At 38.6% G+C, this 70,776-nt stretch overlaps 7 protein-coding genes across 12 annotated transcripts in view; all 7 read left to right on the top strand.

The window, feature by feature from the left end:
* LOC135633956 (probable E3 ubiquitin-protein ligase LUL4) overlaps positions 1–157 on the top strand; it is a 4,825-nt gene extending 4,668 nt beyond the window's left edge. Inside the window, exon 4 of the mRNA XM_065143997.1 lies at positions 1–157. This exon is cut by the window's left edge and continues 341 nt beyond it. The gene's annotated coding sequence lies outside the window, so the exon portion shown is untranslated.
* A 4,686-nt stretch (positions 158–4,843) lies between these two features.
* LOC103977722 (heavy metal-associated isoprenylated plant protein 32) lies at positions 4,844–7,192 on the top strand. Its single transcript, XM_009393313.3, has 3 exons — positions 4,844–5,163; positions 5,359–5,434; positions 5,622–7,192. Exons 1-3 carry the CDS (start codon positions 5,125–5,127, stop codon positions 6,986–6,988), a joined length of 1,482 nt encoding a protein of 493 aa, XP_009391588.2. The 5' UTR covers positions 4,844–5,124; the 3' UTR covers positions 6,989–7,192.
* Positions 7,193–16,759: 9,567 nt separating this feature from the next.
* LOC135633047 (uncharacterized) lies at positions 16,760–18,387 on the top strand. Its single transcript, XM_065142103.1, has 2 exons — positions 16,760–17,009; positions 17,872–18,387. Exons 1-2 carry the CDS (start codon positions 16,893–16,895, stop codon positions 18,157–18,159), a joined length of 405 nt encoding a protein of 134 aa, XP_064998175.1. The 5' UTR covers positions 16,760–16,892; the 3' UTR covers positions 18,160–18,387.
* Positions 18,388–25,956: 7,569 nt separating this feature from the next.
* On the top strand, positions 25,957–34,987 carry LOC103977720 (amidase 1). 2 transcript variants are annotated; one of them, XM_009393311.3, is made up of 9 exons: positions 25,957–26,179; positions 26,281–26,433; positions 26,610–26,734; positions 27,962–28,087; positions 29,327–29,509; positions 29,623–29,770; positions 32,643–32,811; positions 34,419–34,553; positions 34,648–34,987. In XM_009393311.3, the coding sequence occupies exons 1-9, from the start codon at positions 26,049–26,051 to the stop codon at positions 34,798–34,800; spliced, it is 1,323 nt and encodes a 440-aa protein (XP_009391586.2). In that variant the 5' UTR covers positions 25,957–26,048; the 3' UTR covers positions 34,801–34,987. The 2 variants fall into 2 exon arrangements, with proteins under 2 accessions (XP_009391586.2, XP_064998084.1); XM_065142012.1 differs by lacking the exons at positions 34,419–34,553; positions 34,648–34,987 and adding an exon at positions 33,063–33,178 and having other exon boundaries at positions 25,991–26,179.
* Positions 34,988–35,789: 802 nt separating this feature from the next.
* On the top strand, positions 35,790–42,183 carry LOC135585847 (cyclin-dependent kinase D-1-like). 2 transcript variants are annotated; one of them, XM_065141828.1, is made up of 7 exons: positions 35,796–36,224; positions 37,942–38,240; positions 38,311–38,419; positions 39,985–40,110; positions 40,896–41,131; positions 41,224–41,547; positions 41,709–42,183. In XM_065141828.1, exons 1-7 carry the CDS (start codon positions 36,078–36,080, stop codon positions 41,767–41,769), a joined length of 1,302 nt encoding a protein of 433 aa, XP_064997900.1. In that variant the 5' UTR covers positions 35,796–36,077; the 3' UTR covers positions 41,770–42,183. The 2 variants fall into 2 exon arrangements, with proteins under 2 accessions (XP_064997901.1, XP_064997900.1); XM_065141829.1 differs by lacking the exon at positions 39,985–40,110 and having other exon boundaries at positions 35,790–36,224.
* A 1,376-nt stretch (positions 42,184–43,559) lies between these two features.
* LOC135632934 (serine carboxypeptidase II-3-like) lies at positions 43,560–47,875 on the top strand. Its single transcript, XM_065141827.1, has 8 exons — positions 43,560–44,099; positions 44,181–44,288; positions 44,354–44,631; positions 44,717–44,977; positions 45,050–45,168; positions 47,151–47,243; positions 47,340–47,445; positions 47,583–47,875. Exons 1-8 carry the CDS (start codon positions 43,733–43,735, stop codon positions 47,724–47,726), a joined length of 1,476 nt encoding a protein of 491 aa, XP_064997899.1. The 5' UTR covers positions 43,560–43,732; the 3' UTR covers positions 47,727–47,875.
* Positions 47,876–59,533: 11,658 nt separating this feature from the next.
* On the top strand, positions 59,534–69,337 carry LOC135634202 (serine carboxypeptidase II-3-like). Of its 4 annotated transcripts, XM_065144512.1 has the most exons (8): positions 59,557–60,054; positions 60,136–60,243; positions 60,309–60,586; positions 60,672–60,932; positions 61,005–61,123; positions 68,574–68,669; positions 68,761–68,866; positions 69,044–69,337. In XM_065144512.1, exons 1-8 carry the CDS (start codon positions 59,688–59,690, stop codon positions 69,185–69,187), a joined length of 1,479 nt encoding a protein of 492 aa, XP_065000584.1. In that variant the 5' UTR covers positions 59,557–59,687; the 3' UTR covers positions 69,188–69,337. The 4 variants fall into 4 exon arrangements, with proteins under 4 accessions (XP_065000587.1, XP_065000585.1, XP_065000588.1 ...); XM_065144515.1 differs by lacking the exons at positions 68,574–68,669; positions 68,761–68,866; positions 69,044–69,337 and adding an exon at positions 61,297–61,811 and having other exon boundaries at positions 59,534–60,054; XM_065144513.1 differs by lacking the exons at positions 68,574–68,669; positions 68,761–68,866; positions 69,044–69,337 and adding an exon at positions 61,288–61,811 and having other exon boundaries at positions 59,534–60,054.
* The last annotated feature ends 1,439 nt before the right edge of the window (positions 69,338–70,776 follow it).

Raw genomic sequence — 70,776 nt, 5'->3', positions numbered from 1 at the left:
GTCTGCATTTGTTGATGCAATGTATGCCTTATGTATGATTTCAAACAAGTCTGCAGGTTGCACTTGGTTGCTTGTGAATTTAATTTTCTGTAATTGCAGTTGCAGCACATCTGCAAATCTAGGTTTTGCACATGCATTGAGAGTGAGTTGTTGTTTGCCTTTTGGCTCTTAAATAGTTACAACATGCTACAGATTTTATTTGGTGGCTGCAGATGTAACCTGCACATCCAAAAACTTTTTTTGGTTGCTTAGAAATGCGTTTGTGATTACTCTGGGGAGCCCCTCCCTGCATTATATCAGCTCCTATCTGCAACAAGTTAAATTGCAGCTTTTGATTTAGGTTATAATTTTAACTAGACGGACTCAATTTGCAGAATAGCAAACAGGTGTGTTTCAGTTGTCGTCTACTACAGCTGGGCATTTGATCTGAGAGACTACTCTTCTTATTCTACTTTCACTTGCATTTTATTTTGAATCGTCTGACTTAATTTGATCTTTCTGTGAAAAGATTCAGATGGCAGTGATGTTTGCGTGGCTCGGACAATAACCATCTCAATCTCTGGTATGTCTCTTCTCTCCAGTCTTCTTTTAGAACTTTGGTTCAGCAGTTATTGGCTGTTTGTCGATTGACATACAGGGGTCCACAGGCAAGGCAGAGTGATCAGCAATCCAGCAGCAGGGCTGCAGAAGGACTTTAACAAGGTCTCTTCTGTCCACATCAATGCATGACAAAAATCTTCCTGATGAATCTTTCGATGCATCAAAGTGATTTGTTCAACCAGATTTTGCAGGTTAGCTGAATCAGCTCGGTTTTATCCAGCCACCTATTTTTTATCTTCAAATTGAATGTTGTGGTCTCATCATGATTATATATATTGATACTTTTTCTTTTTGTCAATTATTTATCAGGCAAGAAGCTTATAAGAAAAAACAAATAGGAAACATGTTTGATAAGATAAGAACAATAGTTTCATTCGTTTTTTATTTTTATTTTTTATTTACTTCCAAATAATTCAAAAAAAAAAAACAAAACAAAAGGCAGCCAAAACGATGATTGTAGGCAGTGAATTATGTCTTTTTGGATCCAAGTCCTCCTTTTGAATGACCAAACCGTCTCTCTGAGCCTCGAACACTCGAAGGTGACAAAATATGAGATGACCACTCAAATAAAATTAGTGTCCTTTTCATGTACTGCCATTGATGCACTTGAATATCTTATTATTTAGTTCTTTTAGACTTTGTACCTTCACTCTTAGCCTCTTTAAGGACAAGAAATTTATTGTCTAAGCAAATCAAAAGTGATTTCTTTTATTTGAATAGGACATAAAGGACAATATGATTACATTTCTTTAATGGTGATTTTGACTTTTTTTTTTTTTTAAATTTTATCGTCTCTGTTCTATTATTTGAATAAAATGGCAATTTCGATTTAGTTTGGTTTTTTTTAATTATCTTATCATTCTAATAGTGATTGGGCACTACCATCTGCTATTTAAAAATATGCTACAATTACAACAACTTGACTAAAAGTAGATTTAGTAATCCAATAAAAGTTCGATAGAATAAGCCTTCCAGCCACAGTGTTAAATCTAATACTTACTAATAAAAAAAGAAAATTCTCCGGGCAGTATATTTTAACACAATTCCCAATCCATTCTCACTATGGAAGTAATCAAAAAGTAAAAAAAAAAACCCATTTTCTTATAATATTATTAATCATCTTATAATATTATTATTCATCAATTCTTGATATGGGATTATTAGAAAATACATTTACCACTATACTTAACCCATAAAATAGAAAGATAGAATTTGTAATTATGTTCTTTTCTTTCTTCAGTAGATGAGACATGATCGACTGATTTATTTTCTTAATGAAATTTTCTCAAAGGAGTCACTTTATGAAGGCATTAATGGCGTCCTCGTCTGGCTTCGATTACCCGCCACGCCCGTAGCAACCTTTGCGGGTACTGCGTCACTTGTGTTACCATCATTTGCTTCCTCGTTCACTGTTGGGCATCTCTGTAAGCTGAACGATGAAGTTTCAAGCAGAAGCAAACGAAAGCCAGGAGACAAAAGAGTGCAGTGGGAAAGAGGACTGGTGGCTGCAGTGCATACGTCCGCGCGCGCATGTCAAACAGCACTGCTGTCGGAGATTCTTCCTCCTCCTCCTCCTGCTGCTGCTGGTAATTTCATCTTCTTCCCTCTCGTTATTTCAAACACTAATCCATCCTAAACTCCGTCATACAAATCATATCATTTTATGCAAAACAAAGTAATAAAAGGACGAAACAGTAATCGGCTTAAAAGATTCTTTCAATACGAGTTTTGTATGATTGCAGAACTCTCTCTCTCTCTCTCTCTCTCTCTCTCTCTCTCTATGGGACTACAGAATCCATCCTATGTAACATTGCATGGAAATCCAAGAGAGAGAGAGAGAGAGAGAATAGTTATCTACTTAAAGTGTCTTTCAAAAGAAGTTTTAGGTGTATGATTGCAGAACTGCTCTTTCTATGAAGCCTGCATCTAGTAGTACTATGTTCTTTATTTCGTCTCCTTTGCCGCTCATTATTTCAAACACCAGCCATCTCAAACACGCTCCTATCAATCATCTCAAAGTTCTTATGGATTATTCTATGGAAAACTAAAGAAAGAAAAGAACAGTTTCTGCTTAGGAAGAGTCTCTCAAAAGTTGTACATGACGCCATCTCTAAAGTAGTGTTGCAAGTTTCCTCTGAAGCAGAAAAATAGGTTGGACATCGAACTGCCATCATCTTGAATGAATGAATGAATGAATGAGAAGAGAACATTTTCTGTTGTTCTCTTAGGCATTATTCAAGTTGATTCAAGTTCGAGTTGTTTCGCCTATGTGGTCATTATGCTTTTGTGGGTATGTGATGTAAAGATCCAAAAAAAAAAGAAAAAAGGATGAAATCTAATGTTTATATCCTCCCATAAAAGTGTGAACTTTGATGTGCCAACTTTTTTCCACATTCACATGTCCTTCAAGAGTACATATGTGCCATTAATATAAACCAGGCATGTGAAAGTACTGGACATCGAGAAAAGATGTGTCCCAATTAATGTTTCTTATATGTTCTTCATAAAAATATGTGATTGGAACTTGCAACTCGAGCACAAACACAGAGTGAGGCCACACTCAAAACCAGCATCCATGTCTTCAGGCCATAGAAATAATATTCTCCCTCCCCCCACAAAGGACCTGAAAAGTTCAGATGAAGTGAAGGCTCACGGCACATCTTTGGACATTACATCATAACCCCTCATTAAAAGTCACTGAGGAGACAGAGGAAAGAGCCATAGTCCACTGCTTTGACTTGACCACTGTGGCCTGCGCTTCCATCCTTGGGGAAGTGCGCCTCATTAAGAAACCAGTGCACAGAGTTGAAGAGGAGGGCGAACTCATCTCTTTCTCTCTCTTCTGCTCTGCTCACTGCGCATTGTCATGGGGCGAGAGGCGAAACGTTGCTGCCGACCGTCGAAACGGCAACTCACACGAACAGTGGCCGTCAGATTGGCATCTCCGTATCCTTTTGTATTTATCTTGTTTGGGTGTGCGGATTGGATTTGCGTGGGTTGAAAGCTAGCTTTTTACGACATTATTTTGCTCCAAGTATTTACTCTGCATGCTCATAGGAATAACATTTGTTAATTATTATATAAATGATATATACATAAAGTGTCATATCAGTTGAAAAGGTTCAAATATCCCCTTTGTTTTTTTTTTTTTTTCCTTTTAATCCTTCCAGTGGATCTTTCAAAGTTCTATCTAAGAATTCATCCTTCGTTTGAAGCTAAGAACAAAGTACTATAGTGTTATAGTGTTCTTGTGACATACAAAAACTAAGCATTTACAAAAATATTATAACTGGGACACATTTTAAAGAAAATAAAAATAAAAATACTGATGGATAAAAAAAGAAGAAGAAGAAGAAGAAGAAGAAGAAGAAGAAGAAGAAGCATCCCATAACGAGGAAATTTTTCTGAAAATTAGCCCGTTAATAAGCCTGATCAGATCAGGTTTTCTATCAGGTTTCTGACAACTTCGCTGCCTTGCCTCAGCTTCGGCCTGCAACATGAGTTAGAGAACAGGATTTTGGTGGATGTCAACAAGAAGGCAGCAGTGCAGCTGCGGCTGCATCTGACACATAACTTTAACTCATGTGATTACCATCAACGATGTCTTCAAACTTGAGGGTGATGCATGCCATGAGCTGATGATGCTCAATAACCTCTGTCTCACCTCCTCCTCCTGATGTTTATGGCCTGCAGTACATCAAATCCGATGCAGTCAGACATGCAACACAAAAGTCAACACATTGCTCGACACCTGCTTCTGCTGACAGTAGCTGATCCACTGTAGTTAACGCACCCATCGAGTCGAAATTGTTGTTGTCGGTGCACCATCAGGTAAAGATTGGAAATGTGTCTTCAGCTTGCGCAGAGGGAGTTTTTGGATGATCCTCACAAACTATGATGGTGATGAATGGAAAGCATTTGCTTGTTTGATGTTTTTATGACCCTGAGAGGTATCAAACATTACCTAAGCTCACCACCTAATTTGATCAGAAATTATTGGCAATCAAAGCTTCACAATTTGGACTACTACATGATGCAAGTTTGGAGATCAATTCCAAGAAATTGCAAGGTAAAGATTTTGTTGTTTGATGTAGTTAAAGTAGAGAATTGTAGTGTAATAGGTGGCTGTCTTAAATTCTGGGTTTACATAAAAGAAAGAAGTATAATAATCATAAAAAGTACATAACATATTGTATACATAGAGAGAGAGAGAGAGAGAGAGAGAGAGAGAGGCTCTGCATTTTGTGGGACCCTTCCCTACAACCAAGTTCACACACCACCTGAGGAAAATGCCAATGCTAATAGCCATTTTTTTAGGGACAATGCTGTGAAAATTCTGAACCTCTCTCTCTCTCTCTCTCTGAGTGACAAGAATTGTTGCTGAATAAGAAGCTCCCCTGTGTGGGTTGCTCTTGATGTTTTCCCTGCCTTGTTATCTTCTCCCTGTCTCCAATAGCACAAGAGAATTCCGCTGGATTTGAGGTACAGAACATTGTAGCCCTGCTCTTCTCTGAGGTGAAAGGGATGAGTAAAGAAGAAGACATCAAGTTCCTCAAGATACAGGTAAAGCTTCTATCTCTGAACATTTTCTTCTTAACTCGGGAGATCTTGTGTTAACCAATTTCTTCATGGTCAACTCTTCACTCTCTCTCTCTCTCTCTGGAGGGAGCTCCCACTAGGCAAGCAAACTGTGCTGGTTTTCATGGTTGTCTTTGTAATGCTTTCGTCTTGTGTGGGTTTTTCTTGCTCCATTTGCAGACATGCATCCTTAAAGTGAACATACACTGTGATGGATGTAAGAAGAAGGTCAAGAAACTGCTTCACAAAGTTGATGGTACTTCAACTGCAACACTCTGTTTTTAAGCAATCATACCATTACAAAATTTGTTATCTTCTTCACCTTTTCTTTTGGGGTTTCAACTCCATTGATTATCTAACATAGCATCACGGACTGATGAGCTCTTCCATGGTTGATTTCTTTTGTTTTTGTTGCCTCTGCTTTGGGTTGCTATTGTTATCAGGAGTGTACACAACCAGCATAGATGCAGAGCAGGGGAAGGTGATTGTATCAGGTGATGTTGATCCTGCCACCCTCGTCAAGAAGCTTGCCAAGGCTGGCAAACACGCAGAGCTGTTGGCTCCGAAGGGTGGCAACAACAGCAGCAGCAACCAGGCCCAGAAGTCACAACCGCAACAGGGCAAGGGGCAGCAGAAGGACAATGCGAAGCCCCAGAAGGGTGGGAATGGCGGCGGTGGCGGCGGCGGCGTCGGCGGTGGTGGAGGGAAAGACCAAAAAGGTCAGCAGCCTCAGCAAACACCACAGCAGCAGCAGCAGCAGCTGCTACTTCAACAACAGCAGCAGATGCTGCATCAAATGAAAGGGTCCAAAGACCTACAGTTGCCACAGTTGAAGCCATTCAATTTACCCCCTCCGAAGGAGCCCAAAGCTGTCAGCTTTGCGTTGCCTCCTAAAGGCGGCGATGACTACGACGAGGAGGACGATTTCGATGACGACTTCGACGACGACGAGATGGACGAGCTCGACTGCTTCGACGCCGACGTCGACGACGACTTCAAGAACATCAAGATCACGCCCGCGGTCGGGGTACCGAACGGGAACGCTGTGAAGGGTAATAACAAAGGAGGTGGAAACGGCGGCGGGGCTAAGAAGGTTGGAGAACAGAACCAAGGCATGTGTAACAACGGTGTACCGAAGAATGGCAATGGTGGTGGTGGTAAGAAGGGTGGCGGTGGAAACCAAAACCAGTGTCAAGGCGGTGGATCTGCATCGAAGAATGGTGGTGGCGCTGCGCCACAAGATGGCCATAACGATGGCAGTGACATCAAGAGCCCTCCCAATGGTCATGGCAATGGCCAAGCTGGGAAAAGTGGCACCGCCAACGGAGCTAAGAAAGGATGTGGGAAGAATGAAATGGGCGGCGGAGGAGGCCATCCCATGATCAATCCGGGCATGATTGGCCAAGGCTTCCCTGGCATGGCAATGGGACCTCAGATGGGGAACGTTCCGGTGGCAGCGACGGCAGCGCAAGGAGTCGCACCTCACAATTACTATCAGGGAGGAGGCACGGTGGCGCCGCCGGCCGATGTGGTACCCATGGCCAATCCATATCAGCAGCAGCAGTACATGGCCGCCATGATGCAGCAGCAGCAGCAGCAACTGCAGCTTCAGCAGCAACAACAACAGAGAATGATGATGATGATGAACGCCCATGACCGCAGCTTACAGCCGACGATGACGGGCTACGCCCGGCCACCCCCGCCTCCGGTGTACCTGCCGCCGGTGCCAGCGGCCGTCCCACATCATGGTGAACCCTACACCACCTTCTTCAGTGATGAGAACACCAGCAGTGGCTGCTCAATCATGTGAAACAAGCTTGATATTTTGGTGCATGTAATTGTGGTGTTGGTCTATGTTTCTCTCTCACTCTCAGTGCATTCGACTACCTCTCTTTCCATGTGCATTTGGTGGGGGAAACAGTAGCTGTCATGAAAAGAAGAAAAGGGGGAATGATAGATGAGATGATCTGCTGCTGCAAATATACAAAAATGGGTAGCTTATTACTCTGGTCAATATATATCATCTGAAATTTTGACCCTTTCTCAGTTAATTTTAAGGTTGATGTGATATCATGTAAATGGTAGTGGCTGATAGAAAAGATCCATGAAAGCTCAGATAAGATTGGTGGTAAATTGATGAGCTGATGTTGCTCTCAAATATGGCATTTGTGGCACCTGGAAATGCAAGCAAAGGTGAAAAAGTATTATCTTCACATGTTAAGTCACATCCAACATTGTTGGCATTATTAATGTTGCATCCTAATAAATATTTTGATGATGTAGTTAGCATCCTTGTGATGCACTGAAAATTTCACACCATCATGTCAAGTGGAAATCTATATAGCATCTACTACTTCAGATATCATTTTGCAGAGAGTATCAAGTGGAGTTTATGGGGAGAAAAAATACATAATGCTGTAGAATTATTGGTCTCATTTAAGTATAAAATAATTATAAGTACATAGTCCTATGTTTGCTAACTGCTAACAGGAGGATTCTATTTGGTCCTCTTGAAGAATTTTGAAGAAATTTCAATCTTTTCTATTATGTATCAGTATGAGATGATCTGCTGCTGCAAAAAGGGGGAATGATAGATGAAATGATTTGAAATTTCATCTTAATAAAAGAAGATTGTTTTGGCTACCCATCATAGGCTCTAATAATTGGAATTTTAGAACTTTTTGCACTTGAAAAGATCATGTTTCCTTGTTTTAATCATTCAACTTCTGTTTGTGAAATATTTACAAGATGTGAGAAGTTTATGCAGTGACTTGAGTTTTAGTAGATTATTCGAATCTAGCAAAGATTTGTTTCAGAGACTGAACAAATCCAAGATCAGAACATAACTCATTCAGGTAGTTGATTTGTGTACATTTGAATAGCCCATGGAGAGATGTGGAGTTCTCAGACAAGTCTGGAAATGCACATTCTTCTTGTAACTTTGAATGCAACACAATGTTTATGCTTGGAAATGCAGAGTATAAAACCATAGAATCAAGTAACCTATGCCTTGGGATGAGAGCTAATCCTACCCTCCCTCTAATCTAAAAGGAAAGAAGAGAAGAGGGGAGAGAGAGAGAGAGAGAGATGCTTTGGAGTGTTGGGAGGAGAGCTGAGCAAGATTGAATGATGCTCTCCTCTTAGTTTTCTTCACTTTCAATCCCTTTCTTTACTCTTCTCCATGTTCTCCACTTCCCAAAACTTTTGACCTAAGGTGTACTGCCACATTGAAGAGATGCACACACCTCTCTCTCTCTTCCCCCCCACCCTCTCCGGTCACGCAACTACACAGGTCTGTGACGGAGATGAGGCCAACGCGAGTTCAGGGTGGAGGCACGACATCCCCCCGTTAAAACCTTTAGGAAATGGAATGTGGTGAGTGACTCGAGCTCTCGAATGGAGGGAATGTATCCGAACTGTGTTCCCAAAAGGAACAGCAGATCTACTACTTAGATCAATGCAGGCAACGGTGTCAGGATTCTCACGTACGGAGGCCATCGGTCAAGTTGTTCTACAGTGTCCTCCGCCTAGGTGAAGTGCCATGAGAGCAGAGCAGAGCAGAGCAGAGCAGGGCAGTATAACGCTGCTGCTACAACAGCACTGTCAATCAATCAAACACCTGTGGCGCCCGATTCCTCCATGCCATTGCTCCTCCGCGAGACGTCTATTCTGTCAACCCTAGACGAGGATCATCCACTGGAGTCCATCACCGAACGGCAGCGGCAGTTTCCTGTTCCTCTTCTCTGCCGAGTAATGAGCAGTCACCGACGGCTTGTCTTCTACTTCGTCTTCTTTATCGGGATGTGGGCGTGGCGTTTCTCGCAGCGGACAAAGGTAGTGCGATCACGGGTTTACGTACGTGATGAACGCGGCATGTAGACGGTGGTACGACGTTGCTTGTCGAACACCTTGACCGCTCTCTCGTCTGCGTTGCTGCAGTGCGTCGTTGTACCCGAAAGAAGGTCGTACTCCCCGTGATCAGCCATTGGAATCTCTCCTTCCTTCTATCCCTGCGAGTAGTGTGAGATGGATCGGACTCATACTGATCTTAAACAGAAATTACTGTATAATACGGAAATATTTGCTTCCATACCCATTGATTCATCAATATTTATATTCATATGGAGATCATTCTAAAATGATATTTTAAAAAAAATATATTTCGAGAATAATACAGTAAAAATATTTTGATTTTATCATAAAATATTTCTCTTGATTAACTCATTATAAAAGTTTTTATTTTGGATACGATAATTAAGATTGATTACTGTTTGACTAAAATTATATATATATGTATATATATATATTCTCAAAATCGCCTTGGTTTGGAAGGAATGGCACATTAAGGTGGGCCCATTTAGTCCAGATTAAAGCCTACGAGTGCCAGATTGAGCCCATTACAGGCCGAATTTGGGCCCAATAAGACTTGATAGGGACGTTCGATGTAAACCCTTTTCTTAATAATAATTTTCGTGAATTCACAACACATACCAACAAATCTTTGTGAAAATGCTTTTAGAAATATATTAGATAATAATTATGAATGCACAAAAACACGATATCAAATCTACTAATGGATGAGACTAATAGTGTGGAAATCTTAGGACAGTAGAACTTCTCTAACACCAAAGAAATCCTACTTAGGAAATCTTAATCTCTCTCGAGATTAAGAAAAGTGATTTACTTATAATTCTTAGATTTAGTATCGTTAATCAAATTTAACTAAACCACCGCAGATTCAAAAGCGAAGATCGAGCAGACGAGCTCACAGCAGCACGGATTTCATAGCAAGAAACATTGAAGGCCACAGTATAGCCGTATACAGTTTACGCTCTCAAAGACACGTCCATGAAGCCAATATTACTTGGGTCAGTAGCTTCTACTCTCTGCTGCTGCTTCTGTTCATGGCGATCATTTCCAACAGGTCTACATCCCTCCTCACATCCTCGCTCGGTATCACCAGCGGCGGAACGCCGTCCCACGTCGTCGCGGCGTCACACACTTTCCCAATCCTAACGCTGCATCCCAGCTGATCGAAGAGACAACTGATCATATCATCCGTGTCAGGCAGCATCTTGGAATCCAGCAGCATCTCGGGGGCGTCGCCGAGGCCCCAGCCATGAAGGAAGCGGTCGCCATCACCGTCTCCCTGCACGTTGACGGCTTCACGTTGCATGCCATTCTTACTGCTGCTTTCCACCGGCGGAGGTGACGAGGTCAGATTCAAGCTTCGGATGTAGTTCTGCAGGAGCGTGCTCCGCTTGGCGTCCTTCGACTTCCGGCATGTTCGACGAGAAGACTGCCGCCGCTTGTTGGTGTTCCAGTGGTTCTTGATGGAGTTCTCCGTGCGTCCTGGAAGCCGCTTGGCGATCTCCACCCACCTGTTCCCCAGCTGTGAGTGCGCCTGAATCAGTATCTTGTCTTCCTCCTCGCTCCAACTATCCACCTGCATCGACAAGAGATTGCTGTCATTTCGTGGGTAGCTGATCCAATAGTCCACAAGTAGATCGCATGCATGCAGCAGTTCGTGTTTGCTCATTCAAATCATTTTAGGTATATAATAAATTCATGCATAAATAAAATACTGCACAACATAAATTCCATGATATTTAGATTTAAGGATTTCCACAGAAATAAATTTTAATTCAAAAACATATCTTGATCCATCCAGACCACTATTTTGAGATCTTTCTATGTATCATAACTTGTTTACCATAGAGAGAGAGAGAGAGAGAGAGAGAGAGCACTATCTTTGACAATTTCTAAAATTTAAATGCTTTCTAATGAATTATTATTATTTATATTTCCTGTGAGTTATGACAGTATGGGGATGAAACTGTTGCAAGAAAAGAATAATTCTAAGTTGGTGAAATCATGCAATTCTATATTCTAAGAGCATGTAAGAAAGCCAATATATATATATAAGAAATCCAATTCTGTATTCTAAGAGCATGTAAGATGAGAGTGATACATTGTGACTATATCATTCACCACAAATAACATTGATCTATAGCATATAATTGCAATAATGAGAAATCAAGTAATCTTTTTTTGGTGATGGGATTTTGGAAATTATTCCTTTTTTCAACAACATGAGAAAAAAAAAAAAATATGCCTGCATGTTATAAACCTTTAGATATATGCTCTTGCATATATGTATAGTTGCATGCCATGTAAATATTGATTTGAATTATTTGTGTATATCTACAGGACAATAATTCAATTATGTTTTTGTCCATAATCAAATGCATGCAGATTAATTGGTTTTTAATTCATAGACATTGTATATATATTTATTTACAAATTAATTGTCACATATAACTTTACCAAGACATCTGAAAGAAAATAATAATAATAATAATAATTGCATGAACAAAGTATCTCTTATTATGAATGAATAAACTAGAGAGGAAAGTATAGGGTAATTAATAAACCTTGATATTAGGCCTTAAATGGTTATGCCATCTTTCTCTGCATTGCTTCCCAATTCTTCCATTCAGCATTCGAGCTACATGAGACCATTTCCTGATTCCATATCGCTCCACTAATTCCATCAACATGCTTCACAGAAAATACACAAAATATCTCTTATTAGATTCATCTCCTTTTAACTTTCTGAAATCTCTATATATTTGTCTGCAATAAAAACATTATTATAAGGAAATCAATACCTATCTTCCTCGGCAGTCCATTGCCCCTTCACCACGTTGGACTTCTTCTGCACTCGACAACCACCGTTTTTGGCAGCCACAATAGTGTTCGTATCGATCTGGACTTTCTTTTGCGCTTGACTTCCGGCCACCATAGTCGAAAGATCATGAAATGCATCTAAAGATATATTGAATTCAGTACTGTTACAAACCATCAAATCTCGATCACCAATGATCCTGGTGGAATAACTTGGAGGATCAATCTTTTGGAGCATCAGAGTACTGTTCAAGTCATCTGAGAAGGTGTTGTGAGGGAAACATCGAACGAAATCGGAAGAACAGCCATTGGATAAGACATCCAACAGATCACCAGAACCCTGAAACCAGTGGAGTTCATGATGGAAGGCCATAGGCAGTAAGCTCTTTGGGCAACCAAACTCCATAGGACGGAGGAAGGGGAGGAAGGATGGAGAACAATGGTGAAGGTGCTTCTTCATCTATATACGAAGGTGGCAAATTGAAGGTGAATCAGTGGTCAGAATGTTCTGATAATTGTGACTGTCAAGCTTCCTTCAGAGAATGGACAGTGACACAGAAAAATTTGTCTGAATTGAGTGAAGGTAATGATTGTAAGGGACATGTTATGGAAGGTAAGTTAGTCAGAAGAGGAACACATGGCAAGTCCTCATATGCCTCTTCTAAATTTGAAATGCTTCCCTTGGTGGATTCTTGGATGCATTCTCATAAATGCATCCAAAGGGCTCTTTCTACTGAGGTAATAATTGGAAGCTGCTCAGATAAAACCTTTGAAGACTTGACCATGTAATTTCAATATTAATTCTTACCCCATATATATATATATGTTTGTCATGGAAGGGAAAAAACACATCATTTTATGATTCTTAAGTTAAGGTTTTTGAATATTATATTTATTATTTCTTTTATCTTTTCCAAGTGAATCTTGTTTATCTAAAGATATTTGTTCATGTCTACCTAAAAATATAAGAGGAAAGGGTGTTTTAACAATAGATTAAAAAACTATACTCAATTAAAAATTAAACTTCATTTTCAAAAGAAAAGAAAAGAAAAGGAATATTGTTGAATTATCAAAGATTTTTACTGTCTTTTAAGAAGTATTAATGAAAGGAGTGTCATTAATGTATAGTCATCACAACAATAAGAGTTGTCAGAAGTGTTTTAAATGCAAAGAGAATTGTTCAGAAATTAATTTTGGGGAAAACCATAGATGAACATTTTTTTAAGGATATTTATTACTCCGAGGGTGTAACAAAATTCATGAAATATTTTCATCTTTTTTTTATTGGTGCAAAAAATTCCCTAATTTAACAAGTCACCTTATCATTTTCTACATTTAATCAAACAAAGTTATGAGAGAATTTAACATAAAGAAAAAATGTTGACTAAGATAGTGCTCATTGATCTTTTTTTTTGTTTTTAGCCTATTTAACACACACACACACACACACACACACACACACACACACACACATATATATATATATAATTCTTAAGGCCTCAATTAAGTAGTCTCCATAAAATTCTAAAATTGGATATTCATGCCATTTTAAGCAATTATTGTGGGCAAGAATATTGAAAAGTAGTGGTCATTATTGTTAATTTGATTCATTTTCCTTGATATTGTAAGTTTTTAAGAAATGGTTAGTTTCATTACGTGTATAAGTTGGCTAATCATCAAACCCCAATTCCATTGTTTTCATCAAATGCAAAAATGCATCATTATAATCATGTCATAATTTATATAGTATACCCCTCGACTGCATATTTAACCTTTGAGTTGTTTGAATTCAATATGAACATCAAAATGAACATAACAATTAGATATGAATGATTCAACAATAGATTAATCTTGATGGCATATGCGATGATCTAATCATACGAGAAGGATTTTGATTTCAAATAATACTTAAAATAATTTTGTTCTCTCGAGGGCTTCACCTCAATTTTCTTTCAAAATAATTTCGTTCGAATTGCACATTGACAAGTAAATTTCTGTTCATTAAACAACTTAAAATTTCCCGAAGATTGATTTATAAGAGATACCAGACGAATGACTTTTGTATCGATAAGTTTGTGGTATTAATTACATTGAGCTTCCCTTGCGTGCTTAATTATATGAACAAGTTAATAATGATCTTTTGATAGGTGAATGTTTGGACTGATATGATGTGGGTGGAAAATTGCATTTCAACAGCCAATGCTAATGGAAAAACTATGTGTTAGAAGATGCAATCTTATGATCCACATACAATTATCTTACAACAAAAACTTAGTCTGTTAATACAAAGAAATCAAATAAAAAAGTGTAACTAATGCACCGATATAATCGAATCATTTTTTATTTGGATCGATATAATCGAATAGACCGAAAATCAACTAATTCAGTTAAAAATATATATTTTTAAATAAATCGATTCAATTTGATTAAATTGAATCAGAATTTTCATTTGGATGATACGATAATATTTATAAAATTAACCTCACATTATCTATAAAATTTAGTATTTAAATCGGTTTGATTAATTTATCTATAAAATTAACCTCACATTTTGAATAGTGTAATCGATAACTTTTAAATTAAAATCGATTTAGTTCGATTTGAACTTTAATCGATCTATTTTTAGTCTTCATAAATAAACCATTGGTGAATCAATTTGAATTCGATTTACCTTTACGATCTATTTTGAATATGTTTTTACTATGTATAGAGAGACATTTTTCTTGGTCTTTACAATCATAATAACTTATGATGATATTAATATTATATACTTAAACTTTATAATGATAAAAATATATTATGATATTATATTATATTATATTTTTTTTAAAAATCTATTTTGTTGCTCTATCAACTCGCAATGCATCAGAGTGTATCATATCATATAAAAGGCTCATTGTCTTTGCATCTTTTGGTCAAGGCGACTACTTTGACACCTTTAATCGACCACAACTGTGGAGCTGAATACACTGATTACCACAGTCCACAACCGGAGCTGCGGCGCCGCCACCAGCAGGAACAAGCTAAAGGGGGTACGTTCCCAGATTTCATTCGATGCATCACACAGTGTTACTGTTCATCCTGATCATATGATGCCAGACTTGGCTGTTCATCATTGTCTGATGCATAGAACATGATCAAGAAGCTGATACCTACATCACACATGCATTACACCCTGATCCAATGTTCCATTGCCCGCCCCTTGCAGGGTTTTAAAGTGAAAGCAACCTTGACAGTGATTGACTGTGAAACAGCTCAGTTTTCCAGATTCCATGCACAGGACTTAGGTCGGTCCTCCTCCTTACAAGAACAACTTTAACCTTGGTTAGGTGAGAGATGTTACTCTCAACAGCAGCTTGTCATGCAAGTGAAATAGCTGCCACATGACCGCTATGTTCTTTCCAGCTTCCAGTAAGATCGAGCACCGACTTCTACCGGGATGTGGTGCTTAAGACTCCATGGGCAGAACTTGTCCTGACCCCATGCCAGCAGAAGCACTACACTTTTGGCCACATGAATGCCATGATTGATGGCACCAGGACAAGCTAAGCTACAGTCTTCACAGTCTGAAGGCGCTGGAGGAAGAACACAAGCCAATTCCATATCAATTCCAGTACGATGGTCACAGAGCAGCGGAATTCTTATTCCCCGAACACTAAAATATCAGTACCTGGAAAATATGATGAGGGAAGGAGGGTTTTGATCTGTCTGAGAACATGCTTGGTAGGACACAACCACCACATAAAAGGCCAGGATCTTGGCCCCCTGTTCTTGATTAAACAAGGAAAAAGAAACAGAGAAAGGTTTGGAGTTGTGCTGTGGTGAGCACAAGTCCAGTGTTGCAGGTCAGCTGAAACATGGGTCCATGTTCCTGATCAAAGAAGAAAAAGAAAACAAGCAAAAACTGAGGCTGAGGCTGAGGCAATGCAGTGTTGCAGACCTCCTGCATGCTTACTGCTACTTCATATAATACTTACTGCAACCACTTGTTCTACAGACATGTGATATGTCAAATGGCACTTTGCTACATAGCTTTGTACTAAATCATGCCTATAAAGCAGAGAATTGTTTGGTAGCAAGAGCTTCAAACCCACTTTTCTTGTTGCATGTGCAAAAACTAAGAAATGAACAATGATTTTGTGATTTTTAAGGCATAATTGATGAGATTATATCAGATGGCCACAGGTGTAGAAAGTGTTTTCTTTTCCATAAAGAACCACAATTATATTTTCTTACCAACTGAGAATAGAAACAATATAAATCAATTTTAGTTCAGATGGTGAATCCATGCGCTGACATCAATGACTTGAAAGTTGTGAGAAGGGTGAAGGTGTCATCATCATAGTGCGGCAAGCGGGCAGCTGAAGCCTCTCACCAACCGGGGGTGGTCGAAAAGGGCAGGAAGTGAAGCTAGTGGTCACAAACTCCACCTCACTTGGCTGACCTCCGACTCCATGGATTGGAGGAGCCACCTAAAAGCCCCCCAAAAGAGGAGAAAATTTCACATGCAGCAGTTCTTGACGTGGAGAGAAACCTGCCTCACACCCTTGTGTGTCACAGTAAGTGGATTGGGATAGCTACAAGGAAGAGAGTTCAGAGGACATGCCCACATTGGCTGCCATGTGAGCACCTGGAGATGTCCCAAGTCTTATCTTGGATTTGAATCTATGCTGGTTGGATTTGTTGCCTGAATCCTCTCATCCATTTGCTACTCTTACTGGATAATCTCATGCAAATTCTCCTATCCACCTATTTCATTTGGGGCCAAAGAAAATAGGGGGGATTAGCCAACTGCCATGGGGCCCCACATCCCACCCCCAAACCCACATGCACTCCCCCCCCCCCCCCCCCCCCATCCCTTGCCTTTTGCCTATTAAAGCTCCATGGCAAGCAAAGAAGTAGAAAAAAGAGGAGGAGGAAGAAGGAATATTGAGTGGGTTGGCTTCTCTCTTTCTCTCCCTTGATTTCTTTGCTTCACAAAGCAGTTCTAGTAGTGGTGTTGTGTTCTAGTACCTGCAGAGGGGTAGATGGCTGTGGAGGTGGAAGATGATGTCTTCTTTGCGGACCTAAGCAAGCAGATTGCCCTGCTGATCATGGATGATGAGGAAGAATTCCCAGTGCAGTGCCCACAGCTTCCTATTCAGGTTGGTTGCCAGCTTCCTCACTGATCTCTGTGAATATGTTTTCTTGAGTGATCATAGATAGGGGAGGATCAGATGTCTGCCATGAAATCTTGCTCTACTTTTTCTACTTCCTTTTTTGCTTTTTCTTCCCTTTCTTTCTGTGGAAAAACATTCAAACATGGGTTTTGAGGAGCCTGATGCATCATTAGGTTTCTCTGGTGTAATAGGAAAAAGGAATTTGCTGCAATCGATCAATCTCTGTCATGCATGGGATTTGAGTTACATGATGCTGATCAATCATGCATACAAATACCTAGTGTCACACCTGTCCTTATGCTCTGTGTGGGACCATAGTGCTGCAATGGGACCCAGAACGAACCTAGTATTTAGTGGCAGATAATTCATCAATTTGTGCTAAAGACAGATTTATTAGTTTCTATATATATATATATATATATATATATCACATCTCTCCTTAGGCATGTACTAAATTTGGCAAGCCCCAGTAGATTATGCAGCTTCATCCTGCTGCTAATTGGCTGTGGATCCTCCCCATCTATTGTTATTATTATTATTATTATTAATTTTGCAACATTATTTTGAGATTGGAATCATTCATTCATACTGCACACACCCACCGCTAGTGTAGGTCAAGCCAGATCAGTCACATCAGAAATGGATCTGTACAATAATTGAAGAGGATCTCAAATCTGATACTGTGGCCAATACACAACCATTTTTAAGTTTTCCCTTTGTCATTTAACAATTCTATCACCTAACAGTCCATATGAAGGCTCAGCATCGACGCATAGTTCTTGGATGTGCAAATTCTATCTTCCTCCATGTCCTCAACATGATCTAGAAATGTTTATTGTCAACACAGGATTTACCTTACATGCCCCAAGTCATGATGCCGCCAGCATATGGATATGAGTTGGTGGCCTACAGAAGGGAGAGCAAAGGAACTGGAGTCTTTATCCCACGCTCTGCTGCACCGAGAAGGAAGAACAACAACAGGTCAAGGAGATCCACTGCAGCTGACAGCAACACCCACAGGCAGCTGAACAAATCTGCAGCTGTGGCTTCTCAAGTCACCAATAAATGCAGCAGTAACTCAAGTGTGCCAAAGAGGCAGTCCCAGGAGTACCAGATGATCTCTGGCTCATACTAACTTGCAGCCTGGTCCTGATGAATTGTTTATGGTACTCTGTAAAGGAAAAGCATACTTTTTCCATCTGGTGATGTACTGGTGATGTGGGCTTGAAATAAGATTCCAGCCTCTTCAGTGAATTGTATAGTTCCTGTAACTGGTGAAGAGTGGCTTGGAGTGGAGCAAGTGCTCATTGAGTGTTGTATTAATTGGAGAAGGTAAAGAATGGGAGTGATCATGCCATTAGGATATGGTGGTGTTGTGATGAGGACCTTCAGCTGCTCTCATCTGGATGCTGATCAAATCAACAGGTGCCATAAGCTGATGTTGTATCTTTCACCTGTCATTTGCTGAACACTGTATGACATCAAACATGGTTAAGATGTCACAATCAAGACTTGATAAAACATTTTTTTAAAATTTAAATAGTGCAAAAAATGGGACCTTTTTCAGATATGGTATTTGGAGATCTACAGAAAAATAATCTCTTGCATGATGCACAGTTTATTCCTATTGATCTTTCCATACTGGATAGATCAGTACAGTAATTGCAAAGCAATAATAGTAGCTCAGATTATTTAGAAGTAGATCAGGGTTTTTTAGTCGTAGGAAATTGATATGTTGATTGGCTATCTGTTTTGTGCTTAGATATTAAGACCTTAAAAAAAGATCATGTTAACTACTTCTACATTAAAAATCAGCTAGTTTGAGCACAAAAACTCATATACAATATTTCAAAACATAACCCTAACATTCTTATCATTGTAATAATCTTCTAAAGTATACTAATATTAATTAGATTTTCAAGAAACAATCAATCAGTTGGCTAGCAGAGATTAAACCACAAGTGCATATATACAAGTTCTCAAGTTTTACAGAAATATATATGCTAAATTTAAATTCAAAAAGTAAAATAAGTACCATACTTGGAGTGACATGTATGCAATTTTGCAAAAATGAAAGGATCATAACTGATGCAGATCATAATCATAGATCGACATTATCTTCCTCGTCCTCTTGCAGTGCTCACAAATCCAGTGGCCTACCTCAGCTATATCCAACTCTGATGTGTACCCAGTGCATGATTGAGTTCTCCTCATCTGCATCATATCCAACTCCGGCTACATGCTATGCATCAGTTTTGGTTCATCTCTAAACACCCCTTAACCATCTTAGCTTTCACATGCACATATCATAATCTTTCTTTTCAGAAGGGAAGATGTCATGTGGCTTGTCATCCATTGCGAAAAAACTGTTGTGTTTGATCAGGATTTAGTGGCTTTGAGCATCCACTGAATTTGCTCTCTGTTGTTTGTAGAACTCAAATATTTAATTCATGGCTTATGAAACAATCTCTGCTGCTCCCAACTACATATCTTTGATTCATAACTTTAACCATTCAATCAGAGAAGTTGCTTCCATAATTTGTATCAGATGGCAAAGGAACAACCTCAATATTGTATCAAGATGTCACATAAGTTCTTAAAGAAATATTACCTGTCCCACTCTTTAACTTGCATCTTGTAGTACTCATCATGAACGTGCATCAAGCATAATTAACTGAGGGCCCCACTTCAGCCAGGCAAGAGATATCCCTATCCATGGGGCCATACCTCAGGCATATATCATTAGCAGCACATACATGGTGTGGTGTCTGAAAGAGCAACTACATCTGTATCCACCATATGGGGCCAGAATCTAATCACATGCACATGAATGGCAGATCATGCCATTATATATCTGCATCATGTGCCCTGGAATCTGCTACTTGCTTGGCTGGTGTGCGGTGCACTTTGCTGCATGAATTCCTCCGGTCACTGGTGGGGACTGCCTAAAAGTGGTGCTGTTATCTTCGTTATCCTCTCTTTAGATTCATTGTAGTGGAAATCTTTGACTTCATAATGGATCTGGTTCTTAGACACTGAGTTCCACAGTGACATCAGGGTCAGATCAAAACAGTCACCATTAAGCAATCTTCTGCATGAGAAGACATAACAGTACATGAAACACTGAAATAGTGACATCGTAGAGAGCCTTATCCATTTCTCCTTGTCAATTCTGTGAAACTGATCATCCCACTCTGTTGTTGGTTCTTAGTAATCTGACCAGATGCCGAGCCAACAAGAGCATTAAGCACCTGTCCAACTGAGAGGACTTTGTAAATAACTGCTGAATAGACAAATATAAACTGTGACTGGAGAACAATATATCATAATCCATTACTAATCCCTTTCTTAACCTTCTTTTAGTTAGCATATAGACTGAATAATATGACTAGCAGCTAAAAAAAAATCATCTACAAAGTTCATGCATGTGATGCTGCAATTGCAATAGCATGATTTCTTTGAACATGTAACAAGGCTAAGGCAACAACCCAAGAGGGGTCACAAACAACTATGTGAGAGAAAGAGAATAAAGAAGATACAAAGATTAGTGCTACAAAGAAAAGAACAAAAAGGAAGAGACTTCCTGAATGTACAATAAGTTTTGGCTAAAATAAATAGGAACTTTATGGCTTCTGCATGACTGGTACATATATAATATATGGATACATGTAAAGAGTGTTTGGCTGTATACACAAATATATAAAGTTAAATTAGGATATACTCAACCATGAAGTATCCTGGTTTCAGAACTTCCCATTCGATATTAATGATGGTACACATGGGAAGTCGATCATCTTTGCAAATAATCTGGCATGGCCTAATGTGTCCAGGAACAAATACTGAACCACTTTCAGGATCTCCTAGCCAATAATAATGTGGTCATAATGTTAACAATTGAATCGTATGGCATAAGATCTTGACTTAATTTATTATCTATAACCATCCAAAAAAGCTGTTTTTCTGATACATGTGGTTTATGATAATTAGATGCAGATGAATGACATGAATTTTCATATTATACAATTTAAAACAGACTTTTGTGTCTTACCTCTGTTCACATAATCCAATTTAAACAACCTTCCACGAAATAGGTTGAATGCTGTTTATAAGCATTTAAATCCACTAGATAATGTATAATGGAGTTGAATTTCCATGTGATTGCTTCATCATTGATTTGAATGGGATATATCAAGGTTTAGATACCTCTGAATGTTCTGTTTCCTCATGGCTCTAGGGGGGAAAAAATACACACACACACAATCTCAGAAACCATTTTATGGTCCTGCTTGAACAAGCAATAACACAAATTGCCAAGAACGTTGTGCGTATCTAACCTGAGCTAGATCCTTATCGGCTATATCCCATTTCTCAATTGCTTGAAGAAAATAATTGGTAGCTGCTAGGTAGAACTTTTATCTCAGCATAACAGCACCAAGCTCAAAATACTCAGTTTATGTTGCATCACCACTTCGTACTTGCTCCTACAAATCATTAAATAAAAATTACAAGAGAACCAATACAGAATTTGCCGAATGAGTAATGAACAGAAAGTACTCCAAGTACAAAAGTGACGTTCTTAGCAAGAATTAACAGATGCTTTCCATACTTGAGAAGAAGACAAGAATCTGTGGAAGAAACAATATCAGACAAGGTGTTCGACTGACAAAACAGTTAAAATCTCACAACTTGTCGTCTAGTTGTATAATGTTTAACTTTTACATCTAAGCAAGAATTGAAATGCACTTGTGTACTGTTCCCCTAGTGAAAGATAAAATGCTCAAGTTTCTAAGTAGGAAGAAGAAACTCATTACATATATTTAGGGCCATACAATTTGCCTCGTAGTAGAAAGCTGAAATGCTTTTCAAGTAGGAAGAACTTTCTAGATATGTTTAAAGCCTTTTTACTAGCAAAAAACCATTTTAAATTGTCTATTTTGAAGCTGGATGCTGAAAATCTGTCTCTTATAAAACTTAAAAAAGGACCTAATCAATAGCCTAATTCAAAATTAAACACCCATTTATCTCCTAAAATGTATCTTACCTCTTGCATAGTTATCCACATTGTCGAAAAAAAAATCAGATCTCTATCGGTTACCAACCATCGAAATTCTAAATAGAAAGAAAAAACAAAAGGATAACCATATGACCATAAAAGTACTCTTAAAACTCACAATATAGTCAAATCCCAGCAAATACACTTACTAGTCTATTGGAAATCCCTAACAGAAGATGTGTCATTTATGCATAATTGCTTGTTGATGGATCAATAGACAGCAAAATTCATAGGATCAAGACCAATTTCAAGATCACCAATGAAATTTTGTTCAGGATGAATTGGTTGGCTTGATTGACTAGTGTCACGAGAATGCTCTTTGGTAAAAAAAATTGATAATAAAAATATATAAGATCAGGAACAGAACTCATCTAGCCTGATGTGTTCTATAAAGTTCACGGAATAAGTAAGAATACATGACTTTATTACAATAAGGTAATTATCAAAACAGCACTAAACAATTTGCAACTTTTTATCAAATGTCATACATAAGCATCAAAATTCCCAGTGTAACTTCCAAAATATGTATCTTGTATTCATAGGGTACTACCATAGTGTATTTTACTAAATGTGGGGCCCCACATGACTTCATAAAGGGTTGTCTACTTATGTCATATAGACAGACTCGGGTATCATTTTCCTGTGCATGAAGATAGAGAAGGGTAAACCAGGTGAAAAGAACGAGAGGAGAAGATTATAGTATCGTAAGAATCTACAGGTAGAAGATAAAAAGTTCAGCTTTTTTATACTATTTTCTTTCAGTTCTGTTGCAGTAACCTTTCTTCACCTTCCTTGTCTTCCAGTGGTTGCAGAATTCATTCCATGGTGTTTCATTGGCCTCTAGATTACTAAAGGTGCATCCATTCATGAGTATATCTAAAATCAGATTTTTATATCATAAGTACAGACTTACAATGATGTATCTCCAAGTGAAACCAGGATAATCGTGTTATTATATTTTACGCTAGCAACAAGCATTTATGTTCACTATGTTGTTGTAACTTGAATGAATCAAATGCAGAAGCAGCAACATTTATTCCAGAGCCATTATTTGAAGAATTTAAGATGAAAGAACATTCAACATGGCAAATAAGCCTAAGGACAACAGAAGGCAAGGCCTGTGAACCAAGTTCTAGTCAAACCTGATGTATACATGCAGCAAGCCTTGGGCTGGCAGTGTGGATCACCAGCCAAAAGAAACCGCATCAGCAGCACCTGCAAAGCTTGACCATGGGTGTTGGCATTGTTAAGGCTTACTAAGAGTAAAAGGTCAAGGTCTAAGGTTTGAAATCAATTATATTAAAAACTCAAAAAACATAACTAGAAGTTCCGATAACCAAATAACAGGTATAACGAGCAATTACATGAGACAGGATAAACCATCTTGAAAACATGATTCTGAGAAACACAATATACAAAGTTTACCCTTACCATCTTCAAGAGTCAGGTTCGGATCGTTGTTTTTCCATCTGAAAACCAAGAAATACAATATAGTACAAATGACGGAAAACTTACCCTTTCCATTCTTCAAGACTAGGGTCTGGATTGTTGCTTCTCCATCTGAAATCTGCCTTGTTCCGCATGGAACAGATAAGAAGAAAAAGAAGAGAGAGGAAAAAGAAGAAAGGCAACTTCAACTCATGCTAATCACTATACGTATTATGAACAGGGAAAGTCAAGAAAGAATTTCAAGCAATAGGATCCTCACCTTGTAGAAATAATTATATAATAAATGTCTATCAACCCTGATTTTCAAAGTAAAGATTAAAGCTACCATAGTAAACTTAGAGTTTCACCTACTATTTCTGATGAAACTTGAGATTGAGCAGCTGGCCCACCCGTCATGCACACATGATCAGACAAGAAGACAGGAAAACATTTAATAGTATTTCTTTATAACAATGGGTTTTTCTTTGAACATATAATGGAAGAGTTTCAAGAGAGAATCATTTTAGACTTCCATATATTAACATACTTAGTCAAGACTCATGTTTGCCTCAAAAAAGTCATAGGCACATAGCAATAAGAAAAGGTTAACCACAAAATAAATGTAATGTGTTATGCCTTAGAAGGTTTTTAGTCAACTAGATCTTTTAAATGCCAAACAATGATTTTTTGCTCAGTAACTAAAATTGCTCCATGAGGGATTACAAAAGTCTTGCATAAACACAAGCATGAGATTTGGATGGGACCTGTATCAAAGTTTTTGAATCATCGAGAAAGAGAAAAGATATAATTGGACTAGTGGCAGGAAGATGATTTTATTTAGATTATATGATAATCCAACATGAATTAACATTTTAAGGATGCAATTTACTGACAATAAGTTCATATCAAGGATGTATTCTATTGATGAGGTTCATACAGAAAAGAATTGAAACTATAAAAGATGAGCCAACTACTAGTTGGAAGATTCCATTTCAGAACCAGCCTTAAAACTATAAAATCAAAGACAATTTATATCTGACTCACAGATGTGCAGGTATCAGAAAATGATTGGAAAGGGTCAATCAAGGAGGGAAGAAGACAATGTCATTATTCTAACAAAATTTCATATGCAACTGTAAATACTGCACAACAATTCAGAATAAAGAAAGGCACTCAGTGCTCACTCAAAACTTCTGATATCTCTCTCCACTTTAATTGTCTAGCTTTTTCTCTATAAATAATATCTTCACTAAGCTATCAATCTTATTAAAATATAGATTTAAAATATCTAAAATTTATACTATAAAGATTTTTCTACATTTTTACTTTATGAATAATATCTTCATCAAGCTTTCCATCTCACTAAATAATAGATTCTAGAGACCTGAAATTACTTACAAAAACTTATTATACTTTCATCCTAACTCATCATCGGTTCTTCTCATGTTATTTCTAAAATTACATAACCTATGGTGTTGTTTCAATTAGAACAGTTCCAAATAACTAGAAGCAGAATCTTATCTTTTTACCCACTTCATCAATACAATTTAACGTATGATCATAAAATGCCTCTGGATTTTATAAACTCTGCAGTGATCTAATAAACCATACAGTTCATCATAGAGAGCAAAAAGTGTCTGCAAACCGATGAATGGCTAAAGCAGTTCGACAGTCAACTTGCCATCACCATATTATATACCACAAGCGGACACTGTACGTCAAAGTGACCAAGAATCACAAACTACAATACGACAAGATCAAAGAACAAATTACAGGGTGCCTCAACCGATCAAACCGAAAAATCTTGATGTTGGAGGCGGAAGCAAGAATCACCGACAAATATGGACGATCGGTAACAAAACGCAAAAGAAACAGAAATTTTATCGGTCTTCGTTATTTATACCTCTTGTCTCCGCTTGAGCGCGAAGCAGCAGCGCTGTCTCAATCTCCCCCGAACTGCGACGAAGTTCCTCCCATCCAGGAAGCCGACGCCGACGGCAGCAAGAAGCAGGCGGGGTCGAGAGCTCAGATTGAGGACTTCCGCCCCCGAGTTCGGGAGAGTCCCCATCGATCCATGGATGAAGAAGCCCCTCCCCGACCTCTTCTCTCGGATAAAAGCAGGGAAAGAAAGAGGAGGGAAACTCCCGAGAAAGAAATGGTGTCCGGTTTACGTGAACCGGCCGGTCCGGGAAATCGATGAACGAGCGGCTCGACCGGGTTTTAAAGAGTAATTTAGGTATTTTATATTAAGAGTATTATTTAAAGAAATAAAATGAGGGATACGAAATACTCAAAATATGAATATTTTTTTAAAAAATACCTGCAATATATATATATATTATTAAAAGGATATATGTTGAACTTTAAATTAATAAATGTTAATTACAAACGTTGAGTTAAGAGAGAACCAACAGAAAGGGGAAACGCGAGTGACAGCGGGAAACGAGAATGGGGTACGAGGGAGAGCGAACGTGGATAAGGGGCGCGAGCGGCCGAAGGCATCAAATAAGCTAAGCGAGAAAGGGCGAGGGAAGTGCGCGGTCATGGCACTCAAACCGAGCCTCGATGCCTACGCCGCGTTCATCCACAGGCTCCACCTCCGCCCTCCGCCTCCCCGCTCCCCCGACCTACCCCCTCCCCCTCTCCACGGCCTCACCTTTGCCGTCAAAGACATGCACGTCCTCCTCCTCGTCCTCACTTCTCCCCTTCTTCTTACTCCTGACCATTATCCCCATTGATTTCTGTGACAGTTCGTTCCTGCTATCTCGACTGCAGATTCGACATCAGTGGCTGCGTCACCGGGTTCGGCAACCCGGACTGGGCGAGGACGCACGAGGCAGCGTCGTCCACATCTCCCGTTGTTCTCGCTGCTATCGGAGCTGGAGCCACATGCGTGGGCAAAACTGTCATGGACGAGATGGCATACAGGTTGTGTCCATACATCATATGATATATTTGGTCTCCTGGCTAGTTGCAGAGAGTAAAGTCGTCTGTTTTCCTCATCATGATTGGAATATTGTTAATGACATTGTAATTGTGAACATTTTGCCTCATCATGATTGGAATGCACCAAAAATCTGATTTTTTTTTTTGTTCCTTTGTAGCATCAATGGTGAGAACTATCATTATGGCACACCCACTAATCCGTGTGCTCCTGATCGAGTCCCTGGAGGATCGTCCAGTGGATCTGCTGTAGCAGTTGCTGCAAATCTCGCTGACTTTGCTCTAGGTTTACAGCCGACAATTTCTTGAAGTTTACTTATTTTTTGTGTTCAAGTTGTATGTATGGCTATAGTTTTTATTTTTAACATCTTAAAAAATTTGTGTTATACTGTTTACATTTATATATGAAAGTACCTAAAAGAAACCATATGATAGATTGGGGAAACACCGGAATGCAATTTGGAACAAGCAACTTCTATGTCATGGAATTTAGAGAAGAGACATTGGCCAAACATTTCATCATAGAAAACCTGAACAAGGGTTGACAAACAATATTGTAATGAAGCATAAAATGGAAAAGTCATTATTGCAACTAAAAAAGATCTAAAATAAAATAATGAATAAAAACCATATTCCAGGAATGAAATAACCAAGGATTAAATTGTAATGAATACTAAGAAGTGCCTGTCAACAAACAGAGCATATTTGTTTGTCATGAGATGGTCTTCATTAGTTGTTGGCAAATTAGAAAATAGAAGGTTAACCTTGCAGGAACCCATTCTGTTAGTCTTATGTTCTGCTTGCATTAGTTTGAGTCCATACTGGACAATCCTTCTTGATACAAGTGTATCCTGTAAACATGTTGTGTGCTAACCAGTACGGTGGCATGATGCTGCCCAACAATTTTTTGAAGACTGTGAGATTTGGTCATTTGTCAAAGATTTCCTCAAAGCATCATGTGATTGTAAACAGACATGATTTGCAAAATCTCTTGAAATATATTGACATCAACAGGACTATATTTTTATCCATGTTGCTTTTACAGTTCTTGTTGTCAATTAATTATATATAGTTGGAGTAAAAATGCTTTTAAATTGGTAAGTGAGTTGTATTTCGATTTCATAACCATGTTTTCTGCTATCAGTAAGACAATATAAAGGATGCCTTGGTCATCATCTACTGTGGTTAAAAGGAGGCTAACAACTTGCTGCATTGTAGTATTTGCATCCAACATATTTGCTAGTTCAATAGGATTAGCTTCCAACTACGTTTCAGTAGCTACATGATCAATATGTGTTCCAATTCATGGCTGGTGTCAGTGAACATGTGCAAGGACAAAACATTTCAATGTACTTGCATATACACCTTGATGCAGTACAACTTAAATAGACCTGACCTCTTATGCAACATCTGAGTTGATATTTGGTAAAAAAACATGAGTTGTTATTTTAGTATCAGTATTGCATTGATGTTTGTCCTTCTGAATCTTCAATCGTTGTTGATGATTCTTTAGGTACGGATACTGGTGGAAGTGTTAGAGTGCCTGCTGCTTACTGTGGAATTTTTGGTTTCCGGCCTTCACATGGCATTATATCTGCAACAGGTGTCATTCCAATGGCTCAGAGCTTTGACACTGTTGGTAAGGAGCAAATAAATTTCCAAAAGATGGCCAGCTTATATAGTCTTTTAGAATGCAGCATTTGCAATATTACATTTAAATGATTCATGGCACTTTGGTGAAATATTGAGAACATATAAGTATTACTCAAAAGGGTGCTAATATTTGAGTGTATTTGTTATTCTTCTACATAATCATTTTGAAGTTGCTAGAGCATCAATGTATCACCTGTTTGTAGAATGAATCTGAGTAAAATTCAACAAAAGGCTGTAATGTGATACTTTATATCGAGTTAACTGTTGAACTCATTGATGATATGATCGATTTTTATGTTCATATATAATTGGATGATCCAATCCGTTTGAAGTTATATCTTTAATGATCAAAGTAAATCTGCATAAATAATTCCAGGAATGATTTCTTTGCATGTGCAGTCATGTTTGGGTACAACTGAAACCCTCTATGCTTGACAGTGGGGGGGAGCTTATTTATTAGGATGTCTGTGTTATACATATAACAAACAATCAACCAATCCAAAATTTGTAGTGTGTCAATGGTGACTTGAATATGTACATTATGGAGTGAAATCCCATATTTGAATGTAGTGGACAAACATGTATGCTAGGTTTGAAGTAATTATAGATTGCAAACTACAAAAACTACAAAGCTTTTGTATGTCCTAAAAAGAACAGGACCTGAACAATGTACTGAAATCCCAATTACATTTGTCAAATTCAAGTTGACTGATAACAAGACCAACTTGTTCAATGTAAATTTGTTTAAGATCTTGCATTGAAGTTAATCAGATGCATATCAAGGGTATATATATCTGGCAACAGATCAAATTTTCAGTATTGACCGTTTTGAGGGGGTTAACTTGCAAGTCACATCTGTATAGATAAAAGATTTTAGGAGGTATACAGAAGGCATTACTTTTAAACATGAACATTGCCAAACGTATATTTCAATTTAATTATGAAAGAAACAGCCAACAAGAGATCTGTGACCTTTTTCCTCATTCTCACAATCTGTCAACTATTTTTTTATTAGATTAGTGGGACAGGAACATGTAGATCAAGAAATTATTAATATCATACAAAATAACATGAGTTAGAGTTCATAATGCTGCGATGCAGTGGGATGAATGAATACAATTAATCTTCAGAGGAAGTTTACTTGGTTCATAGAGTTATTTTATCTTATGTTCTTATCCATCTAATTTTGAAATTATTTATTGTAGTTGACAAAGTCTTCTTTTAGGATGGTTTGCTAGAGACCCTATTACCTTGACACGAGTAGGCCAGGTTCTGTTGCAGTCATCTAGTGATGCTACCATGCCACCCAAGCGTTTTGTTATTCCTGAAGATTGCTTCCAGTATTTGAGTTCTCCCAGTGACCAAATCTCTCAAATCCTGAAAAAGTCTGTAGAGAAGGTATTTGGATGTAAGTGCTTTCTCTTACTAAGTTGATTTCAACACTCATCACCTCTGAGAAGATACATTATCCTTTTCTCTTTTGTTATTATGTTTCTCATGTAAAATTATAAAATTATACAGGTAGTATATTACACCATGAAAATCTTGGCGACCATATTTACCACAATGTTCCAAGCTTGCAAAACTTTATAAGTAGCTTCTCCGGAGATCAAGCATCTACAATGCCAGTTCTTGCAGCTCTCTCACATGCCATGCGGTTGCTTCAAAGGTCCAACTCTATGATTTACATTGTTGTATAGTCCAGATATATGTCTATATATGACATCTAAATTATCATTCCTTAATGCTCATATTTTGGCACTGGTGGAACAGTAAGTTTTTTCTTTTGTTTGTTCTCATTGCTGAAACATTAACGTTGCACCATTGCAAGACTGATTGGCTTGAATAGCCAAAATCAGTGTTTCACAGTGGAGACAAAATTTGTTACATCTGAATCTCCGTAGACACTTCAGTTGCAAGGAAACTTGTGCACCTAACTACTCTTTACTTTGACCTACAGGACTGACAAGATAAGGACCTTTTTTTTATGGAAATCCTGGTGAAAAGTTCCAGTGTTCATAAAATCTTTATTGAACATTAAAAGGCAAAAGAGTATCATGAAACGGAATTTATCGCGAAATTTAGATTAACAATGAAGAAACTGAATTTTCATTTCTTGATTTCTGATATTATAGTAATTTATGCATTTTTCTTTGGAAAATTAATTAATTTTGGGATATCATTCACAAAAAAAATTTAACATAGTTTGACCACAGCCTACTTCACAAGAATTTTCACTATATGAAACACTTCAAAAAGATATTTTTTCTCAAATATCTTTTCTCTACCCATTATATAGTTGTACTTCGCATGCATCTCACTGTCCATGGCACCACAGAACTTCCACATCCACTAATGAAGCACACCTCTAAGCAAAGCACTCTAGCACTCACCAGTTGCCCCAGGAAATTCTGTGCACCCCTCCATGCACTGCACTCACCTCACACTACAGCAGGCACTTAAGCATCTCTCAAAACACACCTATGTAGATGCACTATTGTCTCAAATCCTACTCTTAATTCTATTTGAGTTCAAGAATATACAAAAGAAATTAATTCCTTGATCAAATTGGTCTACAGCTCCTATTCTGAGTCCATATGGTACTTTAAAGCTACTAATCCCAACAATCATATAGAATTATAATTGAATTCTATTATATTTTAGTTGCCTAGGTTGGTCTCTGTGTTATTTTCTTCTGAAACAATGCATATCCTGAATAAATGATAATGAACCAAGCAAAAGGTTTTAGTCATGGAAATGAAACAACCTGAGGAGTGGCTTATGTGACACAAATCATAGGAAAACCTAGTCTTCTTATGGTACCAGATGAAAAACAGAATGGTACAACTTATGCTTTTAATCCAATCAATATCGTATTGTTTTATTCATGAATAATAAATGAACAATTACACTTGCAAATGCATAACTAAGACACCTTTTCTTCTTATGAGTTATTTTTTCTAATATTGTATCGGAATATCAAATCACATCATAATGATTTTGTATTATTTTATTTTCTCTTGTTGTTGAAAGTAGACTAGAAGTAGGGAGTCTGTGATGGCTGATTAAATTATTATCCTGTTATACTTTTCGACTATACTACACATGGACTTTGAGGATTATGAGTTACTTTTAAACATTGACAAAATGTTTAAAGATTTAGTTGAATTGGATAAACATATTCTTTGTTTAAAGTGCAAGTTGGAATGACAAGTTTACTGGTTTTCTGATCACCATAATGGTAGGAGCCTGACGTGTTCAGTTGCACTTTTCTCTCATTCTTCAGAAGCAACACATTCTAGTTCCTTCCATGTGGTAGTTGCAGCTAAATCATTCTTGTTGTAGAATCAATCACATAGAAAATGGTCAGGGTCTGTGCATTTAGTAGAGTAGGCAAAAGATGCTTTTAAAGCAAATTGTCATAACATGGAAATGAAATTAATCTGGTTTGTCTAGTGGAAAGAATTATTGCAGCATTCAACATCTCTTCCCAGCATGCTATTCTTATTTGTAAATTCTGATGGGTGAACTTTTTTCTTTAACCAAGAGTGAAGGCAATGTTAAAAAGTGATTGTAGGTATTCCTTCTTTGAGCTAGGCATATAAAATCATTGCAACATTCATCATCAAGCAATCTGTAGATCGGCCAGCAAAATCTCATGCATCGCACGAGTTCTAAGCATACAAGTGATGGGAATAGTTATGAAAATCCAAAGCAATCCATGATATAAATGAAGTGCATTATACTAATGCTTGGAAATTAAGTTAGGTTTTATCAAATGAAATTTCTCTATAAAGTTTTATGCAAATTTAATTGACATTCAGATGGATATTTGTTTGTGGAATTGTCAATAAACTTATGTTTTTAAAAATAATGATATCACCGAACCTCTATTCTCCATGCTGCAATCCTATTGCATGCTGTTGACATGTTCTTTGTAACCTATCACCAAGGCAACAGAATATGTATTGAGGCTGTATTGGTTATCTTAACAGGATTTGTGGGACAACTAATAGTTGCACATCTAGTACATTCTTTTGACATGTACACATTATCACCCATGGATTGCATGATGCACGACTATGTTGTCTCATTATTATAATAAGAAGAAAGGTTGCAATAATTTTGTGAACAAGTTAACACATAAAAAAAGCATATCCTACAAATACAATTTATCCATTAAAAAGAACACATCTGATGAACTCCTATAACATTGCTGGGAAAAAGCAATTTCACATTCATGCATCCTTTGGATTTTTGGTCTATTAACATGTAAGCGAGTTACTTTTTTATGTTCTAGGACAATACTTACTGATGAGATGAAGGCAGTCTATAGTGAAAACTGTCCTTTTTCTTGGCTCTCTTTTCTAATTGGCAATATTGATTGATAATTAAAGTTGCATCTATGATGATCATTGTTGAGTGTTTGTATAATGAGGAATTTGTGCATCCTTCTACCTTTCTGTCTGAATTTTTTTGTCTTTAGAGCATCAAGATTATCCTCACAATTTATTACTTAGTGTTTAACTTTCCTTTTGTAGGTTCGAGTTTAAAACCAATCATGGAGATTGGTTGATTTCCACAAAACCTACTCTAGGTCCTGGAATGTTTGAAAGAGTATCAGAAGTTCTAAATTCAACATATGAGGACTTGGAGTACTGTTATCCAGTGAGGGCTGAGCTTCAAGCATTCCTGTCTACTCTTTTGCAGGTAGCCTGATTTTCTATATAATACTTTTTCTTTCTTTCATATTGCACATTCTTTTTGTATACTAAAAGAAGGCAAATGATATATGACATTTTTAGTCTTCTTCACCTTAACTAAATTACAAGGGCTTTCCCACTGAAAAAGATCTCTGATCATCCATGTTTTTTTGTAAATAACTCAAGGGCTTTAGTTTTGGTCTTTTGATAATTTGATGGATTTCTACCAAGGTGGTGTGTTTATTATGTTCTATGAAGTTCCATGAACAGGAGCACCACAAACATATATTGGGGAACTGACTGAAACAAAACACCACATGGTAAGACTATATGTTGGGTGTAACTTTGAGCTCAGATACATGGATGGAAGGAAAGCAAGGTGTTCTACAGAAACAAGGTTGGGATGATTTGTCATTGTCTGTGATGGAATCAAGTCCAAAGGAGAAGCATATACCAAGAATAACATGTGTAATTTATATTTGAATACTCTCTGCTTTTAAATACAACTCAGCCTTCTAACCTCCAACAATGTCTAGATGCCCTTTATATATGACCCTGTATTTGTTAAGAGAAATGGAAAAAATATTGAGAAGCAAAGAACCCTCTTGGTTGGTCATTTATAAACCAATGTGGAAGTATGGAACAATGTTTAGTTTTTTTTATTTTGTTAATAATCCATTTGAAAATAAGCCATTAGAGTAACCCTCAATAATCATTCTATTGTAATTCCTATTTCTTTTCAGTTCAAGGCTTGTCTAGTGGATTCAGAAACCAAGAAATTCATGCAAATTTTTAATGTCATTCTCTTTAGGAACTATGGCTAGTCCAAATTATCAGCATTACTTCTTAGAACTATCTCCTTTTCAACTCTAGAATTTTATATTTCATGAACTAAGGGTGTGGATGAAACTTCATGTGGAGATGGAAGCTGCTTACCATTCTAGTTACCTTCCATTTCTTTTCAGTTCAAGGCTTGTCTAGTGGATTTGGAAACCAAGAAACTCATGCACATTATTAGCATCACACTTTCAGGAAGTATCAGTAGAGCAAATTATTAGCATTACTTCTTGGGAACACCTACATTTTAATTGTAGAATCTTTTATTCAATGACTAAGGATATGGATCAAACTTCATGTGGAGATGGAAGCTGCTTACCATTCTGGTGACTTTCTGTTTCTTTTCAGTTTAAGGCTTGTCTAGCGGATTTGGAAACCAAGTAAAACATGCAAATTATTAACATCACTCTTTTAAGGAGTATCACTAGTGCAAAGTATTAGCATTACTTCTTAGCAACATCTCCTTTTTAACTACGGAATCTTTTATTTCATGAATTAAGGATATGAATCAAACTTCATGTGGAGATTGAAGCTGCTTGCCATTCTGGTGACTTTTAGTAAACCCTTGTGTTTATTTGTGATGATTCTTTCTTTCACAATGAAAGAACATTAGGAAATTTTTCTTCTTTCATTTTTAATTTGAAAATTCATTTAAGCTGGAAGCTCCATATCCTCTCTTCTTATTTTTGAAAAGGTACCCTCTACTTGTAAACAAATACTGTCCTACTTTCTCAAATACTACTATTTCTTTTTGTGTTTTCCTGTCTTCTTTTTTAGGATAATGGAATTCTTGTACTGCCTACAATTCCTGGAGTCCCACCTAAGCTAAATATGGAGGTCGATGAACTGGATAGCTTTCGTGCTAGAGCATTTTCCTTGCTTTCTATTGCTGGCATGTCCGGATTTTGTCAGGTAACTCATTGTGCATGCCATCAATATTTTCACACTATCATGCCACTCATGAGTACATGATAACCTTACATGCAAGTTTGTATCACGATCGCAGATTTCTATACCACTTGGAATGCATGATGATCTTCCTGTCTCGGTTTCCCTTCTAGCAAAGCATAATGCAGACCATTTTCTTCTTGATATTGTTCAAACACTTTATGCTACCCTCAAGGAGCAAGCTAGCATAGCTTGGGAACATGGCAATTGACTCAAGTGTCTGTTTGTACAAGTAAACGCCGTAATTTTATCTCGATTTTTCATATGTACATGCTCTTTGGAAATCAATGTGCTAATGCAGAGTTTCTACAAAGTAATTGGCCAACCTGCTCTCCAAGAGCTTTGGATTAAGTTATTGTACCCTTCGACTGTGATCAAGTTAAGTACTTTTGATGCAATGGTGCTGATTTCCTTCTCTGTTTATTAATTGGAATATTATTACAGATGGATCAGAGTTTATTACCCTCATCTGCATGAAAGTTCATGGAGATCAGAGTAAAAATAGCCAAATTGTTTTGTGAAGATGCAAAGGATTATGTTCTGATTGAACTGGTGTTTCCTTTTAATAGCTACAGGAGCTAAACCCATTTTAACTTTACCTGCAATTAATTTCTCGACATGCGTTTTAACATCGAAATGAGTTGTACTTTAGCATATAATTCATAACTGGTCAAATAAAATCTAGCTATTCCCAACAGAAGAATATAAAAGTTTATCTTCTTGTTTGTAGCTCATCGAACCAAATGTTTGGTATATGTAAAGAGGTAGATTTTTGTTCTTCCCAGAGAGACGTAATTTGATGATGATTTCCCATTAAGAATTTATCTTCTTGTTTGTACTCATTGAACCAAATGTTTGGTACATGTAAAGAGGTATAATTTTGTTCTTCTCAGAGATGCATGATTTGATGATGATTTCTACTGAAGAGTTTTAGTTAAATTATATTGGATTAAAGAAGACAGACTGCATTGACTCAAACCAGAAGACTAAATTGAGTCGAACGCGAGCGAGAGAGAGAGAGAGAGAATAAATGAAATTATCCTAAAATTCTTAATTCTTTATCAGCGCATAATATGCGAATACGTGTCAGGATAGATTTGTCAGATACGGATCGGATCCGAATTGAGTGCGAGTTCGAAAAGTTCGACGAAACGGATCCGAACCGAACCCGTCTGTTTGTCGAACGGCTTCAAAGCACGCACCGGGCGTTCGCCAAACGGCCCAAACGCGTTGGTGTTTTCTTGAGGTCATTCGACCTCGCAAAGCAGCCCTCCTTCGCCGCACGCGGCCCGGAGCTGCTCGCCCCATCCTTCTCCTTTCCCTTTTCCACCTTGTCCTGCTCTCCACTTCCCATGACCAAAAGGCGGCTTGCGTCCCCCTTCCTACCACCACTCTGTGCTCTGCTGCCGCTTGCACTGTGCTGAGAGCGGCGACCGCCTTCGAAGGGCTACGACAGTCGCGGCGACGGCGGCGGCGACTACGACGAAGATGATGATCCCGGCGTCGGATTCTGGCGGCGCCTCCGCCGGCGAAGAGGACCCTTCGCTCTCGAAGCGCGTCGCCGACCGCTACTTGAAGCGCGAGGTGCTCGGTGAGGGCACCTATGGTATCGTCTTTAAGGCCATCGACACAAAGGCAAGTCGGTCGATAAATTTGCTTTCTGATTTGGATCGTTAACCCACCGGTTGAAGTTTAGGCATAGTGCATGGGATCTGTTGGATTAGGGTTTAAAGTTGATGTCAGATGCGATTTAGGGGCAAAAGAGAATCTTACGCTGACGGGAATCTCTCCACTTCTAGTTTATTTCTCCTCTCCTCATAGCTCAGATATTGCAGATGACTTCGTTTAAAATAAAAGCCCGATATTGGCTGCCCAATTGTTCCATTTTGCTGTTTCTGCGCGTGTTTTATGTGTTTGTTGTTTTGATTAAGAAGAAATGAAGTGAATCTGACTTCACAATTCATATTGGGAACAACTCTGACTTTAGTTTCTATATTATATTAGCTTTACCGTTTTATCCCTTTCTTTCACTTGATCACTTGAGTTGGGTCAATCTTTCACTCTGAAATGAGAATAGGGAAGGTGGGCACAACCTGAGTTTAGATCTGCCTTAAGTGCAAGAAATAATTTTATTTCTATTTCTAAATAAATAACTGCAAGTGTTAAGAGTTTCCTTTCTCTTTTTCTTCAGAAAATGTGGGCCATTGAATGAAAATCTCTGTGGTAGTTGGTTTGTTTCCCAATGTTGAAATTAAGTTGGAATTGCAATTACCTAATCCTTTTACAGTTTTGGCTCATAACTCCGGAATCAGAATTGAGATTTGATTAGCGTTACTTTTGTCATTAGAGCTATGTTTAAATGGGGCTAGTTTGCTACGTGAATAGGGACGTTTGTGTCACTGAAAACTGACCAGTTCCTTTGGGTCACCAAGAGTTCAGGTTTAAGGCATCATCATGTGGTTCAGGTTTTGAATCCCTAAAAAGGGAAATTTTGTTCTGCTTGTGATGGGTAGTGAAGTCCAATTCGGCACAACAAAGCTTCATTGAGCTCTGGTTAGGGCATTCTCACTTGTTAAAAACTAAGAGCAGTCAAATTTTCATTTTGTTGCCTCTGATAAATTTTTATTAATATTTCCTTACTTCCCCTTACCATTAATCCTAACAAACTCACCTTGTCCAATTGGGACAACTGTCCATCCCCTTATCATCGATATAATAAAGTTTTCTAAAATCTTCTTTACCTCTCCTTCCCATTAATCCTAATCAACTCACCTCGTCCATTTGGTGCATGTATAGATCATCTTTGGAAATGTTTTGATCATTGGAAATGGTTTTTTTCCTCATCTTATCTTCTTTTGGAGCTACATTCAATTGTTCATAATGTAAAAATATCTTATTTTATTTTTTGTCTATTACCCAGACTCACTCTTTCAGAGTTTGTTGATCTATAAAGAATGATTAATCCAGTTGCTCATTTTTGGCATCACAATGCTCATGGTTTTGTTGTTATATCATTATAGAGTTTGGATTGGACTATAAGAATGAAGCTTTTCTTTAGAGAAGTATAAGGGTGAAGCTTAAACTTCTCAGCAATGCTGACTTCTTTCGAACAGGCTGTTTCATAATTATTCTACTTTAGAACCTACAAAGCGTGCTGATCTTATGATTTGTGATTCTTAAACAAATTTGCAGGCTTTGGTTTCTTCTTCCTGTTCATCTGTAATCCCGGTTGAGCAAACCTTCAAATATACTTTTCTGAAGAAGCTGCAGTTCTCACCTTCTTATCTTATGAACATTATGTGTGAAAGAAGTCAATAAAACTGTTTTAAGCTAATATGTGAAACCTTTGCAGACTGGGCAAACAGTTGCAATAAAGAAGATTCGACTTGGAAAGTACAAGGAAGGTGTAAACTTCACTGCACTTAGGGAGATTAAATTGCTTAAAGAGCTCAAGGATCCAAATATAATTGAATTAATCGATGCCTTCCCTCACAAGGGTAATTTGCATCTTGTATTTGAGTTTATGGAGAGCGACTTGGAAGCTGTCATTCGCGACAGAAACATTGTTTTGTCTCCAGCTGACGTCAAATCATATCTCCAAATGACACTAAAAGGACTTGCATACTGCCACAAAAAATGGGTTGTACACAGGTACTTCGTCTTTTTCTGCGTTTTTTTATCTTTTTTCTTATATCCTGATCCAAGTGTGCTAATGTATCAGGGATATGAAACCGAACAACCTACTTATTGCTTCTGATGGACAGCTTAAGCTCGCAGACTTCGGTTTGGCACGCATCTTTGGAAGTCCAGATCGCAAGTTCACTCACCAGGTTTTGTTTAATTCAATATATTCTTCTAATTGTTTAGATAATAAATTGCAAGATATTTATATGTAATTAACTTATATCAATTTGTTGGGACATTTATATGAGGACTTGAGATAAATATATTAATATGGAAGGTTAAGAGATGAAGCAGGAATCCTTTTTTTTGTATAAGTATGCTACCAGATAATGGTATTTTAAATGTTTGTTTTTAAGCATGAATAGTAAAACATCATCTTTTGACATATGTGCTGACAGGTTTCAGCATGCTCATTATCTGAGACAAATGCATAGCATATCTCATTTAGACAAGTTTCTTTTTGTGGGGTCAGAGTTGATTATATATCATATAGACATGCATTTTAAGTTTCTGACAGGAGAATACGTCGTGACCTTTGTCAATCTACTTTGAGTTTTAGGATTTCACAATTGACAATCACGAAGTTTGACGAGGAACTACAATTTTATGCTAATATGCAGTTGTGTGCATCATATGTGAAACCAACATACTTCCCCACTGTGCATATTCAGATAAATTACTAGTTCACTGCAATCATTATTTTCCCATGGTTTCATGATATGCATGGCAAATCAACTAGATTTACTTGGATGCTTATGGAACTTCAAATTTGAAGAACTTGTCAATCAATTTGTTAGACTTTTTGTTTGGTTCCTTTGTCATCAAGTTCTTATGAAGTGGTAACTACATTCCCTGTGACGCCCGCCTTCCTTGTACCCTCTGAGTGATGACAAGGAATTTAAATTGCTGTAGTACTTGCATGATCTGTCTTCAACCATGATGCATGTAGAGTCCCCGACATCTTGGTCTCATGTGATTCCCTCTGCATGTGTTGTTCACTTATCAAATGTGCTAGCATCAACTCTATATCTCTTGAAACTTGTGCATGAGTTCTCTTGGGCTCAGATATGTCTGAGTTCAATATGGAGTCACTGAATCTTTGAACTCAGGACCAGGCTCTGCGACTATGTTTGCTGTCCAGGTGGGACACCAACTTCTTTTTCTTGTATCACATGCCTGGGAGCCACTCAAAGGCATGGCATCTGTGATTTAGTAATATAACTGTCATCTCATCATTATGGATCTATATGGGGTTTAGGTACTGGAATAGTGTAAATAAAGGGGAGCCTATGAGAATCTAAGTCGGTATTTGTTTCTTTTTGTTTTTTTATTTCCAGTTCTAGCAAGAAAGATAGATTCTCTTAGCTTAGTCCTTTGAGGCTTGTCTTCCTTGAATTAGAGAATTGCCTATTAAGAGACATATTTGTGACATTTTTGTACTAGAGCCAGGCTCGATTAACTGGCTTCAAGCCTTCAACAATGACGATTCTTGTTGTCAACCGTAACTTTAAAGCAAATCCGAGCACATCTTGTTCATGATATGTATTCCATGTCTCCCTGTTGGAATGCAAATGTGTCTTCTAATAATGTCATAATTTGTTCATTTTCTCACAACCTGAGCCCAGATCTCTTTGCGTATGCTGTTCATTTTTTCACAACCTTCACTAGAAGGAAACATAAACTTAATCTAAGAAACCCTTACACTTTGTAGGTTTTTGCCCGTTGGTATAGAGCACCCGAGCTATTGTATGGGGCCAAGCAATATGGAGCAGGGGTGGATGTGTGGGCTGCAGGTTGTATATTCGCTGAACTTCTACTTAGACGACCCTTTCTGCAGGTCTGGCTAGCTTCATTCTTGATTTTACCCTAATATCTGAATGGAAATTCTTTTTAGGTACTTCTGTTCTGTCAGATATAGCTACAAGTGTATTATTTTGCATAGTTCTTGGTTAGATATAAATCTGAGACTCTTTTTCTCTCCATACAAATATCATAGAATGGTGAAATTTCTTGAACCTTTTGTTTCTAGTCATTAGCTGAAATTCCTTTAGTGTTGCATTTCATATTCTTGAAAGGAATAGGTGAGGATGATCTTATCCTGTTTGCGTAAACATGAAAGAACCATGAAATTTGAAGAAAATCCAAATGACAAAGATGAACAATCAGATCATTAGAACCTACTACGTAACCAAAACAAAGAGACTGACACAGAAATGGTTGGAAGCAAGAAGCGTGCATGCACTCACACACGAATAGCCCAGCACACAGTTAGAAAGAACAGATTAACGCAGGAATTTATAATGTCCCATGGTAGCAGCATCAGCATTGTCATCATCGATGAGCATGTCCAACAAGTGATCAAATAAGATAATGCATCTTCAATTAATGTTATCTTATAGATGATTCAAAGAGGTTCGAAGCATTGGTCTGCTTCCAATATCCAAATTAACGATTCTCAAAATTGGCTTTTATTAAATATACAACGATATGATCTTTATAAAATTTTAGTAGTCATCTTAGCGAACAACTATATTGATGGCTATGCAGAACACATTTTGAGGAAAGGATTCGTTAAGATTCTGAGCGAGTGCAGATTACTCATAATACAGTATTTGCTTTCAGGGTTCAAGTGATATCGACCAACTAGGAAAGATTTTTGCAGCTTTTGGGACTCCAAAGCCATCTCAATGGCCTGACATGGTGTTCCTTCCAGATTATGTTGAATACCAATATGTCCCTGCACCTCCACTGCGGACACTTTTTCCAATGGCCAGCGATGATGCCTTGGACTTATTGTCAAAGATGTTCACTTATGATCCAAAGGCAAGAATAACAGTGCAACAGGCTTTAGAGCACAGGTGCTTGTTGTGCAAGTATTACAGCAGGATTACGAACAAATAAAGTTACTTATACTTCACTGAGATATTTTTTTTTTTTGTGTTGAAACCAGGTACTTCTCATCCGTACCTGCGCCAACAAAGCCATCTTTACTTCCAAGGCCGCCTCCGAAGGGCGAATCACAAAATCACAAGCCTTCAGACTTCATTTCACAGGATGGGCCTCTTGTTTTGTCTCCACAAAGGAAGCTGAGGAGGGTTACTCTCCATCAAGATGGGTTGGAAGGAAATGTATACCAACTGGATAAAGCTTGTGAGCATGTTAAAGAAGTCAGAAATATGGATGGAACTACTGGTCAGAGTGGTAGTATGCCAATGTCAATAGACTTGGGAGCTGTGTTTGGCTCACGGCCACCTCCTAGACCAACTTTGAATAGGTAATATTTGCTTCAAGCAAAGCATTTATTACATACCATATTAAAGGTAGCAGTTCTAGGAAATAATGATGCAGATGTTTCGCGTCATAGTTTACCTGAAAATTCTATTTTCTTCTTGCACTCTAGTGTTTTACTTTGCTAAAAGATTATCATCTTTGCAGTGTCGATAGGTCACATTTGAAGAGAAAACTTGATCTGGATCCTGAATTTGACTACCACTAGCAATAGTAGACCGGTCTAGCGGCATTTGGAATAGTATGGTATTCAAGTTTGCACGTAATGAGTAGTAAGATAACTTCCGTTTCTATCAGATTTTGAACATTGGAGAGTGGCAGGACCCAACAGCCGCAGTGCAAGAGATGCAGTTGGGATCAGCGGCACTGTATTGACTCAGGCAATGGTTAATTCGGAAATCACAGGTTTACCTTGAGATGCAATTTCTTAATTAATCACGAAGAACAAGATAAGACAAGCTGCTTGAATAGTTTCAACTTGTAATCTTATTCAATCTATTTTTTCTTGTGGTGTATGATGATGGATCTACATTGCTGCTGGGACATCGGCTGCGATTAGATAATGTGCTGCAAGTGTAGCATACTTTTATGGTAAAAAATTAATCTGATGATTGGTATACAACTGTGGCATGTTTACAGGTATCTTTGAAGGCAATGTGTTTATTTCGGATCTTGTTACAGTCGACTTCTGTTGTTGATTGTTAATTTCTCATCCCCTAATAAGGTTTGTTCGGAAAAGTGTAGAAGAGTGTGCATCATTTCTCTCTTTGATTTAGACCAATCTCTTCAATCGATCATTTTGGACTCGTTTGATATGGTGTGTGTATTTGTGAGAACTTTTAGCCAAAACACATGCTCTACCTTCTCTTGGATTTGGATAAACTTCAATGTTTTCAATCAGTTCTCATACTATGAGAATTTGTGTTCTATAGATATATTTGGCCTAGAAAAGAAGTTTCACTAATAAGGATTTAAAAACTCATAATTAAACATAAAATATGCATAAAATCCTTCCTAACAAACACCAAAAAGGGGATTGAAAATTTTGAAATCTCACAAAATACTTTCCTTTTTTTTAAGCTATGATCTCTTTCTTTTCCTTTTCTTTTTTCTTTCTTTTTTCTCCTTTCTTCTTCTCCATTTGTTTGTAAAATGCGTCAATGATATAAACATAATAGAAAAAAAAAGTTAAAATATTTTCCTACTTATCTACTATGCAGATTTATAAACAAAAAAACATTTTTGCGAAAAGGAATTCTGAATTCCTATTTATTAAGGCACAATTTATTAATAAAGGCTGAAAATATATGAAAAGAAGAAAGAAAAAATGTCACAATTTTCAATAATTACTACAGTATTATAGTTAATCAATCATCATATGGTACCCACTAATTTTTAGGTGCTCTTTGTCACAACAGATTCAGCAACATGCTCAAACCTTTTTTAGGTATTGACCTAATACCTACCCAAAACTAAAATTAAAAGAATTAATAGAACAAGAAAAAGTAAAAAGAAAAAGAGAAGATGTCACAATTTTCCTCTATTACATATGACACCTAAAGAAAAAGGAAAACGACAGATGGATACATCACCTTTTTGAGATACACACTATACTTCAATGATTAAATGGCTTCCTTGGAATCCTTGTCAATCAACCTTCTGTGTTGCCTTGCATTAGTATAGCTAATCCCCTTTCTTCTAATCCTAATCCTATTCTTTATAGTTGCAACATAACTGGCAACTGACAAAAACAAAAGAAGAATTCTTCTTACAAATCATTCTCTTTGATGGCATGTGCAGCAGCTTGGAATGGACAAGAAACAGTACCTTTATTGGCTAAAGACTCCGATGGCTGAACTAACAATGACATCAAGCTTTTCTGAGCCCATAAAACTATCTATAGAACTCAGCACAACACCACCACCTCTTTACATCCACAGAAAGATTTCATGGTAAACAACTTTGCCGGCTAGATTTGCACTTTGTAAAGTCCGGCACTAAACAGCTTTAATGCCGGCTTGCCAACAATTATTATTATCATTATCCATGGAAAGTTTGCCGTGAAGTACACTTTCTATCAGTTTTCTCCTCCGGCTTTGACTTCATGTGGCTGGGTCTATAAATCGATTTAAGTTGATAGGAGGGAGCAAAGCTTAGGGACAGAGATAAGGATGGCGATAAGGGGAGGCTTCCTGTGCTCCTTGGCCTGCCTCTTGTCCTCCATTGCTGTCACTGCAGCTCTGGGAAGGCAGGGTGATGCCCTCGACAAGCTCCGAAAGGGAGCTACTGTTACTTCGTCTTCCGACTTTGACACATTCGCCTTCTCCGATCTTACGTCGAGATTGTACGCCGATTCCGGGTCGAAGGAGAACGACCGGATCGTCGAGCTGCCCGGCCAGCCTGCAGGAGTAGATTTCGTTCAGTACGGGGGTTATGTCACCGTCGACGATCGAAACGGACGAGCTCTGTTTTACTACTTTGCGGAGGCAGCGGGCAAACAGAGCAGCTCCAAGCCTCTGCTTCTCTGGCTTAATGGAGGTCTCCCATCGCCAGCTTCGTCATCTAGAACGAGCATCTCCATGATTTGCTTCCTGATTCCAATTGTCTTGCCCTGCGCAGGTCCCGGGTGTTCGTCCTTCGGGATCGGGGCGATGCAGGAATTAGGCCCCTTCCGCGTCATGAGCGACGGCAGAACTCTCTACAGGAATCCTTATGCTTGGAATTCAGGTAAGTGTTTCATGAATTCAGATGGTTCGTGAGTTGTGAAGTTGATGTGGATGTTGTTGTTGCAGTGGCTAATGTGTTGTTCCTGGAGAGCCCGGCGGGCGTCGGCTTCTCCTACTCGAACACCACCTCGGACTACAGCAAGAGCGGCGACAAGAAGACAGCAGAAGACGCGTTCGTCTTCCTGGTGAACTGGATGGAGAGGTTCCCGGAGTACAAAGGCCGGGACTTTTACATCGCAGGGGAGAGCTACGCCGGCCACTACGTGCCGCAGCTCGCCTACACCATTCTCCAGAACAAGAACCAGTCCGCGGCCGGAGCTGCCATCAACCTCAAAGGGATCGCGGTAACCTCAATTCCGCCCTCTCGAACGCCTTCTCCCTCTCCCTGCGCTTCATCATCTCACGCTGCTCCCTTTCGGTCGATGGAAGATCGGCAACGCGGTGATCAACGACGAGACCGACAGCAGAGGGATCTACGACTTCTTCTGGACGCACGCGCTGATCTCAGACGCCACCGTGGAGGCAATCCACAAGTACTGCAACTTCTCCCCCAACGCGGTGAAGGAACCCCAGCAGTGCCTTGACGCTGCGCGTGAGGCCGACCAGGTGTTCGAGGAGCTGGACATCTACAACATATACGCTCCCCTGTGCTTCTCATCCAATTTGACTTCCCCTCCAAAGAAGCCTTCGGTGCGTCTCTTCCAACTCCCCATCCCTTCTACTCGATTCCTCACATGTTTCTAATGCATGGAAGAGTTGCAGATCGAGGATTTCGATCCCTGTACGTCTATCTACGTCAACGCATACCTGAACGATCCGGAAGTACAGAAAGCTCTCCATGCTAACATCACAAGGCTCAACTACTCCTGGTCTTCCTGCAGGTGTGATGCTGTTGCACCATTTCATGCATGGAATTATTCTTGTTCTTGTTGTGATATCATCATCATCATGGAGTCTGAATCCATCATCCTGCATTCCCATTGGAAAAGTCCTGCAATAGAAATAGGTGATGAAGTCTCCTTCTTGGGTCAAGTCGTTGCAGAAGATGGTGTCTCCTTCTGCGGTCAAGGTCATCCATCATCTCCTTTTCTTTCAACTGCCATCCATTAGTGCAGGGGATGTCACTTCAGGCTGTGGAATTTTGCGGTAAACTTGCACAATCATAGCAAGCTCAAGGATGAACCTTCTGGTCAGAAGTGCAGATGACAGAAATCTGGAGAGGGGAATCATCAGGTGAGAGATGGCCTCAAAATTAGGATTCCCTTGACCAACCTTAGGTCCTCGAACAGACTGTCAAAGACAATAATTGAACACCCACCTAATTAGGATTCCGTCTGCCCCATCTAATGGAATACTGCCCAACCTCTATATGTATGTATGTATTGACTTGGAGAGATGCTCAGCTCCACCAGCAAGATGAGAGCACAGCAGCCATGTGCTTCTCCATGCTCATTGCTAATAAAGCTAGCATGGCCTACAAGCCAATCATAAACAACAGAGAGGATCGATGTACGCAAACTTATACGAGAAAGAAAGATAGATATTTCGATCACCCAAGATTAAGTAGGGAGAGTTTTTCCTAGTCATTATGTAGAAAGATGTGACGAAGAAGTCCAGCTGAATACGTCTCCCCCCCTTGGAGTTCATGTCTCACTTCATCATTGAACGAAGTGATGACTACTTTGGCACATGTGGACGTGGTTGGGAGGACTATGTTCTGATGAGAAAGAGATGGAAATTGGGATCGGAACCACGTCAATGAAAGGATGATTCATGTGGTGGTGCGATGCCCCAACTCTTTTACAACCCACTCATGTAGCACTCCTCTAAATAGTGCTGTCTTCCTATGGACTTTAGCTTGTACCACATTCTTCCTTGCACTTTGGGGAAGAGAAGAATAATGGCAGAAACACCAGGGGAGGGAGGAAACAGGACGAGCTATAGGTAGGGAGAGAAGAAGCTTAGACCCATCCCCATCTGATCATGAAATGAGAGATAGGAGCTGTGTCATGATTCAAGAGAGTAGCTTTTTGTTCTTGTCTTCCTTCCTCAGGGATTGTCTTGGATGAACTTTTGTGCTGAATGATTCTTTGATGCTGGAATCCAAGAATACTTGTCCTGCCTAAAGGCAAATGCTAGAAGAGAGTTTATAAAGGGGGCTAAAACAACTCAGTCAAAGAAGTTCAGCTTGAACAAAAAAAGTTAGGTCAGAATAGTTTGATTTTGATTATTTAAACATCAATCAATGATGATCATACAACAGTACTGCTGTGACATGTATCAACATGACATCCTGTGATGTCAAATTGTTTCTTTCAAGGGTGGATTTAGAAGTCATGATAAAAGGACAGGGCATGAACTATTGGGCAATGGAAGCTAGTTGCTTGCAAGAACAGTGCAAGTTGCAATCGATTTGAATTAGCAAGAAAAGAAGAGGAGAGAAGCAACAAGGATGTTTGATAATGATATTAGCAAGAAAAGAAGAGGAGAGACACAAATTGGTTTTCAAGAGAGAGACACATTTATCTCAATTTTTTTTTTCACCCAAAATATCTCAATTTTGTTTATTCCTACTCCCCATCATGCATGGGAAAAACAAGATTGCAAACAAATGCCTTTTATTATCACAGGTCGTATGCATATAATATGTTGACTTCTTAATTTCTTTAATGATTTACTTTCATGTAGGACAAACTTTCATATAATGTTATATATTTCATTTCATGAGCTTATATTTTCCAACCCCTTTGCAGCTATCTACAGTTTCCATGATATTAAGCCTTGATTGATGTCATGTCATGTGTCCTAATGGTGACTTCTCAAACATTTCTATTTAATTTTGTGATCAAACTTGCTGATGCAGCCGTGTAATATCGAATTGGGTGGACAGTCCTTCTACAATCCTACCAATAATTCAGCAAATTCTAGCTCATGGTGTACAGATTTTGGTGTACAGGTAAATTTTTTTTTACCTTATTTGAGATCTTCTTCAACATGAGAATATTTTGCAATAAATTTCTTAATAAGTGATCATGGCAAATGAAAAATGCAGTGGTGATACTGATGGTAGAGTTCCTGTTACTTCCACAAGATACTCTCTCAATGTACTAAATCTTCCAATCAAATCCCCATGGAGATCTTGGACAATCAACTCTGAGGTAATACACAATCTCAACTCTAGTAAATGTCTTTTTGTTGGTCTAAAATGAGAAGCCAAATATAGCCTCTGTTACTTCCATATTTGCTTTCCTTTACCAAAATAAATACTAATCTGATGTCAAATGTGTATGAATAGGTTGGTGGGTACACAATGGTGTATGATAGGAATTTGACATTTGCCACAGTAAGAGGAGCAGGGCATGAAGTTCCAAGTTATCAGCCAGCTCGAGCACTGGTACTCATCAACAGTTTTCTTCATGGACTGCAGCTTCCAGCCTGAAGGACACAAGAACTTGACACTTGGTCATCTAGGAATAAAATGATTGTGAGGACAATGGTCCTTGCACTACTACTAAGTAGTTGAATTCCACCATATAGAAACACTCAATAAACATGCAGGATTTATCATTGCATAATCTTTCTCCTTCACTCTCTCCTCTCTCAGTGATGTGTTTGATCTCCCTCTCACATATTCTGTGTCATTTTTTGTGTATTTTTTTTAATCTTTGGTAGTCCAGATTGCAAGTTTACTATCAATAATTCGTAGTCCTGCAGTAGCAAAATGTTTACTCTGTTGGTGAACACCAATGGCATGAAACTTCCAACTATTATATATTGGCATTATGAGTGCAATCCTATACCATTACAGACATTTAATCTGAAGGAACATGTGCATATTACTCTTGTTCTAAATCTAGATGAAGATGTAGAGACAATTGCTACCTTTTCTAATTTCTTGCCAAAGTTCTATTAATTTCTCTGATAGTGATTCACATATATAAGCTACTGGGCAGGATGAACACAGAACAGAGCTTTTTGGTTCTTAGATTAAGAGAACTTGAGTTAAAGAACTTGTAATTTTTGTTTGCTTCTTGCCTTTACCAATTATGTATGCCCCCTTTTTTTGTGAAATATTATTGTGACTGAAACTAAGATTCCTGGATCTCAATCAGAAGCCATTAGTAGTGCTGAAAGTTATTTGCTGAGATCAAAACCATATTCTGAAACTTGGCCATATTATTGATACGTTTGCATTATCACTTTCAAGTGACATTTTTCTCATGTGTTGTAGTTTGTGTTCTATGTACATGTGGTTGGTCCAGCCCATAGGTGAGCTTGGATGAGAGCCCAAATATGATTTAATAATAATAATAATAATAAAAAGGAGTGGATATGAGAAGCGTGCAAACGGTGAATATGGTGCGATTCAGAAAAGAGGAGAGAGAAAGTTAAAGTTTTAAGTTTTTTTGTCAGACGATCACACGGTAAAATTTTATCGATTTTGACCTAAATTTTATGTAGAGTTATAATAAGTTTTACAATCTTAACAATACTGATATATAGTTTGTCATGTTTGAGATACTTTTCTTATATATCCACTTGATGAGACCTAAATCTATCCTTTGATGAAATCTATCTATAATGATGATATGTTATTGTTGAACCAAGATCTTTGTTCTTGATTTTATTATGATCCTCTAGTTATTTGAAGAAGACTTATTATAAATCTATTATCATTATTGATGATAATGAAGGTTTGAAGTGGACTACTCCCATGATTTTTCTCGTATTGAGTGTTTTATGTAAAAATTTGATATCTTTCTTTGTGATTGATTCATTGTTCCATTGTTTATGCTGCTCTGGTTAATATTTGCCTTTGGTAACAAGTTAGTATTTTGATAAAAAACTCATTTTAATACACAAAGAGGGAAAGAATTATTCTACTATAATAGTTTTTCTCTATAAGTGGTATCAGAGTTACGTTGTTTGGTGCTAGTTTTTCTTATGTGATTAAAATAGAAGAGTCGAAACGAGAGCTAATGTTGTTTGATGGATATAAATTTGCATGAGCATATTTATGATGAAACGAGAGCTAATGTTGTTTGGGGCAAAGGTTAGAAAATCTCATTGCGAAAAAGATAATAGAAAATAGAATTTGTCTCATCATAAGGCTTGTCAATTTAAAGTATTGATAAGCACATAAGCCTATTTCAAAGTATTACAAACAAGCTGGTTACTATAACAATGAATATAGATGATGAGATGTAAGGATTGTTCTTTCTCAGCTCCTTGCTGTAGGGAATTTTGGGGTGACATCATATGTGCAGTAGAAGAACAGAAAACAAAATTATCAGATTTCCCAAAAAGTATTCGTTCTCGTGTGAAGATTGGTGCGCAAAAACTCACAAAATTGAAAACTGCGTATATGAAAGATTATGTTACCTAGGGAAATTGTATATCCCTAAATTCCTACAGATCTGTGGGAGAGGATGAAGGAGGTTAAGCATCATCTTCTCTAATGGTGATCCACACAGTAGGGGCTGGGAAAACGCTCCTCAAATCACTGCCCAAATATCCACACCTATGATCTGAGCAAGAGAAGGGGAGAGGAGAATATGATGTTGAATCTCGAATTTTGATAATGAAATCAATTGATGAGTTTACAATCTAATCTATATTTTGAGTAACGTAGGACTAACTTCAATCTAAAAAGGTAAATCGATTAAAGTAGGAAGAATCAGACATTGGGCCGTAGTGAACATGTCAGAAGATTGGATGTCGGTCAGAGGATCGATCGACGTGCTGTGAGTTCAAGCTTCAAGCCGAAGGATCAGACATTATGCCAAGGAGATCGAAAGTTGCGGGAGGTCAATATGCCGATTGGGCAATACGTCAAAGGAGATGATGATATATCGAAGGATCGGACGAAGCGCCGGATGAACCAATGACATGTCGGAGAATATATAATTCTAGTCTTGTAAATCAATTGTCTTAATTGGTCTTAGTTAGGTTGTAATTGAGTTGGTTTTAAGTGTAACCATGCCAACTCAATTAGGGGCTCACTGGGCCTGAGTTGGGACTATTTTAGGCTAAGTAAAAGGCTCATTCGGTCACCCAAGATTAGGTGGAACCACCTATGAGTTGGAAAAGTTAAGAGCATACTTTTCCAAGCTATTAGGCGGTGGTACCACCTAGTGTCATTATGTCAAGCGATGATACTACCTAGTGTTAGTGCTGTAGGCGGTGGTACCGTCGGGACCCAGAATAAGACCTTTGTTAGCTCTATTTTTGAAGCAATTTAGAGTCTATAAATACCCCAGTTACTCCTACTTGGAGTAGCACGAAATTGAGTAGAAAAGGGGGAAAGTAAACTTGAGCAAAATTGTGTAATCTCTCTTAGGATTTAGAGTCTCTTTCTTATAGAGTTATTAGAAGGTTTATAAGGGAAGAGTAAGGTCTAAAAGAGATGTGTAAAGGTTCTCTTATGAGCATGTGAAAAGAAAAAAGAGTTGTAAGGATAGTTGTGCAAGCCAATCACGTGAGTCATGTCATGTGTGACTTGACACGCAGTCTTTTTGCTTATTATTATTATTTGATATTTTATCACTTTATATTACTTGTTACATATATATATATATATATATATATATATATATATATATATATATATATATATATATATATAGTAATGTCCATGGATCTATATAATGGGAATCAGATCATGATGAGATCATAATAATGAGATCGATTCGCCTTTAAACATAGACCCTAAATAATCTCGATTATAGGTTACTTGAGAGGGACATCGAGATAACCGAATAGATTGGTGTGTTGTATACTCATCCATACAATGGATGTAATTGGTCTCATAGCTGCTCGTGTGGGGACACTAGAGATATAGTGCAGGTGCTCATTGGAGAATGAGTTCACTATTGATCCGCTTACGGAATGATGGATGGTTAATGATGCCTTATTGTTAGACAGTGATTCCGTAGTCCTAGTGATGTATATGGTCCTTGGACTTGAGACACCAAGGATATCCTGTATGAGTACTCCACTCTTTGATACCAGACTTATAGGTCTAGAGGTTTTAGATCTAGCACAGTCGGCCATCGGGAGTGGTAGCCAACCTTATAATGACTAGTGAGGGTCGATAGAGGATCATCTACTCTCGGTGTCATGAGAGGAATATCTCATGCATTCTTGTTCAAACAAATTCCTAGTCAGGGTCATTCAAATTGAGAGAGAAAGAGTTCTCAAAGAGAATTTGATTAGAGCGAGACTCGAGCAAAAACTGTATGGGTCTGACAGCACCATGTCCGGTATACGGTTTTTGGGATATTAGATGGATGATGGACTATAGATATGTAGTAACTAAGGATAGACAGGTCCAATGGATTGGATTCCCCTGTATCATCTAGGGACTGATGCGTAGTGGCATAGTACGTCTACAATCGATGAGTCAAGTGAATTATTATAGAGATAATAAATTCACTGAGCCAAAAGGAGTTCTGATAGATATGACTCATAGTCAGCTCAATATTGGGCTTAGAGGGTCATACATATATGGTAGGCATTGCGATGAGTAGAGGTTCGGATATGAAATATCTGCCATAGCCCCTATCTTATTAGATATCCAATAAGCTCCTGAATTATTGAATAATATGGATGAGATCTAATAAGAGCCAATGAGAGATTATTGGATAGAGATCCACTAATCTAAGAGGCTTGGGTAGTTGGATGAAGATCCAATACCCAATAGGGTAGGATCAATTAAGGTTAAGTTGATAGAGGACCTATATAAATAGGAGGGAACCAATAGTTCATAGGCTAGAGCCTCTTTGGGTTGTCATCTCCTATTCTCCTCCCCTTCTTCTCTTCAGATAGTAGGCCTAGAGATTTGAGGAGCATCGTTGCAACCCTGCTGTGTGGATCACCGCTAGAGAGGAGGGTGCTTAACTTCTTTCATCCTCTCCTATAGATCTGCAAGGATTCAAGGATATACAATCTCCTCAGATAAAACACTATCTCACACATGGATTTAAGTTTCGTGGGTTTTTGCGCACTAATCTTCGCACGATGATGAACACATTGATAGAAAATTTGGGGTTTTATTTTTATGTTCTTCCGTTGTGCATATAATGTTGCCCCCCAGATTTTCCAATAGTGGTATCAGCCAAGTTGTTCGTGCAAAAGATTGGTTTTGAACTATGTGTGTTGTGTTTTAGAAAATCTTTTGTTTTCAAAATCATTTACACAAAAGGTGAGAGAATTGCTGCCCTCACACGTTAGCCAAAAGCTACTTGCAACCTTGGTCAAGAGCTCCCAAGGGAGTTCTCAGCCATCGGCGACCATCCGCCCACATGCAGCAACAATTGCTAGGCCCATGGGCGGGGCTCACCGGCAGGGGCGGCCCCTCAAGGGGCAACCACTGCCTGCGGGAACACTTGCCCACAAGGGTGCCCACAAGCGGAGGTGCTCACCTGTAGGGGCGACTACCGCAGCAAACAATAGGGATGGGGAGTTAGGGTTATTATTATTATTATTATTATTATTATTATTATTATTATTATAAGAAATCAAAAAATTTCTTACATGTCCCCAATTTCAGAAAATATTAATTAATTAAAAAGTTTAATATATTATTATTATTATTATTATTATTATTATTATTATTATTATTATTATTATTATTATTATTATTATCTAGTAGTCCTACATGATGATGATGTGTACATGTGATGTATGATATGTGGACGGATGATTATGGATCGTATGTTGTTTGTGTACTAGTGATTATTATTATTGGGGCCTATGAGCCTCCATTTTATTTCTCGTTTATTGTCGGGCTTATGTGCCTATGATTAAGTTGTAATCACACGAGGAGACACAGCGGGAGCATTGAAGCGATAGCGGGACCCACGAGACGGACGATCATGATGCATGAAGATGCATCGAGATGCAGACGGAACCGATGAGGATGAGATAAATGATCATAGGGCATGAAGATGCACTACTGCAAACATAGATCTTGATGTGAGTGATTTGGCCTATTGACTCGGGCTTGACCACATTAGGCTGTGGTTCTTGATCATTTGGTATGATTGCTCATGTGATGTGTGATTGCTTATATACCTACTAGATATGTATATATATTTGCATGCGATATAGATATATGTTAAATATGTATGTGTGTGTGTGACATATCATATTAGAAGACCAAATCAAAATCCCCTCTCTCAACAATATTAAGTCGGTAAATGTGAGACAATTAGATTGATCCATGTGACCTTCCATCATTATAGTTAGGGACTGATTATCAATGTAGGTTGAGCTGGTCAAGTCCCTTGAGGCTCACTTATATTGTGATTCGCTATCTTGCCTATGACATAAAGATGTCACTGGTGACTTGAGGACATAGTATGCTTGATTGAGTCCCTCGAGGGTATATTATCGAATCAGACTCATCTTGTAACGATAGTGTTGACTTAATCGAACATCATGGTTGGTCGAGTCCCTCGAGACCATAGTGGTTCAAAGGTTGAACAAGACAGAAATCACAAGGAGTTGTGATCAGCAAGAGTTGCCTACCTTTTAGGCTTAGTGTGATTGGTCGAATCCCTCGAGGTTACACTAAGATGGTAACCTAAGATGCTGATTGGATCCCGATCCCCACTAGAAGTCTGCCGGAGACTTTCGTTTCATGTACTAAGGGTGTCACATGACTCACTAGTAAAATAGTGAGAGCAAACTAAGATATAAGTCCATATTTTGATTGTTTATTTTTGTAAAATTTACATGTTATTTATTTCTGCTGCATCTTTATTTTTAAAAAATATCGCTTTCAAATCCCTTGCATACCATACTTGATGTCAACCGCTTCACTGGTCCGAATTATACGGATTGGCTTCGCAACTTGTGAATTGTTCTCATGACAAAGAAAATCACGTACGTCTGTGATATAGTGATGTCTACGCCCAAGGAAGGGGCAAGCAAGGATAAGATCGCTCGCTACATGAAGTACATAGATGACTTTACTCTTGCTCAGTGTTACATGTTGGGTTCCATGACTCTTGAGTTACAGAGACAGTATGAAAAGATGGATGCCATATCTATTCTCATACATGTCCACAAACTATTTGAGGAACAAGGAAGGACTCAGCAATATGAGATATCAAATAGCCTCTTCTATACTAGGATAACTGAGGGGACACCAGTTCAAAACCATGTCCTAAAGATGATTAAGTAGATAGAGAAACTCACAGGTCTAGGAATGGTACTAGAGGATAACCTATGTGGATCTTGTGCTTCAGTCCCTACTAGATTCCTTTTCATAGTTTATAATAAATTTTAATACGAAAAAGCTTGAGATAACTCTCCTTGATCTCCTCAATATGTTGAGGGAGGCAAAGAGCACTATCAAGAAAGAGAAGCTAGTTCTCTATACTGGTGAGACAAAAAAAAAATGAAAGCAGAAAAGTTCCTTAAGAATGACAAAGGCAAGAGCAGACCGAGTAAAATAAAGGTTGCTAAGAAAGACTCAACAAAGGACAAAGGCTAATGCTTCCACTACGGCAAAGATGAGCATTGGAAGAGGAACTGCAAAGAGTACATTGTAGAGAAGGCGAAACAGAAGCTTGGAGAAGCTTCAAGTACATTCATGATCAGTCTTTATTTGTCAAGCTCTTATGATAACACATGGGTATTGGATACCGGTAGTGCTTATCATATTTGTAATTTGTTGTAAGTTCTGGCAAGACCTAGGAGATTGACGAGAGGTGAGATGAACCTCAAGATATACAATGGAGCAAAAGTTGCTATAGTAGCTGTTGGCGATGTTGCCCTACATATGCTTGGTGGAGCTATTATTGCATTAGATGCATGTTATTTTGTTCATTCTATTATCAAAAATATTATTTCTATTTAATGTTTGATAGTTAGTGGATATAAATTAGTTTTTGAGAACAATGGTTGTTCAATATTATTAGATGATGAGATCATCACGAGAGGAACATTGCATAATGGTTTATTTATGCGAGACACTGCTCCATATATCATGAATGTATAAAAATTAAAATAAAAAAAAATTAATAGAACAAGACAAAAAAAAAGAGAGAGAAGATGTCACAATTTTCCTTTTATTTCAAACAGATGGATATATCACCTTTTTGAGATATTACATCTGACACCTAAATAAATACTGAAAACACACTATATTTCAATGATTAAATGGTTTCCTTAGAATCTTAGTCAATCAACCTGTTTCAGAGCTGGATAAGCCTTCCGTGTTGCCTTGCATTAGTATAGCTAATCCCCTATCTTTTAATCCTAATCCTATTCTTTATGCCTTGCATTAGTATAGCTAATCCCCTATCTTTTAATCCTAATCCTATTCTTTATAGTTGCAGCATAACTGGCAACTGACAAAAACAAAAGAAGAATTATCCTCACAAATCATTCTCTTTGGTGCCATGTGTTAGAGCTAGCCCCAGGAAATTTACCACAAGGTAATTTTGGCAACCTAACAAGACAATAAAATGGAAAGAATAAAAGCAAGACAAGAACACCAGAACACCAGATATACGTGGTTCGGTCAATTGACTTTGACCTACATCCATGGACGAAAGAGGAGCAAATTACTACTGCAAAAGAGGAACAATTACAAATGACTTAAGAAGATGTTCCTAGGCCATAAAACACCCGAAAATACTAAACAAGAAAAACCAAACTATAAGTCCAAACTATTTAACTGAGTATGGACTTAAACCAAAGCAAACACTTAGGTTTTTCTTGTGGTGCCACTTGTGGTACATCTGACTTCAAAGCCCCGGCCCTTATTTATAGTTCCAAGATGAGACAACAAGTCTGATTTTTCCGATGTGGGACTATGGGACTTGCCAAATTAACAAATCTCCACCTTGACATGTTCCAACAAAACTTGCTCCACCTTCTTCATAAAAGCCCCAACGGGCAATCACCAATCAAGTCCAAGCACTGCTTGAACTTGTAAACCGGAAGAGGCTTCGTAAACATATCAGCTAGATTGTCCTTCATATGAATTTTCTGAACAAGGACTTTCCCCTCAACAATGGTATCCCATTTGCATCCAACAATTTTCTTACCCGAAGGCGGCTTCACAAGATCCTAAGTTCTATTCCGATAGAGAGACTCAATTTCTTCATTCATTGTAATCAACCACTTAGCGGAATTATCACAAGAAACTGCATCTGAGTAGGAAGTAGGCTCACCAACTTCACTTGTCTCTTCTGCAACAAACAAAGCATATGCAACCAAATTTGCATATCTTTGTGGTGGTCGAATTTCTCTCCGTGGTCTATCCTTGGCTATGGAATATTGCTCTTCCTCTGGATCAACTTCCTCAGTAGACTCGGGACCATCTACTGGCATTCTTTGAGTAGAAGAGTTCGACTTAAAAGAATCTGAACTACCAATCTCAAGCTCCACCTGCTTCTGCGCACTATCATTTGTACAACTAGTAGAATCTTCTTTGGAAGATAACATAAAAATTCATCAAAAGTAACATCTCTACTGATTATAAATTTTGGGGATTTGGGATCAGAACACCATAATCTGTATCCTTTCACCCCAGAAGCATACCCAAGGAAAATACACTTTTTAGCCCGAGGCTCTAATTTTCCTTCATTTACATGCATGTATGCTGGACACCCAAAAATTTTTAAATTAGAATAATCAGCAGGAGTACCTGACCAAACTTCCTCCGGAGTTTTAAAGTTAAGTGCTACAGAAGGAGCGCGGTTGACAACGTAACAGGCCATATTAATCGCCTCTACCCAAAAGTCCTTTGTCAACCCTGCATTTGAGATCATACACCTCGCTCTCTCCAGGAGTGTTCTGTTCATACGTTCGGCCACACCATTTTGCTGAGGCGTCATCCTAACAGTGAGATGCCGAACGATTCCTTCATTTTTGCAGAATTCTTCAAAATCACCTTCACAAAATTCCATGCCATTATCTGTTCGAAGCCGCTTAATCTGTTTACTTGTTTGCTTCTCAATCAAAGCCTTCCATTATTTAAATGTTAGAAAAACATCATTTTTATGCTTCAGAAAATAAACCCAAACTTTCCTGGAATAATCGTCAATGAAAGTCAACATATACCTGGCACCACCCTTAGATTGAACATGAGCTGGACACCAAAGGTCTGAATAAATATAGTCAAGAGTACCTTTCGTTTTGTGAACTGCCGGAGAAGTGAAGCTGACTCTTTTCTGCTTTCCAAAAATGCAATGTTCACAAAAATCAAGTGGCCCAGTACTCTGTCCGCAAAGTAGACCTCTTTTGCTCAATATGCTCAAACCTTTTTCGCTCATATGACCCAAACGCATATGCCTAATTTGGTGATGTTAGAATCAGACAATGATGATGACGAAACTGCAACCGAACCTGTGACAGTAATTCCCTGCAGAATATACAAGCTACCAGACCTACAAGCTTTCATAACAATAAGGGCACTTCTAGAAACTTTCATAACTCCACCTTCAACTGTGTATTTACATCCAAGGGCCTCTAGGGTGCCTAAAGAGATGAGATTCTTTTTTAAATCAGGAACATGTCTAACATTAGTGAGCGTCCTCACAATACCATCATGCATTTTAATTCGGATTGTACCTCTACCAACAACATCACATGCGGCATTATTGCCCATCAAAACAATTCCACCATTACAAGTTTCATATGTGAAAAACAAATCTCTATTGGGACACATGTGATAAACAACATGAATCTAAAATCCATTCATTTTTAGACCTCGTCCTGTCATCAATAGCAGAAAAAAATATTTCCAACAATCTCATCAGTTGCTACACTAACTTCAGCGGATTCAGTAGTTTTTTCAACAAATTTTTCCTTTTGCTTTAATTTATTTTTCAATTTAAAGCAATCAGATTTAATGTGCCTCATTTTATGACAATATCTGCATTCCAAATTTCTATGTCTGGATTTAGATCTAGATTTAGATCTACTACTATCAAATTCTCTTTTATCCATTCTCCCCCTAACAACTAGACCCTGATTCTCTTTACTTTCCCCAGTGATATTCCTGTCTATCTGCTCCTTAGATTTCAGTGCAGATTTAATTTCTTGATAAGAAACTGTTTCTTTTCCATAAATCAAAGTATCACGGAAATGCTTAAAAGATTGGGGAAGAGAACACAATAGTAACAAAGCCTTATCCTCATCATCAATTTTTGCATCTATATTCTCCAAATCCATAACCAAAGAATCAAACTTATCAAGATGCGAGAGTATAGATGTACCTTCAATCATCCGAAGCATATACAGACTCTGCTTCAAGTAGAGACGATTCTCCACTGTCCTCTTCATGTACAAGGCTTTAAGCTTATCTCACATGCTCTTAACCGTAGTCTCCGTAGCTACCTCCCGTAAAACCTCGTCAGAGAGATTTAGAATGATGCTTGATCGGGCCTTCTTATCCATACCCGCAAGCTCTTCTTTTGACATATCATCTGGAATGCTCTCGGCTCCCTGTAGTACCAAATCAACTCCGTCTTGAACTAGAATAGCCTCCATCTTGAGTTGCCACAAGCCGAAGTTGACATTTCTGTCGAATTTCTCGACAACAATCTTTGTTATTGTCATCGTTGCCAAAAGATCCCAGAACCAGGCTCTGATACCAGTTTGTTAGAGCTAGCCCCAGGAAATTTACCACAAGGTAATTTTGGCAACCCAACAAGATAATAAAACGGAAAGAATAAAAGCGAGACAAGAACACCAGATATACGTGGTTCGGTCAATTGACTTTGACCTACATCCACAGACGAAAGAGAAGCAAATTACTACTGCAAAAGATGGACAATTACAAATGCCTTAGGAAGATGTTCCTAGGCCATAAAGCATCCGAAAATACTAAACAAGAAAAACCAAACTATAAGTCCAAACTATTTAACTGAGTATGAACTTAAACCAAAGCAAACACTTAGGTTTTTCTTATGGTGCCTATGGTGCGACTTGTGGTGCGACTTGTGGTGCATCTGACTTCAAAGTCCAGACCCTTATTTATAGTTTAACAAGTCTGATTTTTTTGATATGTGACTATTGAACTTGCCGTACCTTCATTGGTTAAAGACTCTATTGGCTGAACTCAGCACATAATAATTGCCGTACCTTTTCTGAGCCCATAAAACTCTTGAAGAACTCAGCACAACACCACCACCTCTTTACATCTACAGATGATTTCATGGTGAACAACTTCGCCGGCTAGATTTGCACTTTGTAAAGTCTGGCACTAAACAGCTTTAATGCCGGCTTGCCAACAATTATTATTATCGTTATCCATGGGAAGTTTGCCATTAAGTACACTTTCTATCAGTTTTATCCTCCGGCTTTGACTTCATGTGGCTGGGTCTATAAATCGATTTAAGTGGATAGGAGGGAGCAAAGCTTAGGGACAGAGAGAAGGATGGCGATAAGGGGAGGCTTCCTGTGCTCCTTGGCATGCCTCTTGTCCTCCATTGCTGTCACTGCAGCTCTGGGAAGGCAGGGTGATGCCCTCGACAAACTCCGAAAGGGAGCTGCTGTTGCTTCGTCTTCCGACTTTGACACGTTCGCCTTCTCCGATCTTACGTCGAGATTGTACGCCGATTCCGGGTCGAAGGAGAACGACAGGATCGTCGAGCTGCCCGGCCAGCCCGCAGGAGTAGATTTCGATCAGTACGGGGGTTATGTCACCGTCGACGATCGAAGCGGACGAGCTCTGTTTTACTACTTTGCGGTGTCAGCGGGCAATCAGAGCAGCTCCAAGCCTCTGCTTCTCTGGCTTAATGGAGGTCTCCCATCGCCAGCTTCGTCATCTAGAACGAGCATCTCCATGATTTGGTTACTGATTCCAATTGTCTTACCCAGCGCAGGCCCCGGGTGTTCGTCCTTCGGGATCGGGGCGATGCAGGAATTAGGCCCCTTCCGCGTCATGAGCGATGGCAGCACTCTCTACAGGAATCCTTATGCTTGGAATTCAGGTAAGTGTTTCATGGATTCAGATGGTTCGTGAGTTGTGAACTTGATGTGGATGTTGTTGTTGCAGTGGCTAATGTGTTGTTCCTGGAGAGCCCGGCGGGCGTCGGCTTCTCCTACTCGAACACCACCTCGGACTACAGCAATAGCGGCGACAAGAAGACAGCAGAAGACGCGTTCGTCTTCTTGGTGAACTGGATGGAGAGGTTCCCGGAGTACAAAGGCCGGGACTTTTACATCGCAGGGGAGAGCTACGCCGGCCACTACGTGCCGCAGCTCGCCTACACCATTCTCCAGCAAAAGAACCAGTCCGCCGCCGGAGCTGCCATCAACCTCAAAGGGATCGCGGTAACCTCAATTCCGCCCTCTCGAACGCCTTCGCCCTCTCCCTGCGCTTCATCATCTCACGCTGCTCCCTTTCGGTCGATGGAAGATCGGCAACGCGGTGATCAACGACGAGACCGACAGCAGAGGAATCTACGACTTTTTCTGGACGCACGCGCTGATCTCAGACGCCACCGTGGAGGCAATCCAGAAGTACTGCAACTTCTCCCCCAACGCGGTGGAGGAACCCCCGCAGTGCATTGACGCTGCGCGTGAGGCCAACCAGGTGACCGAGGAGCTGGACATCTACAACATATACGCTCCCCTGTGCTTCTCATCCAATTTGACTTCCCCTCCAAAGAAGCCTTCGGTGCGTCTCTTCCAACTCCCCATCCCCTCTACTCGATTCCTCACATGTTTCTAATGCATGGAAGAGTTGCAGATCGAGGATTTCGATCCCTGTACGTCTATCTACGTCAACGCATACCTGAATGATCCGGAAGTACAGAAAGCTCTCCATGCTAACATCACAAGGCTCAACTACTCCTGGTCTTCCTGCAGGTGTGATGTTGTTGCACCATTTCATGCATGGAATTATTCTTGTTCTTGTTGTGATATCATCATCATCATCATCATCATCATGGAGTCTGAATCCATCATCCTGCATTCCCATTGGAAAAGTCCTGCAATAGAAATAGGTGATGAAGTCTCCTTCTTGGGTCAAGTCGTTGCAGAAGATGGTGTCTCCTTCTACGGTCAAGGTCATCCATCATCTCCTTTTCTTTCAACTGCCATCCATTAGTGCAGGGGATGTCACTTCAGGCTGTGGAATTCTGCAGTGCAGCCAAAAACTGCACAATCATAGCAAGCTCAAGGACGAACCTCCTGTGGTCAGAAGTGCAGATGACAAAAATCTGGAGAGGGGAATCAGGTGAGATGGCCTCAAAATTAGGATTCCCTTCACCAACCTCAGGTCCTCGAACAGACTGTCAAAGACAATAAATGAACACCCACTTAACTAGGATTCCCACTGCCCCATCTAATGGAATACTGCGCAACATCTATATGTATGTATGTATTGACTTGGAGAGATGCTCAGCTCCACCAGCAAGATGAGAGCACAGCAGCCATGTGCTTCTCCATGCTCATTGTTAATAAAGCTAGCATGACCTACAAGCCAATCATAAACAACAGAGAGGATCGATGTACGCAAACTTATACGAGAAAGAAAGATATTTCGATCACCCAAGATTAAGTAGGGAGAGTTTTTCCTAGTCATTATGTAGAAAGATGTGACGAAGAAGTCCAGCTGAATACGTCTCCCCTTGGAGTTCATGTCTCACTTCATCATTGAGTGAAGTGATGACTACTTTGGCACATGTGGACGTGGTTGGGAGGAATATGGTCTGATGAGAAAGAGATGGAAATTGGGATCGGAACCACGTCAATGAAAGGATAAACAAATGCGATGGATGATTCATGTGGTGGTGCGATGCCCCAACTCTTGTACAACCCAGTCATGTCACACTCCTCTAAATAGTGCTGCCTTCCTATGGACTTGTTGGGAAGAAACCCACGGAATAATTCTTTTCCGAAGAAACCTGTTAATGCAGAATAATTTTTTTTCCCTCTTTATGTATTAAAATAGGTTCCTTATCAAAATACCAACTTATATTAAAATGCTAATATCAATCAGCATAGTATAAACAATAGAGCAATAAATCAATCACACAGTGAGACCAAATCTTTTTAACGTGGAAAATCCAACGTGGGAAAAACCACGGGACCGTAGTCCACCTCAAACTTCCACTATCAATAATAATGATAATAGGTTTACAGTAGGTCTTCTCTAGAATAACTAGAGGATCAGAATAACATCAAGAACATAGATCTTGGCTCAAGAATAGCATATCTTCAGCACATAGGTGGATCTCCGAAGAGAATTCTAGGTCTCACAAAGTGAATATCACAGGAAAGTACCTTAGAGAGGGTAAACTGCAGATCAACACCGTTAGGATTGTAGAGTTTGCTGCAAGGATTCTCCACATAAAATTTGGGCTGAAACTAACAATGTTTGGCCACCGATCGTCAAGCAGAAAAACTCAGAAACCTTACTTTCTCTCTCTATTTCTCTCTCCTCTTTTCTCTTCACACCGCCGCACGTGCACGCTCTTACTCTAATCTCACCCTAATTTGGTTCTCTCTAATCTCCAATTAGTTGATTTGGGCTTATGGCCCAAATTGTCCAAGCCCACATATGGATTGGACCCAACAATTCTCCCCCTCCAGCTCATATGATGGGCTGTACCAAGCCCGCTCTTCGCCTACATGCTTCAAGCTTCTCCTTAGGCAAAGACTTTGTCAACATATCTGAACCATTATCATTGGTATGCACCTTTTCCAACTGTAATTCTTTCATCTCAAGCACATCACGAATCCAGTGATATCTCACATCAATATGCTTGGATCTAGAATGATATGTTGAATTCTTGGAGAGGTGAATAGCGCTCTGACTGTCACAGTAAATAGTATATCCTTCTTGTTTCAAGCCCAATTCCTGTAGAAACTTTTTCATCCATAAAGCTTCCTTGCAGGCTTCAGTAACTGCTATGTATTCTGCTTCTGTGGTTGATAGAGCAACACACTTCTGTAACTTAGACTGCCAAGAGACTGCTCCTCCTGCAAATGTCATCAAGAATCCCGAAGTGGACTTCCTGGAATCGGTATCACCTGCCATGTCTGCATCTGTGTACCCTTCTAACACAGGTTCATCATCACCAAAACATAAACACAACCTGGAAGTACCTCTTAGATATCTTAATATCCATTTCACTACTGCCCAATGTTCCTTTCCAGGATTTGAGAGAAATTGGCTAACAACTCCAACTGCATGAGCTATATCTGGCCTAGTACAAACCATAGCATACATCAAACTGCCTACTGCAGATGAGTAAGGCACTCTGGATATTTCTTCTTTTTCTTTCTCACTTGTAGGACATTGTTTTGAACTCAGCTTGAAATGACCTGCAAGTGGAGAACAAACTGCTTTGGCTTTACTCATATTGAATCTTTCAAGAACCTTTTCAATGTAAGTCTCCTGAGATAGCCAAATCTTCCTTTTCTTCCTATCACGAAGAATCTTCATGCCAAGTATTTGTCTCACCGATCCTAAGTCTTTCATGGCAAAAGACTTACTTAGCTCTCTTTTAAGCTTTTCAAATTTTCCAACATCATGGCCAACAATCAACATATCATCAACATATAACAGTAAAATAATAAAATCATCATCTGAAAAATTTTTCATAAACACACAATGATCAGATGTGGTTCTATCATACCCTTGGCTCATCATAAAGGAATCAAACTTCTTGTACCACTGTCTAGGTGCCTGTTTGAGTCCATATAAGCTTTTCCTAAGCTTACATACCAGATTTTATTTTCCCTTGACTTTGAAACCTTCTGGTTGCTCCATGTAAATTTCTTCTTCTAAGTCACCATGAAGAAATGCTGTTTTTACATCAAGTTGCTCAACTTCTAAATTCAAGCGGGCAGCCAAACCAAGAACAACTCAGATAGAGGACATTTTCACAACCGGAGAAAATATTTCTTCAAAGTCAATACCTTTCTTCTGACTGAATCCTTTCACAACTAGTCGTGCCTTGTATCTTTGTTGTGAGCTATTATTTTCAGTCTTCAATTTATAAACCCACTTATTCTTGAGAGCTTTCTTCTCTTTCGACAGCTTTACCAAGTTATAGGTGTGGTTCTCAAGCAAGGATCTCATCTCTTCTTGCATGGCTTTAACCCACTCACTCTTATTCTCATGTAGAATAGCTTTTTGGTAAGTTTCTGGCTCTCCCCCGTCAGTAAGCATAACATACTCATGTGGAGGATATCTGGTAGAGGGTTGTCGCTCTCTAGTGGATCTTCTCAATGGAATCTCAACTAGTGGTGGAGGTGCCTGTTCAGTTGGTTCAACATCATCAACTGTAGGTGTATCATCACTAGTATTCTCACCACAATCTTCTTGTTCATCTCCCCCATGATCATCATGAACTACAGGTGAAGGAACTGGACCCAAACTCCAAGGAATATAAACAGAGGTTTCTGGCTTCTCAACATTATCACCATCATCAAACAATTGGTCTTCAAGAAACACAACATCTCTGCTTCTAATAATCTTCTTGTTCACTGGATCCTATAATCTATACCCAAACTCTTCATGATCATATCCCAAGAAGATACATGCTTTTGCCTTATTATCAAGCTTGGACCTCTCATCTTTGGGAATATAAACAAATGCTTTACACCCAAAGACTCTCAAATAATTATAAGATATATCTTTTCCTCTCCATACTCTCTTTGGAACATCACCTTGCAGAGGAACTGATGGAGAAAGATTTATCAGGTCAACTGTAGTTCTTATAGCCTCCCCCCAAAATGACTTTGGTAACTTAGCGTGGGAAAGCATACACCTAATCCTTTCTTCAATGGTTCTGTTCATCCTTTCTGTCACACCGTTCTGCTGAGGAGTTTTAGGAACTGTTTTCTCAAGCCTGATACCATGGAACCTGCAATAATTCTCAAAAGGACCCTTGTACTCGCCACCATTATCTGATCGAACACACTTTAGCTTTCTGCTAGTTTCTCTTTCAACATTGACATGAAACTCCTTGAAAGCATCGAGTACCTGGTCTTTAGATTTCAAAGCAAAAGCCCAAACTTTTCTAGAATGGTCATCAATAAAAGTAACAAAATAAAGAGCACCTCCAAGAGTTCTAGTTTGCATAGTACAAACATCAGTATGAACTAAATCAATAACATCATATCTTCTAGATGATGGATATGTCTGAAATGCAACTCTATGTGTTTTTCCAGCTAAGCAATGATCACAAGATTTAAGAGATGTACCTTGCAACTCTGGTAAGAACTGCTTTCTAGCAAGAGTTTGAAGTCCCTTCTCGCTGATATGTCCAAGCCTCTTATGCCAAAGATCTATACTTTCACCTTTTCGAATTGCATTAATCTCTCCTTTGTGTAGCTTAGCTTCCATGACATAAAAAGAGTTAATCTTCTTTCCTTTTGCCACAATTAGAGAACCTTTAGTGAGTTTCCATTTACTTTCACCAAAATAATGTGCAAAGCCCTCATCATCAAGTCTACCTGTAGATATCAAGTTAAGATGAATATCTAGAACATGCCTTACATCTTTGAGTATCAATTTGCTCCCAATACTGGTCTCCAAGCAAATATCTCCAATACCCACAATCTTAGATGTACCATTATTTCCCATTCTGACATTACCAAAATCACCAGCATTGTAAGATCTAAATAAATCACCATGAGAAGTAATATGAAATGAAGCACCAGAGTCAATTACCCAATTACTGTCCTGAGCTACAAGGCTAACACAACCTTCATCACAGACAATAGTGATATTACCTTCAGCAGCAACTGTATTGATCTCTTTCTCATTTTTCTTCATTTCATTCTGTTCTCGCTTCCAAAACCTACACTCTTTCTTCATGTGACCTGGCCTATTACAGTGAAAACATTTGATATCTCTTCTAGACTTGGATCTTCCTCTATAACCATATGGATTTCTGCTATGACTTCTTCCACGTCTTTCTTGTTTTTCAGTAACAAATGCACTAGAAGAAGATTCACCCTATTCTTTCCTTCTTGCATCTTCATTTAGCAAACTGTCTTTAACCATATCTATGGTTAGAGTCCCCTTTGGCGTGGAGTTACAAATAGTCACCACATACGTTTCCCAACTTTCTAGTAAAGAGCTGAGAAGTAATAATCCCTGCATCTCATCATCTATATTCATTTTCATAGCAACCAACTTGTTTGCAAGACTCTGAAATAGGCTTATGTGCTCAACAATGTTACCACCATCTTTATACTTCAAATTTACAAGCCTTCTGAGGAGAGAAATTCTATTTCCCACTATCTTTTTCGCAAAGAGATTTTCTAACCTTTGCCAAACAATATCAGCTCTGATTTCATCTGAAATATGCTCATGCAAGTTTATATCCATCCATCTTCTAATATAGGCAATAGCTTTTCTATGTTGAACTTCCTATTCTTCATCGTCCATAATAGAAGGTTTATCTTTAACCTTGATAGGCTTATACAAATCTTTGCAACAGAGCAAATCTTTCATCAGACGCCTCCAAATGGAATAATTTGATGAGTTCAATTTAATTATACCATCTGACTGCTCCATTTCAATCACACAAAAAAACTAGCACCAAACAACTTGATGCTCTGATACCACTTGTTGGGAAGAAACGTGTTAATGCGGAATAATTCTTTTCCGAAGAAACCTGTTAATGCGGAATAATTCTTTTCCCTCTTTGTGTATCAAAATAGGTTCCTCATCAAAATACCAACTTGATATCAAAATGCTAATATCAATCAGCACAGCATAAACAATAGAGCAATAAATCAATCACACAGTGAGACCAAATCTTTTTAACATGGAAAACCCAATGTGGGAAAAACCACGGGACCGTAGTCCACCTCAAACTTCCACTATCAATAATAATGATAACAGGTTTACAGTAGGTCTTCTCTAGAATAACTAGAGGATCAGAATAACATCAAGAACATAGATCTTGGCTCAAGAATAGCATATCTTCAGCACATAGGTGGATCTCCTCCAAAGAGAATTCTAGGTCTCACAAAGTAGATATCACAGGAAAGTACCTTAGAGAGGGTAAACTGCAGATCAACACCGTTAGGATTGTAGAGTTTGCTGTAAGAATTCTCCACATAAAATTTGGGTCGAAACTAACAACGTTTGGCACCGGTCGTCAAGCAGAAAAACTCATAAACCTTACTTTCTCTCTCCTCTTTTCTATGCACGCCGCCGCACGCTGCACGCTGTTACTCTAATCTCATCCTAATTTCGTTCTCTCTAATCTCCAATTAGTTGATTTGAGCTTATGGCCCAAATTGTCCCAGCCCTGGACCCAACGGGACTTTAGCTTGTACCACATTCTTGCACTTTGGGGAAGAGAAGAATAATGGCAGAAACACTAGGTGAGGGAGGAAACAGGACGAGCCATAGGTAGGGAGAGAAGAAGCTAAGATCCCATTCAGATCATGAACTGAGAGATAGGAGCTCTGTCATGATTCAAGAGAGTTGCTTTTTGTTCTTGTCTTCCTTCCTCAGGGATTGTCTTGGATGAACTTTTGTGCTGAATGATTCTTTGATGCTGGAATCCAAGAATGCTTGTCCTGCCTAAAGGCAAATGCTAGAAGAGAGTTTATAAAGGGGGCTAAAACAACTCAGTCAAAGAAGTTCAGCTTGAACAAAAAAAGTTAGGTCAGAATAGTTTGATTTTGATTATTTAAACATCAATCAATGATGATCATACAACAGTACTGCTGTGACATGTATCAACATGACATCCTGTGATGTCAAATTGTTTCTTTCAAGGGTGGCTTTAAAAGTCATGATAAAAGGACAGGGCATGAACTATTGGGCAATGGAAGCTAGTTGCTTTCATGAACAGTGCAAGTTGCAATCGATTTGAATTAGCAAGAAAAGAAGAGGAGAGAAGCAACAAGGATGTTTGATAATGATACTGAGAGACACAAATTGGTTTTCAAGAGAGAGACACATATTTATCTCAATTTTTTTTTATATATTTTTCACCTAAAATATCTCAATTTTGTTTATTCCTACTCCCCACCATGCATGGGAAAAATAAGATTGCAAACAAATGCCTTTTATTCTCACAAGTCGTATGCATATAATATGTTGACTTCTTTAATTTCTTTAATGATTTACTTTCATATAGCACGAACTTTCACATAATGTTATATATTTCATTTCATGAGCTTATATTTTGCAACCCCTTTACAGCTCTCTGATAACCTTAAGGCACTCCACAGTTTCCATGATATTAAGCCTTGATTGATGTCATGTCATGTCTCCTAATGGTGACTTCTCAAACATTTCTATTTAATTTTGTGATCAAACTTGCTGATGAAGCAGTGTAATATTATTGACGAATTGGGTGGACAGTCCTTCTACAATCCTACCAATAATTCAGCAAATTCTAGCTCATGGTTTACGGGTTTTGGTGTACAGGTAAAACCTTTTTACCTTATTGAGATCTTCAACATGAGTCTATTTTGCCATAAATTTCTTAATGAGTGATCATAGCAAATGAAAATTGCAGTGGTGATATTGATGGTAGAGTTCCTGTTACTTCCACAAGATACTCTCTAAATGTACTAAATCTTCCAATCGAGTCCCCATGGAGATCTTGGACAGTCAACTCTGAGGTAATCTCTTCAGGTCCACTTATTTTGAGCTATGCATGTTTCAAACACAATCTCAACTCTAGTAAATGTCTTTTTGTTGGTCTAAAATGAGAAGCCAAATATAGCCTCTGTTACTTCCATATTTGCTTTTCTTTACCAAAAATAAATACTAATCTGATGTCAATTGTGTATGAATAGGTTGGTGGGTACACAATGGTGTATGATAGGAATTTGACATTTGCCACAGTAAGAGGAGCAGGGCATGAGGTTCCAAGTTATCAGCCAGCTCGAGCACTGGTACTCATCGACAGTTTTCTTCATGGACTGCAGCTTCCAGCCTGAAGGACACAAGAACTTGACACTATGTAATCTAGGAATAAAATGATTGTGAGGACAAGGATCCTTGCACTACTACTAAGTAGTTGAATTCCACCAATATAGAAACACTCAATAAACATGCAGGATTTATCATTGCATAATCTTTCTCCTTCACTCTCTCCTCTCTCAGTGATGTGTTTGATTGCAAGTTTACTATCAATAATTCATAGTCCTGCAGTAGCAAAATGTTTACTCTGTTAGTGAACACCAATGGCATGACACTTCCAACTATTATATATTGGCATTATGAGTACAATCCTATACCATTACAGACATTTAATCTGAAGGAACATGTGCATATTACTCTTGTTCTAAATCTACATGAAGATGTAGAGACAATTGCTACCTTTTCTAATTTCTTGCCAAAGTTGTATTAATTGCTCTGATAGTGATTCACATATATAAGCAGCTACTGGGCAAGATGAACACAGAGAACAGAGCTATTTGGTTCTTAGATTAAGAGAACTTGAGTTAAAGAACTTGTAGTTTTTGTTTGCTTCATGACTTTACCAATTATGTATGCCTCCTTTTTTTGTGAAATATTATTGTGACTGAAACTAAGATATTATTGCAGCTCAATCAGAAGCCAATTAGTAGTGCTGAAAGTTATTTTCTGAGATCAAAACTTATATTATTGATACCTTTGCATATCACTTTCAAGTGGCATTTTTCTCATGTGTTGTAGTTTGTGTTTCTATGTACATATAACAGTTAAATGATATGAAATATGACCAAGCAACATTACTACATGATTCAGTGGCGAGTGACACTGTTCCTCTGACTGCAGATTTCTCAGCATCAGCATTATGTTCACAACAGTGGCAACCCACCACAAAGCCATATCATGCTAATATCTAATGGAAATGACTGAAAACCCTTGATGTTATTTCTAGGGACTATTTTTGAACAGAGGGCAGAATTATCATGTCAACCCACAACTAGATTTCTCGATGCTCAAGAATGGAAGACGACACTCCTCACAGTGCATGCACGTACTCCATCGAATAATACATGGCTTAGAAGGATAAGACGGTGAATGAGAAGACCATACGTACCTTTTATCTTTAGCATCACCGATTCCTTTGTAATGAAAAGGAATATGTGATGATGCCATCTAACTTTTGGCTAAATAACAATGTTTGTGGGAAACAGTGTCAGCAATGGTGAGAGTTCGCAGTGCAACACAAAGATCATTGCGCTTTTCCTGCTCGCAGAGATGAGTGGGATCAGAAGGAACTCCACTAAAACCCTAATGCAGCGGTGGGCGAACTAGTCTTCGATTCATCGTTGACTATAGCTTCGACTTTTACTTCCATGTGTAAGTTCGTCATGTACGTCCACTTCTACTTCGTGACAACTGCGTGGAATTCTCATCTCTCTACTGCCTTAAGATCAACTTACCGGATTGATTCAACATCTATGATAAATACATTCATGCATAGGAGAACACAGCAGAGACCGTGCTAAATGATGATTTTGATGGAGGTGCAGGTGTTCATCCTTTAACGACGTGATCCGGACTGCAAGTTCTACCACAACCTTGTTACAGGAAG

Source organism: Musa acuminata, chromosome BXJ3-3 (genome assembly GCF_036884655.1).
Source record: "Musa acuminata AAA Group cultivar baxijiao chromosome BXJ3-3, Cavendish_Baxijiao_AAA, whole genome shotgun sequence".
NCBI classification, from domain to species: Eukaryota; Viridiplantae; Streptophyta; class Magnoliopsida; order Zingiberales; family Musaceae; genus Musa; species Musa acuminata.
The sequence above is the reverse complement of the archived record's forward strand: the minus strand, read 5'-3'. Positions and strand labels throughout refer to the sequence as shown.

Excerpts from the sequence above, each read along its gene's own strand:
- LOC135634202 (XM_065144512.1), top strand. The coding sequence starts at position 59,688 with ATGGCGATAAGGGGAGGCTTCCTGTGCTCCTTGGCATGCCTCTTGTCC. Across the intron at positions 60,055-60,135 it reads GCTTCTCTGGCTTAATGGAG|GCCCCGGGTGTTCGTCCTTC; the intron begins GTCTCCCATCGC and ends TACCCAGCGCAG. Across the intron at positions 61,124-68,573 it reads TACTCCTGGTCTTCCTGCAG|TGTAATATTATTGACGAATT; the intron begins GTGTGATGTTGT and ends CTGATGAAGCAG.
- LOC103977720 (XM_009393311.3), top strand. The coding sequence starts at position 26,049 with ATGGCACTCAAACCGAGCCTCGATGCCTACGCCGCGTTCATCCACAGG. Across the intron at positions 26,735-27,961 it reads TCTCGCTGACTTTGCTCTAG|GTACGGATACTGGTGGAAGT; the intron begins GTTTACAGCCGA and ends ATGATTCTTTAG. Across the intron at positions 29,510-29,622 it reads TGTAGAGAAGGTATTTGGAT|GTAGTATATTACACCATGAA; the intron begins GTAAGTGCTTTC and ends AAAATTATACAG.
- LOC135633047 (XM_065142103.1), top strand. The coding sequence starts at position 16,893 with ATGGCTGTGGAGGTGGAAGATGATGTCTTCTTTGCGGACCTAAGCAAG. Across the intron at positions 17,010-17,871 it reads GCCCACAGCTTCCTATTCAG|GATTTACCTTACATGCCCCA; the intron begins GTTGGTTGCCAG and ends TTGTCAACACAG.
- LOC135585847 (XM_065141828.1), top strand. The coding sequence starts at position 36,078 with ATGATGATCCCGGCGTCGGATTCTGGCGGCGCCTCCGCCGGCGAAGAG. Across the intron at positions 38,241-38,310 it reads AAAAAATGGGTTGTACACAG|GGATATGAAACCGAACAACC; the intron begins GTACTTCGTCTT and ends CTAATGTATCAG. Across the intron at positions 41,132-41,223 it reads CAACAGGCTTTAGAGCACAG|GTACTTCTCATCCGTACCTG; the intron begins GTGCTTGTTGTG and ends TGTTGAAACCAG.
- LOC135632934 (XM_065141827.1), top strand. The coding sequence starts at position 43,733 with ATGGCGATAAGGGGAGGCTTCCTGTGCTCCTTGGCCTGCCTCTTGTCC. Across the intron at positions 45,169-47,150 it reads TACTCCTGGTCTTCCTGCAG|CCGTGTAATATCGAATTGGG; the intron begins GTGTGATGCTGT and ends TTGCTGATGCAG. Across the intron at positions 47,446-47,582 it reads CTTGGACAATCAACTCTGAG|GTTGGTGGGTACACAATGGT; the intron begins GTAATACACAAT and ends GTGTATGAATAG.
- LOC103977722 (XM_009393313.3), top strand. The coding sequence starts at position 5,125 with ATGAGTAAAGAAGAAGACATCAAGTTCCTCAAGATACAG. Across the intron at positions 5,164-5,358 it reads TCAAGTTCCTCAAGATACAG|ACATGCATCCTTAAAGTGAA; the intron begins GTAAAGCTTCTA and ends CTCCATTTGCAG. Across the intron at positions 5,435-5,621 it reads ACTGCTTCACAAAGTTGATG|GAGTGTACACAACCAGCATA; the intron begins GTACTTCAACTG and ends TATTGTTATCAG.